Source organism: Arachis ipaensis, chromosome B3, assembly GCF_059453495.1.
Source record: "Arachis ipaensis isolate K30076 ecotype BB chromosome B3, ASM5945349v1, whole genome shotgun sequence".
Lineage (NCBI taxonomy): Eukaryota > Viridiplantae > Streptophyta > Magnoliopsida > Fabales > Fabaceae > Arachis > Arachis ipaensis.
In genome coordinates, this window is record NC_142438.1 from 142,861,357 (window position 1) to 142,933,445 (window position 72,089).

The 72,089-nt window shown below is 32.1% G+C and overlaps 4 protein-coding genes across 4 annotated transcripts; 1 reads left to right on the forward strand and 3 right to left on the reverse strand.

Annotated features, from left to right (window-relative positions):
* Positions 1-10,521: 10,521 nt before the first annotated feature.
* Positions 10,522-16,296, reverse strand: LOC107631647 (ABC transporter G family member 1). The gene is made up of 7 exons (XM_016335161.2): positions 15,866-16,296; positions 13,431-13,510; positions 12,851-13,321; positions 12,689-12,775; positions 12,467-12,604; positions 12,193-12,387; positions 10,522-11,385 (listed from the first exon to the last, which is right to left on the reverse strand). Exons 1-7 carry the CDS (start codon positions 16,191-16,193, stop codon positions 10,618-10,620), a joined length of 2,067 nt encoding a protein of 688 aa, XP_016190647.2. The 5' UTR covers positions 16,194-16,296; the 3' UTR covers positions 10,522-10,617.
* Positions 16,297-29,929: 13,633 nt separating this feature from the next.
* On the reverse strand, positions 29,930-34,908 carry LOC107631651 (ABC transporter G family member 1-like). Its single transcript, XM_016335166.3, has 8 exons — positions 34,472-34,908; positions 33,051-33,130; positions 32,500-32,970; positions 32,331-32,417; positions 32,118-32,255; positions 31,848-32,042; positions 30,794-30,880; positions 29,930-30,718 (listed from the first exon to the last, which is right to left on the reverse strand). The coding sequence occupies exons 1-8, from the start codon at positions 34,794-34,796 to the stop codon at positions 30,032-30,034; spliced, it is 2,070 nt and encodes a 689-aa protein (XP_016190652.2). The 5' UTR covers positions 34,797-34,908; the 3' UTR covers positions 29,930-30,031.
* An 18,987-nt stretch (positions 34,909-53,895) lies between these two features.
* On the forward strand, positions 53,896-56,411 carry LOC107631654 (polyadenylate-binding protein 2). Its single transcript, XM_016335170.3, has 6 exons — positions 53,896-54,081; positions 54,253-54,355; positions 55,078-55,148; positions 55,590-55,781; positions 55,873-56,000; positions 56,088-56,411. Exons 1-6 carry the CDS (start codon positions 54,034-54,036, stop codon positions 56,134-56,136), a joined length of 591 nt encoding a protein of 196 aa, XP_016190656.1. The 5' UTR covers positions 53,896-54,033; the 3' UTR covers positions 56,137-56,411.
* A 1,486-nt stretch (positions 56,412-57,897) lies between these two features.
* LOC107631652 (protein EXORDIUM-like 2) lies at positions 57,898-59,312 on the reverse strand. The gene has a single exon (XM_016335167.3). It carries the CDS (start codon positions 59,208-59,210, stop codon positions 58,299-58,301), a length of 912 nt encoding a protein of 303 aa, XP_016190653.1. The 5' UTR covers positions 59,211-59,312; the 3' UTR covers positions 57,898-58,298.
* Between the last annotated feature and the right edge of the window lie 12,777 nt (positions 59,313-72,089).

Sequence of the window (72,089 nt, forward strand, 5' to 3'; positions counted from 1 at the left end):
TTTTCAAGCATGGTTGATTTTAGGCTCCCCTTCCTTTTCTTTTTGGCTGGCTATGGCGCGTTAAAGTCCCCTCCAAACATAAATGTTTGACTATATTATTTGTAAAATTTGATTATACATATAATTATTTGGTCATTTTATATTTTAATCGATTGGATTAAACAAACCTAAATTGCTTTAATGAATTCAATCGATTGGGTAATATGACCAATCAATTGATTTTTGGGCAAACCATAATGTCTTGTAACTTTCAATCGATTATTTTGTGATAATCTGAAGTCAAATCGATTGAGTTATGGGAACCTGAAATTCAATCGATTGTTTTGTTAATCCAATCGATTAATTTTCTAAGAAACACGATTTTACAACCTTCGATAGATGTAATGGATCAAAGATAAATTTTTAATCGATTGAGATTGTCAAAAAGTTATTACGATCAATGGAAGATCTAATTCGTTATTGTTTTTGTTTTTGATTGTTAATGAACATAATAAATGAATGATAAAATAATAATTTATAAAATAAAAAATAATTTTTATAATTAAATAAAATATATGGGATTAATTTATAATTAAAATTAGAAAAGGATTATTTAGTAATTATTAAAAAATTTAAAAAACATATTTTGTAGTCCAAACGTTCTGGGACCATCGAATCCGGTGCCAAGTAATAGGATATAAATTGGTAAACAAAAATGCTATTTGTACACCAAAATCAATTACTATATAATTGTGTATAAATACATGTATTGTATATTTCATTTTCAATATGTATTTTGTATTTCACATAAATTTTATACTAATAGTTGATTTTAGTGTACACCTAACATAATTAATTGATAGCTATATCTTATAAAATGGGAACGTTTATAGATACAAATAATTCGATTAATTGATCAAAATTGATCTAATCTAATCATATTAAGGATCCGTTTGGGAAACTCTAGAAGTAGCTTTTTTTAATTTTTAACTTATGAAAAGTAGTAGTATTAATGTCGGGTGCAATTTTCAAAACTAAATTACAACTTTCTAAGAAGCTATTTTGGAGCTTATAGAGAAGTTAAAAAAAATTACTTCTCTCATAATACTTCTACTTTTCATTACATTTCTTTAAAATAAGCACTTTTAGAGTTAAAAATCCAAACACAAAATAACTTATTTATAAGTTACTTTTAACAGAGTTATTTATTGTTTAAGTTATTTTATCAAAATGAGCTTAATTAAATTAGTTACCCAAACTGGGCTAATTCTATTAAATAGATAATCGAGACATCGAGTACGATCGAATTAAACCCAGTTAAAAGCGAAGTCAAATATCAGTTTTGGGCCACCCGAATCAATCTGGTTTTTTGATTAAATTTATGTTAATTTAAAAGAATAAAATAAAATAATATATATGTAACTTTATCCTCTATACCAAATTATGATCTTTATTAAAGTGTAATTTTGATGATGTATTACTCTTTATCTTTTTACAATTATATATTATTTCCAAATATTTTTTTCATTTTTTTATATTTTTTAATTTTTTTTATTTTTAATTGGGTATCTAATAATAATCCGAACAAATCCAATCCGGATTTTATAAATTTGAAATGGTTTGGATCTACTCGTAAAAAATTTTAAATTCAAACAATCCAAACCCATTAAAATTTAATCAATTCGGTTGTTATTCTTTCTCAAACTCAAACCAATTGGATCCATAATAACTCTTATTCCAAAATACATATATCTGTGCATAAAATATTTAAATTATTTTTTAAAAATCCCTTATGTTATCATTCCTTATATTGTAATTCCTAATATATATTAATTCATTGCCAATGAGTAATAGCTCAAATGACATAGTCTCTTCATACTCAATTAAGAGGTTGCGGATTTGAGTCTCTTATTTTTGATAAAAAAAAATATATATTAATCCATTTCATTGGTAAATTGAAGTACGCTAACAGGACGATCAACGATACAAACAAAGCGTTAGGTGAGCGAGTTGAAATTTCAACTTTGAGATATCATCTGAGAAAGTCAACCATGGAAAGAAGTTGACCAATCTTACCCTTGGATGTATATATGAGTAATAACCGAGTCTCACAAATTAAAATAAAATTAAGGAATAGCAAGATTGAACATGAAAGTAGCTTAATATAATAATATTTATGTAGATATATTTCATCATGAACTTGTGCATTTCCTCTTGTGCGTTGATTGGTGGAATGCAATTTTAGAACTAGCAGCTAATAAATGATTTTCCTTTTTCATGGTTTATATCTTTGTTCACTAATAGCAAAATTTTGTTTTGTGATATTAAATTATAGTAAATAAATACTTCTTATATTAAAAGGCATATAAGTATTTGATGAGATCGTCAATATATATCTATATATAGTATAAAATTTATAAATTATTTTACAATAAAAATAATAACAATTTAATCCTTTTTTTTCTACGGTATCTTCAGTTTAGTAGGCTAAGAATTAATTTTTCGTAGATTTGAGTTTCATTTAAAGATTTATTGTTGGCCAATAAATTACTTCATACACAAAATAAAATTTAAACCTTATTATTTATTTAAACAGACTAATAAATAACCACAGGACCAATTGGATTTAATTATCTTTTTTCTTACTTTAATATTAATAAAAAGTTCAAAATTATCTTTTTTTTTCCTCTTTGTATTACAATGGCCGGAGTCCAAAAGAAAGAACATTAGATTTTGAAAAAAAAAAAAAAAAGATGCACATTAAACCGAACTACAATAGGCCTAAGCAAGATTCTTGTTTGGAAATATTCTTATAATTACATATAATTTAAAATTAAATTGAACATTTTAAAAAGTGTCATGCAAGCTCCGCGTGCAAAAGAGTATTATTGGGATTTTCGATGTCTTAAATTGTTTGTTTGGGAGACAACAGTTTGAAGGATCCAAGAATAGGCTTCACATTTTGGGTAGTCTTTATGATAACAAAAAACATAACACGATACACACAACAATCATCCCTACTAAGATTGAAAGATCAACCCTCTTTGAATAACTCATGTCTGTTTGTCGCGGGTCCCTCATAATCTCTTCACCTGTAATATATTTGTAGTGGTTTACATAAAAAAAAATGTAAAATCCTGCAAGTTGTGGCTAAAAAATTTTGATATGGAAGCAAAATGAGTGCTATACTTTAACATGATAATTTTTGATGTTTTTTAAAATTGTGGGAGTACACAAATCGGACCATCCGATTTAAAAAGTTGAAAAAAATTCAGAGCACACAAATCGGAGGGTCCGATTTGTGTTAAAAATTGAAAAAACTCATAGTAAACAAATCGGACCATGCGAGTTGTTTGATTTTAAAATTTTGCTTAAGAAATCGCATGGTCCGACTTGTGGTTGGACAAATGTGAATTTCGAAAGCTAGAAAAACGGACCCTCCGAATTATTTATTGTTTTCAATTTTTTTACTTCCATATTCAAATTAAAAAATGGCAAGTTGTAGCGATTTATATAAAAAGAGAATTACACTCACATATAAAATATTTTCAATTATTGTAATCGTATAATTTTGAGTGTCAATTGATTTATTTATATAATTTGTTCTAAAATAGGCCAAGGATGGATTTTTTTTATATTCTTATAGTTACATATAATTTTAAATTAAATTAAGCATAATTTTGAAAGGTTTTATACAAGCTCCACATGCAAAGGAGTAGCATTGGGATTTTTGATGTCATAAATTGTTTCATTTGTTCGGAAGAGAATAGCTTGAAGGATCCAACAATAGGCTTCACCTTTTCGGTAGTCTTTATGATAATAAAAAACATAGCACGATACACAACAATCATCCTTACTAAGATTGCAAGATCAACTCACTTTGAGTAACTCATGTCTGTTTTGTCAAGTGTCCCTCATAATCTCTTCAGCTGTAATGTACTTGCAGTGCTTTACATGAAAATTTGAAAAATCCTGCCAATTCTAGCGGTTTATATAAAAAGAGAATTACACTCGTATATAAAGCATTCTTAATTTGTTGTAATACTGTAATTTTAAGTCTCAATTGAATTATTTATGTAATTTGCCCTGCATAAAGTGGTACATATATTTTAAAAGAGAAAAAGTGTCCGAGCCAACACTTTTACTAAAATTTAATTAGTATTTGATTATAAAAAAATGTGTAATCTCATACTATTAAATGTAATATTACATTATTAAAAATATTAATATTGATTAATTAATGACTACAAATTACCAAATATGCTGGCCTCTTAATACTACTATTTCAAAAGGTTATGTCTAGTAGCTACATTTATTGTAATTATTGATAGCTAAAAATTGACTAACTAATGAAGAGAAGACATGTGGCATTGCTTAATGTTATAGTTATTGTACATTATACTACTAATAAATTTGGTTGTGAAAAAATAAAAAGTTTTAAATACATAGGTATTTTTGAAATTGATAAAATAGAGGTGCAATGTAACATTTTAACACTTCAAATCTTACCTCTAGCCGTAAAGCGAATGATAATAAAGTGTCACGATAGTTCTAAACCTCTATATAATAGTATATAGTCAAGAAATAGTATAACTAGAAGTTCGATGAAAGGAATAAAGGATCAGAAACTCATAGAGTAGAGATACAGAGCACAAAAAGTTCACACACGATAACTAAACGCATTGGCACAAAAAGCACAAAGCATAATATATAAAATCTTATAGATAGCTCTAGGATACACAAGGTAATAATTAAAGTAAACAATATATATATATATATAATATACAAAAATGAACTAATAACAACCTGCGGAGTTTAGGCCGGCCAGCTCAAACTAAAAAACAACAGAACTTGGAAGTTTAAAACAGCAACATTCTATCTTCCAAAGTTAGGCCTCTAAGGCAACAAAATACAATAATCCAAAAGTGAGAGAATACTACATCAAGATAAACAAAGTAAAAAAAAAAAAAAAACCATCATCCGCTCTATCACCATCCGCTCTGTCACCATCTGCAAACTCACCAAAGTGGGTTGCAACCTGCATTTGAAAAACAATAACAATATATGATATGAAAACTAGAGGTTCTTAGTATGGTAACAACGCTCAATAAATAAGATATAAGGTTCCGAGAAGCCAAATGCAATCCTAGAACTTCACATCAATACAAATATTCAAGCTTACCGAAATATACAATTTAAACCATAAATAGGGTATTTTAAACTTAAGAAATTTCTAACTAATACTAATCATCGTTGTCCCACAGCCTTCACCAACCTACCATACATGCGATCCCATTATCACCGCCTACCGAGCCTCCTCAATCCCAGTAGAAAACACAAGTAGATGCAAACAGGTAAAACACAAGTAATGTACATGTATAGCAAGTAATTCAATTAGGCATAACTTAAGTAATCAAAGCAAGCTAAGCAAGCATGTAATAAATGCATATGATGAATGTCTATCCTATTTGCCTCGTGATATCACTTGTCGGTTCAACTGCCAACGCGACACATCCTTTTGGATGTAGCCTTTCTACCACGACCAGGGATATAGTGCCCTACTCACTATTTCTTGGCGCTTCCTGGTGTATAATGTCTAGTACTTTTTCTTGCGCCCCCATGGATATAGTGCACGACCCACTCTTTTAGGGTTATAGTGCCTGAGTTCACTCTGGCGACAGAGAAGGTTATGTGAGTGGGAGACTGCTACACCCTTCACATCTGAACGTAAGTGGAAGACTACCACGACCCCTACACCGGCACCGCTACCTCGACAAGCGGAATTCACCACCGTCCTTACCAGGCACATAGCGACTTACCAAAACAATGCATGTTATGTGAGTGTGAGACTGTCATAGCCCTCATATCCGATCATAGGCGGGAGACTGCCACAACTCCTATGCCAACTTACCAAATTTCAGCATATCATTAACATTGTATTCAATCTCAGCAACTTCAGTTTCTCCCGTTTCCTCAATTCATCAATAACTTAACACTCCACCAATTCACTCAAGTCATACCATTCATAGAACTTTCCAAGGCTAAGTCACAGTCTTTTAATGTTATTAACAGAGAATATCTAATTTAAGCTACCTAACTCACCCTCACTAGTCTTAAGACCTAATCAATAGTTATAAGTCTTAAATAGTATTTAAGGAAATTTAGAAAGCTAGAAGAACCATTGAAATGAAGAAAAACAAGCTTTCGGCAAAACAGGGACCATGCGTACGCATGCCCCTATCCGCGTACGCATGGGTGTCAAAATTTCCATGTCGCGTACGCATGCTACACTCGCGTATGCAAATCCTCAAAACAGCAAGGGAGGCTCGCGTCGCGTGCAATATGCCACATACGCATGCCAGTAAAAGAGATATTTTCGCGTACGCATGGGTGCTTGGCGACAGCCAATCCCCGTGTCGCATGCACTGTCCGAGCATGCATGGTTGAAAAATTTAGAAACTTTAAAAAGCTGCAAAATTTAGATTTTAGTGTCAAACTTCAAACCCGCATAACTTTTTTGTTCTAAAATATTTTTCACTCGTTCTTTGAACGTCTTTTAGCTCTTGGACCCAACTTTCATTTAAATCAAATTTCATAAAAAATAAAGGTCCTGAAACCAAGTTATACCTCGTCAAAGTTCATAAAAATAAGGTTTTACAAAATTTAACAAAGTTCTCTAATTTTCCAAAACTTCAATTCAAACCAAACTTAAACATACTCAAAATCATCATCAAATCACTATCACACACTACAATTTACTATTTCATTACATCTCAATTTTTTTCACACCTATTTCACTCAACTTTCCATCTCTTCTCTTCATAGTTCAACAAAATCAACAATTTCCAAATCAAGATTACAATATCAACAATTTTGCTCATTTCAACTTTTCATAAACATCATTCATCATCTATCATCACCAATCCTCTTTAACATCCATTTTCATCCAAATTCATCACCACATTAATGATCAACAATATACATCATCAATTTAATAATTATCAACAATCAATTCAATCCTATCCTAAGGTCCATTAGCCTAAGTTTTACAAAACATTGCATATTACCTAAAGAAAACGAAAACCATACATTGGTTGATTCCCAACACATTCAAAACACCGAAACAATACCACAAAGCTTAATCCAAAAGCTTCAAACTCAGTCTCAATACTCCAAGTAGCCAAAACAACTCCAAAAATCACCAAACCTCAATCTAACATCATATAATATACCAAAATCAACATTATGGCTAACCAAAACATCAAACCTCAAGGATTTCAAAGAGACTTACCTTACCCAATGGTATTAGGAGCAAAATCCAATAATATTACAATGCTAGATCATCCCTAAACAACAAAAATCACAAAATCTATTTAAAAATCAAACCTAAAAATGCGAAACTCTTAGGGCAAAAAACTAGTGCATGGATTTTCAAGATTCTTATCACTTAATTTAGATAGAATCAAATAGCTCGACAAGAGTTTCACATGACCGTAAATGACACACAAATCAGAGCACCGTAGCTCAAGTTATGAGCGAAACAAGGTGGAAGTGAATAGTAACAATCCCTCTTCTCATCTCTTCTTATCCCAGCGTCCCCTTCTTGTTTTTGGGTGGAAATGAGCTTGAAACTCATTAAAAGGGTATATATATGTTGGACCTTAGGCCTAATTCGTTAGTATTTTAGGTTTGTTTAGTCTAATTTCAGGCCAAAACCTTTAAAATTAACGTCCAGTTTTTAATTCTAAATTATTTTTATCTTTTCAAGTTAATAAATTCAATTTCCTAAATTTATTAACTCATAATTTAATTTTTTCCTTACTCACAACACCGGCCTAATTTAAGCCGGTACATATTTTTATGCATTTTCCCACAGAAAACTATATTTTCTCACTCAAAAAAATTCACTAAATCCAAATTTTACCTTTAATTTTTCTAATTAATATTTCTAAATCTTTGAACCTATTCCGAACAATCAAATTATTATTTTATTCTTATTTAAACGGTTAATTAAATTTTAGGTTCTTACATGCAAAAGTAAGTCCTCCCTTGTAAAGAGTTGTCAACTTAGATTGTATCTTTACCATTTCTTGGAACTAAGCTCGACTGGAATTGGCCTGGACAGAGACCCCTCGATAACAACTAAATGTTTTTCATCTGGTTTTAAGCCATCATTGCTCCCACCCTGGTTTGAAATTCAACTTTGTCATCGAGACTAATTGACATCAATGAGGAGTACCCAACAAGGATGATGCTGCAAATTGGCTTCTAGGATGTCTCCTCCAAGGACTAGAACTTGCCAACTTCAAATCTTCCTTCAATGTGTATCGCCGTCATCGTTAATGAGGAGAAGGATTTGTCAGTTCCTGAGTTCTTCCGATATTACATCGCATGCCACTTCCCACCTTCTGCTTCTGGTCTTCAATCCCGATACATTCTCTGTCGTCTTCTGTCATCCACAACTTTGAGCACTTCCATGCCTCTTCTTTGTCCGCCTTGTTCGAGGGTCATCCTTCCAGCATTTGAGCCTCCCTCGGGGACGTTGTTTGCGGTAAAGACCTAAGAGAACCTGTTCGGTCCTTTCCTGAGTTAATAGTTAAAAATGACCCCTGAAATTTGACATTCGATTTAATTTAACCCTCGAATTTTCAATTGACCTAAATTGTACTCTGAAATTTTAACTCGTGCCTCGAGTTGGCCCTTCCATCCATTTTCATCACCGAAAAGCTGACCTGGCACAATCAAATGACGTCATTTTGCTATTTGTTCCAAAACGACGTCGTTTTTCTTTCCCTTTTCTTCTTCCTCCTCCATAAGCAGCCATGGCTCGGGTACTACTTCGAGCTTCAGAAATCTCAAGTATGGTCTCATCCTCAGCTTTAGATTCATTGTTTAGGAAGTATATCCCTGATATCTCCACTCTCCTCTGTAAGATCTCTTTAGACCCTCCGTCCACCATCGATCGTACTCTGTAAAGTCAAGTGTTTCGCCTATCTCCATCTCTCGAGCGACTTCCAAAGCTTTCGCCTCTTGTGCTAACTGAACCTGGTAAGACCAATTGTATCGGTCCTTACATAAACAGAAGAGTTAAAAGACCTTTTATAATACAAAATAGTCATCTCTTCTTCTTTTTTCATTCTCCCTCCGTATAGCCGTTAAATCCATCACTCACAGTCTCTCCTTTTCTCCATAGCTTCTCTCTAACCCATTTTCAGTGATCAAGTAATCATCATCTCCTTCATTTATGCACGCATGAGCAACTGCTTCATTCACAACAACAACCACAACCACAACCACAACCTCTTCTACTTTCTCCATTTCACTTCAAATTGATTCTTAATTATCATTATTATTATTATTATTATTGAAAAAGAAAATACAAAGTGGGAGATAGGGTTCCAATGCAACACTACAACCTCAACTCACCCTCTTCCTTCATCGAGAGTTCCCTCCATGTTTTCAAAGCCGTTGATGCCATAACCACTACCCCCTCCCCCATTGACCACATCGCCACCCTACCTCAGACCCCGGCACATATGATTCTGCCGCTACCGTTGTGAGTGCGGCTCCACTTTTCTTCACTTTCTCTGCATTGCATTCACAAATAGAAAATAAGAAAGATTTTCATGTGATTGAAGTGGTTGATTATTCCAGCCAAGACAAAATGGATAAGAAAAAGAACAAGAAGATACAGTATAAGGAGGAGGAGGAGAAGGAGGGGGCGGCGAATGGTGTATGTCGGTACAGTGGCCAAGGTTGCACGATCAAAGAAAAGGTGGTAACGATCACGAATACGGCGGTGGTGGAAGGATGTTACAGGAGCTTCTTGTTGGTTTGTTTGGATTTGACACCATAAAAATTTGACTTCCCTTTCAGTGATGAAGGAACAGAGAATTGAAATTTTGTAAAATAACGTCGTTTTTTCTTGTGTCACTGTGTTAGGTGTCAACTAAATTTGTAATATCACTTTTTTTTGTGATGAAAATGGACGAAAGAGCCAATTTGAAGCACGTGTTAAAATTTCAAGATACAATTTAGGTTAATTAAAAATTCGAGAGTTAAATTAAATCGCGGGTCAAATTCCAGAAACTAATTTAAATATTAACTTGTCCTTTTCTATTTGGAGGTTTGATGAGAGTGATGCGGAGGCATTCACTGGGAGAGAACAGAACCAGACGAAGATAACTCAGGCAATCAAGTTCCGATTAGGTGGCTATGACTACTGATTAGAGCAACAACTTTCTCCAAGGCAGATCTATAGATAAAATTAAGATCAGAAAGCGATATGAGTTTAGGGCGGGTGAGGCCATTCAGGTTGGACCAAAGACCAAAAAATTAAAGAAAAAAGAAAACTTTTTCTTTTTTTTTTTTCATTTTTTTATTTGTTTAATTATGTAAATCAAACACTCTCCAAGCATTTACCTTGTTGCATTATTAAAAAACTAAAAACCATCTTCTTTTTCTCTTGGTATTACAATGGGCCAGAGTCCAAAAGAAAGAATATTAGATTTTGACAAAAAAAAGGAATAGAAGAAGCGACATTAAACCGAACTACAATAGGCTTGGGCTAGATTTTTGTTAATATTGTTAACAGTTACATATAATTTAAAATTAAATTCCACATAATTTTGAAAGGTGTCATACAAACTCCACATGCAAAGGAGTAGCATTGGGATTTTCGACGACATGAATTGTTTGTTTGGGAGACATGAGCTTGAAGGATCCAACAATAGGCTTCACCTTCTCAGTAATCTTTATGATAACCAAAAACATAACACGATACACACCAATCATCCCTGCTAATATTGCAAGATCAACCCACTTTGAGTAACTCATGTCTGTTTGCCACGTGTCCCTCATAATCTCTTCACCCGTAATGTACTTGTGTGATGAGCCTCCATGGAATTTCAAGCCTTGATATTCGTTCTTGAACAATCCTTGGAACGCATAAGTGTGGAATGCTATGTAATGCAAAGGGTATCTCCAAAATGGCTTAGGAATGGTGCTTGGCAGTTTGAAGAAGCCAGCAACTAAGATCATGATGCCTTGTATTCCAGAGCCGAGTATGATTCCCATGAGGTAGTTTGGAACCACGCTTGCAACTATCATCATGAGGCTCTCCACTAACATGAGGCAAGAAAATAGAACACAAATGAAGTAAAGGAAGTGGTCGTATCCACTCTGGAGACCAGGGAGGTAGTATGCTATAGCTCCCGGAATGAAAGAAACTATCAACACAAATGGGATGGCTGATAAGGTATTTCCTATCACAAACGCACTCACACCATAATGCCCATTTAGCCTTTCTCTTTCGAATACCTTCATATCTTCCACAAAGGAAGGGAATCCACCAATGCTCATGAAAGTTATGAAAGTGGATACAAATGCAAGAAGTGACCCTCTATCCTGAAATAATAATTAATAGTTATATCAAAAGTGGAGGCAAAATTAATCCTTGAAACATTACATAAAGGTAAACTTTAAGTCTACGTTTAGTTCCGAGAATAAAATAAAATACTGAGAACAAAATACAAAACATAGAGATATATTTATATTTTGTTTGGTCATAAACTAAAATAAATTATAAAAATTTAATTTTTTTATCAAAAAATTTAGAAAAAAATATAATAATAATAAAAAGAAAAAAAAATTTCTCCTGCTAAAATAACAATCACTTCTCTTCTATTTGAGAAACGTATACTCCCCTCTATTATAACTTTTAAAAAACCTCCTCTTTAATCTATTTTAAATATTTTGTATTAACTAACATTAACTTTATCTATTTTTTAAGAAAAAATAACTTATTTTTTACAAAAATATCTTTTAATAAAAAAATAATTTTTTTTGTGATTAAATTTTATTTCCTAAAATATTCTTTAACAAATTATTTTTCTATTAGTTAAATTGTATTTTTATCAAAATATTCTTTTTAAAATTTTTTAATAATTCAATTATTTTTTTCTAAAATATCCTTCAATAATTATAAAAATAATAAAATAATAAATAAATTATATTTTTTATTAATAACTCTGTGTTTTTTTTTATCAGAATAAATACAAAATATATTAATTCAATATTTATAGACACTATATCTATACATGTCTTATCTGTCAAATACAATTTCGTGTAATTACACAAAAAATGATTTTGTATTTCTGTGTTGCAATGTTCCTTGCCTGTAAACAAACTTACCGTAGCTAATGTTGCTCTTACCTTAATTGAAGCATAACTTGTGTCTAAATGATAGAAGATAGTGGCTAAACTTATAGCCAAGGCAATATATATAGCAAGGCGTAGCCAATAATAGCCTAGATCGCGGGACATGTTCACAAATGATCTTTTTGTAAGAACAATGCACTGCCTAAGGAAGCTAGCATGTCCTCTCTTCTTCTCTACGGAGCTAGTTTCCTGAAATCAATAAGCATTGGTTGGTACTATATATTATTGCACAATAAAACATCTATTCATCACTTGGATTGAACAATACCATTTTAGATATGGCAGTTACTTCCGTTTGAACTTGTTCGTTTATTTCTGAGGCTTTGTATGCGTTCACAAGGATTCCGATTGCTGCTTCTGCCGGTAATGCTCCTCCACTCGTCCCGGCTACACCTACCTCCATTTCCTACCATATTATATAATTAAGTATCTCATTAAGAAAATTAAAACAATAATAACAAACTTAAAATAAAAAGTAATTAGCATTTACCTGATCAAAGTCCTTGTTTATAGTTTTCAATAAGTGATCAGATGGATTTTGAAGAGCGGGACAAGGAAAACCATTTGAAGCGAAGAACTGCACTCACTCAAAATCAATAGTTATTACAAAAACAAACATTATAGTGGTTTAGTTAGTTAGTTTATTAGTAACCTGAATTGCATCAGAAGCAGGTCCAAAGTAAACTGTTTTTCCAGCAGAGAGCAAACAGAGATTATCAAAGAATTGGAAAACTTCAGCACTTGGCTGATGAATTGACGCTATGATAGTCCTTTGAATACCATCTTTATGATCAAGAGATTTAATTCTTTTCATGACATAGTAAGAGGCAGCACTGTCAAGTCCACTTGTTGGTTCATCAAGAAACAAGAGCCTTGGGCGTGTTAATATCTCAATGCAGATGCTTACACGCCTCTTCTGACCACCGCTGATTCCTTTGCAACCCCAGCCACCAATTCTAGTGTTGATGGCATCTTGCAAACCCATCTCTCTGATTGTGAACTCTGCTCTCTCTTTCTTCTCTGCCTTTGACATGGAATCAGGTAACTGAAGCTGAGCTGAATAGTACACTGCTTCTCTCACTGTTAATGATGTTATTAAGGTATCGTCTTGTGTCACGTATGCCTATATAAATGCACACAAGTAACAGTCATGCATGTGATGACTAATAATAATTAGAAGAAGCTGAATTTAATCATGCTGTTGAAACTAATAAGGATTTAAGATTTTGTACCGTGCTTCCATAAGCCAGTGATTGTTTGTGACCATTGACAAGAATCTCTCCGGTTTGTCTTGTGTTTGAACCCAATCTACCTGAATTATTATGAATTTCAAGATGTGGATCAAGTGTAAAAACATACCTTTAGTGTTTTTTTTTTCAAAAAATCATGAGATTTAGTAGTCATTCATTTTTCTTATAAATAAATACTATCTTTGACAAAAGAAAAATGAATTTTCTTTATTTATATAATAGTGTTATGGTTCTATTATTGAAATTGATGGGGCTATTTTATTAGTTAATAATAATATAGAATTTTACGCTCTCAATACATATAAAACTAATTCATGTGAAAAATGTAAATATATTTTATCAATGACTTAAAATTTTTAGTGAAAAAGTTTCCTTGTTTAATTAAAGTAAAGATGATGAGTAAAAGAATTTATGAAGATATATAATTAATTAATGAGTAATAATTAATAACTCAAATCTATTTTCAAAAAATTTTTAGTTTTGGTTTAAATTTTAATTCTTAATATAACTTTAATCATAAAATTAATTTTTAATATTTTATTTTATTATACAAATCAACTCACATCTTAAAAATGTAGTATAAAATTAGATAAATCTATCTGTATAACTATGTAATAAAGATGCATTAATTTTTTAGAATTTTAAAATTTCAGACAAATAATTATTTGTATATATAAACCAACAAATTGATTTGTTTAATAAAATAAAAATTTAGAGATTTTTTATTTAAATTAAATAAATATAAAATTTAAAAAAAAATACATAAAGTATAGTATAATTACATAAATACACAATTGGCCATTAAGGAGTTCTGAATGAGTAAGGTAGGGTAGGATTTGAAGTCATCCCTAACCCTACTCGCGGGTTGAGAATACCTTAACTCTAATCCTATCCGTTCTTAATCCAAGGGTACCCAATCCTACCCGCGGGTTACAAAAAAAGATACAACATTATTATATAACTTGATGATGATTTAAAATTGAACTGACTTTTATGTAAAAAAAATTAAATTATCAATTAATGATTTTTTTAGTGACTAAGAATATTTTATATTTAGTGAGAGGTCTTTGATTTAACATCCACTTGAAACATATTTTTAAGTACCCGAGATGTTCTCATCCAATTTAACTAAATTAATTTTAAATTTTAAAATTAAAAAAATATTTTATTTAAAATTTAGATGATTATAATTTAAATTAATAATTTAATTTAATTCAATAAAAACAAATATACTTATATTGTTCTACTAGTTATTTATAAGTACTGCAAAATTAATTTTAAAAATGACATTACTAAATTAAGTCATGCGCGTATAAAAATAAATTGACTACACTCTACACGCATATTTAATCTAATAACACCATCTTCTATCTTAGTATGGTAAGATAATATTTATACAATATAAAATTAATCTAATAATATCACACAATAATATCTAAAAGACAATGATTTTATTAATTATAATACTCTTTTAAAATAATCATAAATAATTTAATTATAAATAATCAAATATACCAATACAATAATCAAATATGCGAGTATAAATAATTAAATATAATAATTTGCCAATACTAAAAAATAACCAGTATAATAATACGAATATATTTAATTAATAATTTAATTTATTTTAATAAAAATAAATATACCTATTCATTATTTATCAAAAATATCTTACTTTTTTTTTATTAAAAAAATAATTTTTAATTGATTTATTATTTATTATTAAAATAAAAGCTTAAAATTTTTATTTATAAATACCATTAGAACCTTAAAAATAACAACTCGTCAGACAAATTTAAATTTACCAAAAATAATTATGCAATAGGATAAGAAACATCCATAGCGATTTCACATAATTCAAAACCAGCACATATATGGAGTTGGATAAGAAACATCCATGGCGATCTTACATAATTCAAAACCAGCACATATGCCTCTTTTCATTCTTATGCACCCTCCCTCACTCCGTCCATTCATTACCTTGTGAGTTTTTAACAATCTAATAATTAGTACCAGTTTTATTTGTACCATAACTAACTAACTAATTGTTGTAATACCATGATCAAGTTTATACCCCCGTGTTATTAATAAGTTATCAATTTGCGTATTGTGTATATCTCGATACTGAGACGGCATTTAGCTCTTCTGATACAGATTGGGTCTCAATACTTAAAATGTATTCAATTTTTAAAATTCTCTTTCAATAACTGAAATGTAACAAATTGTGTATTTATGTAATTATGCTATATTTTATGTATTTTTATAAATTTTATATTTATTTAATTTAAATAAAAAATTCAAAATTTGGTAAGTAATTTATTGATTAAAATTTATTTAAAATTAAAATATGTTGATTAAAAATTTCTTATTAGTGAGTTGAAGGGTATCACTACTCTTAACTAATTTGATATATATACCTGCTAAAGTATCAAGAAGTGTTGACTTGCCACAACCAGAAGGACCCATAATGGCCAAGAGCTGACCCGGTTTGGCATAACCGGTTAGCCCCTGAAGGATAGCTTTGGTCCCTCTCTTCCCCATGGAAGCCCTCACCCAAAGATCCTTCCATGTCAAACAGATAGGATTGCTCTTCTCTTCTCCATTGCTCTTTCTTGAAGCCTCCTCCATATGTGCCACAGCACTACTAGTAGTAGTGATGGTCTCATCATGATGAATCTCTAGAACAATTGAATTGTTGGGTTTGGCTTCAGAATATGGAAGAGGGTGATGATGAAGAGAAGCCATCAACTATTATTTGAGAGTAAAATAGGAACTAAAAATAATAGTAGTAAGAATGGCTCGGATCTCTGCATAATAATTTGTATGGAATCGTAACAACTTATATAGAGACTCTTCGTACGTGGTTTCACTTTATAATATATAATAAAAAGTTTTTACTTTTTTTTTTTTTATGTATTCAGTAGTGTAAATATAAAAAAATATTTTCAATAATTTTTAATAAAATTTATTTTTGATAGTGTTATTACAAAATATTTTTATACGTACATCTAATTATGTAATATTACGTTAATTAAAGCAATTATTTTTTATATTAAATGAGTAAATAATTATAAAAAAAGAATATAATTAAACAAATATATTAATAAAATGTATAATTTTGTTGGTACATTCAAATTAAACTATTTTAAATAAAATATTTTTTCATAATATTTTTAAAATGTTATAAATACTTTTAACAAGTTCCATAATTATGTAAGTATTTCTTTTACAATTATTATTAATTTTTTAACAAGTGAGATTTATAAAATTTTGGTGAAAATGATTGATGTATGTAGAAATATTTTTTCTTGTGGTGAACACGGACGGACTCAAGCGGCAAGTAGTGGTCTTGTTCCCTAACAAATTTTAATTTTTTTTTTACCAAAAATAAAGAGACTTAAATTCGCGATCTCTTAGGTGAGTATAGAAAGATTATGTCATTTGAATTATAATTCATTGGCAACAAATTTTAAACTCATATACTATTATAATAAATATATTGTATTGAGTAAAATTTAATAGTATAGTAATAGTAAAAAGAGTTGGTATTCTTTATGTATTAGGGTTTAAAATTTTCTACATATATTTATATCATTTGTATTTTTTAATTTGATTTAAATTTTTTTTTTACATTTTTTAAAATTAATTTTAACATCTATAACTATATAAAAAATATTTAGTTGTTTTTTTATTATTTTTCTATTAATTTTTACTCCTATTATTATATAAAAATATTTTAAAATATTTTAAATTCACATAACAAAATTACTAGTGTAACTAATTTATATTATTTTATGTTATATTTTTTAATAATATAAAACATAAAAATATAATTCATTATCACATAAATACTTAATTAAGTATATTAATTAACAAAATATTTAAAATAGATCATTTTATATTTTATTAGATGTAAAATCATAAAAAAATTATGAAAAAATTATAAAGATTGAGATAATTCTTTTATTTGACAAGTATTTATTAATTTTTTTAATTAAAAAATTAATTATAATTATATCTATTATCAAATATATGATCTTATTATATTTAATTATACAATGTTTTAATTTTTGACTTCTTCACTCTCAGATTTTTAAATCTATCTTTGGTAATGAAAACTTACGTGCATACAGATATTTTTATATAAGGTTAATAGTCGAAAATGGTTAGTTATATAATTTGATTAAATTATTATTATCTAACAATTATCAACTATCAATTTCATGTAAAGATACTGTAGTTGGTTTTATCTTTTCATTAACTTATGACAAAATCCAAATAGCCAAATATATATATCACATTCTCAAATAGTTATTATTTCGAAGAAAAAAAACAAAAAACAAAAAACAAAAAACATATGCCTTCGGGTCCATATAAACGCCCTCCTCTTTTAATTCCTTTCTTCCTTCGGGTCCAGTTTTAATTCTGTATGCAAAAGGAAGGAGACTGAGATGGAGGAGAGGAGGTTGGGAACATATTTATCTCGTGCATGTTGCTGACGTTCTTTGAGATTAAATTATGTCACATGTAACATGCATGCACAAAACTATATAATAATCAGCATTTATTATGAAGAAAAGGAGACCCAAACCGTATTCTGTGGCTGTTAAATGGAAACTGGTGTCTTCCACATATATATATGATACTATATTTGGCTAAATTTTTTTATATATGTGCAGGAAATTGGCGGGGAATGCATACTTACTGAAAAAGTTGGTATTTTTTTTAATATGAAATTGATTTTTTTAAAAATGGTTACTAAACAAATCGAACGGTCAAATTTATTAAAAAAATAATTAAATCTAAAAATTTGATTTTGGTAAGATACATAAATTTAAGAATCAGATTTATCATTTGTGTATTAAAAATTAAAAAAAATTAAAATATATAAATCTAAGAATTAAATTTATATTTTAAGTGATAAATCTAATATTCTAATTTTTGTTCTTCACATCCTGATGTCAATAGCATTGTAAAATACCATCTTCTTTTTAATATTAAAAATAAAAAACGACTATTATTTGTATCTTTAAATTTAATTCATATTATATTTTTATATATTTATTGATATAGTCATATAGGGGAGCCACGTATCCAAATTGAAGTTTCTAAAATCCAAAGTCATCGTTATCAGCGCAACGTGACAATTACAGTATTAACTATTAAACAACCCTTACTTTGTCGGCATGTGGATATGATATGGAGGTGGTATGCTCAAAGAAGTAGAGGAGGAAGAATGAAGACGTAGTGCATCTTGAGTTTAGTTTTTTCAAATATCAAATTGAGTTAGTGTTATGTTTTTTTTAGCATGTACAAAATGAGATTCCAACTTCGAAAACTTGTTTAATTCAAATTGCAAGTCGAAATTTTATTTAAAAATTTATTGTTGACTAATAAATTAATATATATATAAAATAAAATTCGAATATTTGATACTTATTTAATCAGACTAGTGATATTAATAGTTGATATAATGATATTGATATTAATAGTCTGTTAACAGTATCAAACACTAAGCAGGTTGGTGAAAATAAGACCAAATTGTGGAACACATAATTTCAAAAGAAAAAATAAGACCATACATAACTATTTATATGGCAAATTTCTAATACAGAGTATATTTTGTGGAACACAAAAATAAAAGGGATATCCAAACCCCTGCTGATTATCTCTGAGTATATGGGAAAGATCACCTTCACAGTCATATAAAGTTAAAGACTAAATTTAATCAACACTATATGTCTCCGTATATATAATATGGATAATATTAGGTAACCAATAATTTTTTTGAATAATATGAATAATTATTAATCAAATTAAAATATACTATATTTTTAAATTATTTATCCAAAGTTTTAATATTAGAATAATTATTTACACACTTAGTGAAATGAATATCCAATATATTTATTATTCATAATTCTTTAGTATTTTTATTATCTGTCTGTACTTTTTCATATAATATATAATAAACACAGACATGACCCGTTGAAGACGTCTTCAAGTATAGTGATGTAGCATACGATTTGTACAAATCTAAAAGGACATTGAAATTAATTGCACCCAACTACACAAGAGAGGTTGCTGAATTTTTCATTGAAAGTTCCATTAAAAGTTGTTAGAGACTTTAGACTTTAGAGGGATAAAGGGTTGCGTTCTCACTTAAGAAAGTTTCTGTTAATGTATTCGGAAAGGTTGGATAATAAAAAAGAATTACCTAATTAAAAATAGTCAAAATTTATTTTATTTAAAAATATTTATTAATTATTATAATAATTAATAAATATTAAATAAAATAAATTTAAATTTTTTGTCTCTTTAATATTATTATTTTGTTTTAATAAATAATCATTGTTCTTCTTATTTTGTGAATTTCTCGTTCCTTCATTATTTAAAGTTGGTATATTTAAATAGAGTTAAGAATTTGTTTGAATGTGACTAAATTATTAAAAAAAATGTAATGAGATTCTTTTTAATGTATTTGATAAAATTTTGATAATAAAAATAAAAATACTATTTTTTTGTTATAAGCTATATAATTTATATTTTTTACTTAAAAATATTTATTATATTATTGTATTCAAATATAATTATTAGATATATAAAAAGATATTTCTATATGAGATATTTAAAGATAAAATTATTTTTATTTTTTTAAGAGATTTTTATTTGTAAAAATTCATCCATAAATAAATAAATTATGTTTTTAAAAACTAAGTTAAAAAAGATAAATATTTAAGTATAATTAGAATTTATTATTTTTAACCATCACTTTTAGTCATTAATTTAATTTTTTTAGTGTAATAATCTATGATGTATGGACACTGACACTAATACAGGATACGACATGATACGGATACACAGACACACAAATTTAAAATTTTTATAAGATATGGGAACACAAAATACATATATATATAAAATATAAAGTATTGTTTAGATAAATTGTAGTTATATTTTGATATTTTATCGATATTAAAAATTAAATTAATTTTTATTTATTTTTAATATTTTTTTAATTATATAAAGTATTTAAAATATTTTTGTTTTAATAATTAATAATATATACTATTTCTAAACTCATCTCAAAAATACATATTGAGAATAAGGTTGGACTCACTGACACGTGATGGTAGTGATAGTATTTAGATGTGTCCAAACATGTTCGGATAAGAATTTTTATCTTTTATTAAAATACGATTGGAAACAAAAGACACACTTGTCAGTGAGTGTCGTGTCTGATATGCAGACACGACAAATAAAAAAAATGTTTGTGTTTCATAGTTAGTAATTCAACATCATACTATATTAACCCATACTTTTAAATATTGATAACTAATTAATTAGCAAAAATAATAAATTCTGACGATGACTCTCTAGTATTTAAAAAAATATATATCATCAAAAAGATCTTTTTAAAAAAATTCACCCAAATAAATTCTATATTAAATTAATTTATAACTCGTAACAAATGAAAAATAAAAAATTGTTTATTTGTAGTAGCATATCTTAAAAACACTTTTTTCGCCTCACCTAAAATCATAAAATCATTTTAAATTTATATAAAATATATATTAAAATATAAAATAAATATGTAAAATATGTAAAATAATATATATTTATAAAATATAATTTATATATTAAAATTAATTATTTTATATTAATTTAATTTATTTTAATGTATATCTATCATTGTTAATATATTAATATAGAAAGAGAAATATTATTTGTATATTAAAATTAATTACTAAAATTAGCCACTAAAATCAACTACAAATATATTTATGCATAAATGCATGTGTGATTTAATTTATTTTTGATATATATTTATATTTTAATATATATTTTATATTAATAACTGATTTTTGTGTACACATAGCATAACCCATACAAAAATACATAATATACGAAATTGGTGGATAATTAAACGCGTTGCCACTTTATCAATGATACAACTTGAAATGGCATCTATGGATTGCCATCTACTCATCTAGGGACATACCATTAATTATACGCGATAAATCTAATAAGTAATAACCACGATAAAAATAAGAAATCAATTGCACCACCTAGTACGCACCTACTCGAATAGGAGACAATAAAAATCAGTTAAAATTGTAGAATAAATAAAGACGATATATAAATTAAAGAAGTATAAATAGAAGACTCTAGTATTAATATTTATTAATATAATAATTTTACTATAATAGAAATAACTTATATATTTACTACTATTATATATATTAGGAACATATAAAGAAAGAGGAGAAAAGTTTGTATAAAGAGAAAGAAGTTTATTATTTATGTGTGTGTAATTGTTCCTCAATTGCTTCTCTATTATTTATAGGCGAAGAAAGATTTATATTTTTAAATTTCTTTAATATATTCATCTTTGAGAATATGAGCCGCCCATAATAAATGACATCTACATACTTATTCTTATCACAACACTCTTTCTTGGATGCCCATTTAGGATTATGACTCATTAAAACCTTACTAAAGAAAAATTCAATGGGAAAAACTTTAGTGAAGGAAAAAGAGTATAATATCCTTTGATGGGGACTGCCTCGTTAAAAACCTTGTCAAGAATAATCCAGTGAGAAAAAAACCTGATCAAGGAATAAAGAGTACAGTCTCCTCCTCTTGTCGACATCATTTAATGTCTTGAAATCAGCGCATCCCAATCTTATGTACCAATCTTTCAAAGGAAGATTTTTTGAGTGACTTTGTGAATAAATCTGCCAGATTGTCATTTGAGCGGATCTGTTGGACATCAATTGTCCCTTGATTTTGAAGATCATGAGTGAAGAAGAATTTGGGAGAAATATGTTTTGTTCTATCATCTTTGATATATCCGCCCTTAAATTGAGCAATGCATGCTGTATTATCTTCAAACAGGATAGTTGGAGCTATCTTCTGATCAATCAATCCACATGATGACATAATATATTGGATCAATCAATCCACTATAGAGGGAGAATCATATCCAACATATATCCCCAATTTTCTTTGGGGTCCCATTTTGGTGCGAGAAGGTGGTGCAATGGGAACATATATTGCACACCCAAATATTCTTAAAGGAAAACAGTTGGCTACTAGCCAAAGGCTAATTGCATAGGAGAGAACTAATGGTAACTCGTTGGCCTTAAACGAATAAGTGCTGCAACATGTAAAATAGCATACCCCCAAACCGAGGTTGGGAGATTTGTTCTCATAAGTAAGGGGTCTAGCAATTAATTGGAGGCGTTTAATAAGTGATTCTGCTAACCCATTTTGTGTGTGAACATAAGTTACTGGATGTTCAACACTTATTCCATTAGCCATACAATAAGCATCAAAAACTTAGGAAGTAAATTCACCAGCATTATCAAGACAAATTGCTTTGATTGAATTTTCTGGAAATTGTGCTTTTAACCGAATAATTTGAGCCAGTAATCTCGCAAACGCTAGGTTATGAGAAGACAATAAGCACACATGTGACCATCTCGAAGATGCGTCTATCAGGACCATAAAATATTTAAAAGATCCACATGGTGGATGAATAGGTCCACATATATCACCTTGAATCCTTTCTAGGAATTCAGGGACTCAAATTCAATCTTTACTGGTGATGGCCTTAAAATTAACTTCCCTTGAGAACATGCATCACAACAAAATTCACTAGATTTAAGAATCTTCTGATTCTTTAGTGAATGTCCATAGGAGTTTTCAATATAACATTTTTATTTAAATCATGAGTTGTGATACATAAATACTCATGATTTTCCTCATTCATTGTTTCAATATGACATTCATTTCAGCGAATATCTTTAAAGCTTAACAAGTTTCTTAGAGACTTGGTAGACAATAGTGCATTATTTATTATGAATTTTGTTCCTCGAAGAAACAAAATTATAGCTCTTCCGGAGCCTTCAATCATATTACCTCAGCCAATAATAGTATTAACATATTCTTCTTTTGGTACAAGATTGGTAAAATATATATCACTTTTGAGAATAGTGTGTGAACTTGCACTATCTGCAAGGCAAACATCTTCATTATATGTCCTTGCTATTCTTTTCAAAGACAAATAATAATAATAAAATGAGTAGAAATATTTACGCAGTAAAATTATTTCCTTGATTGAAAATATTTTTCTAAGAAGTATAGTATATACTAAAAATTTCATTATTATTATCTTGGTACATTCAGTAATTTTGAAATTCAAATGCATAAAATTTTACAAGTTTCTTACATTATTTATTCACATGAATACACACATATTAAACTATTCCATCATTGATCAAATGGCCAATATTTCTTTCAGGATCCTCAAAGAAATTAGATACATCATAATGAGTGGTGGAATTTTCAGCATCATTTGAAACAAAACTTGTTTCTTTTCTTTTATCATCCTTTTTCAAAGGTGCTTGATAAAGGTCAACTAGGTGCCATGGGGTATGACAGGTATGCGACCAATGGCCCTTTCCACCACAACGGAAACACTTATTCTCTGTTGATTTATTTTGCCCAAAGTTTCTTTCTTTATCCCACTTCTGGTGAGATCCTTTCTTGTGAACATAATTCATTTTCCTTCCATAATTTTTCTTGCTACCAAAGCCTTGCCATTTACCTCTTCTGGGGTTAGGATTTGCCACATTTGCTTCAGGAAATGGGGCGGCGCCAGCTAGATGCACTTCATGATTTTTTAAAAGTAACTCATTGTTGCGCTCAACAACAAGAAGGTAAGAAATTAGCTCAGAATATTTTTAAATCATTTTTCTCGATACTGCTGCTGCAGGAGCACATTCGAGGCATGGAAGGTCGAGAAAGTTTTCTCTAACATATCATTATCAGATATATTTTTCCCACATAATTTTATTCGTGAGGTAATTCAAAACATTGCTGAAGTGGATTTAAAATCTTGTAGACGCAAGTGCGTCTATTCATATCGGGCTTGAGGAAGTATCACCGTCTTTTGATGATTGTACCTTTCTTCAAGGTCTTTCCACAGATCTGTAGGATCTTTTAATGTGAGATATTCGTTTTTCAATCCTTCATCAAGATGACAGCGAAGGAAAATCATGGCTTGGCTTTATCCTTTTGGGATGTATTATTTTCAGCCTTAATGGTATCTCCAAGATCCATTGAATCAAGATGGATTTTAGCATCAAGTATCTATGATAAATAATTATTTCCAGATATATCAAGAGCATTAAATTCAAGATGAGAGATCTTCGACATAATAAAAATTTGTTACCTAGAGTCTTCTAAAATTTGGTTAGAGTCTCGTGCTGATAACGTGTTGTAGAATAAATAAAGACGATATATAAACTAAAGAAGTATAAATAGAAGACTCTAGTATTAGTATTTACCAATATAATAATCTCACTATAATAGAAATAACTTATATATTTACTACTATTATATATATTAGGAACATATAAAGAAAGAGGAGAAAAATTTTGTATAAAGAGAGAGAAGTTTATTATTCATGTGTGTGTAATTATTCGTCAGTTGCTTCTCTATTTATAGGTGAAGGAAGATTTACATTTTCAAATTTCTTTAATGCATTCATACTTGAGAACATGAGCCGCCCATAATAAATGACATCCACATATTCATTCTTATCACAACAAAAAGATATTTTATTTTATATTTAAGTTAAATTTTAAAATGATATTTAAAATTGGTGTCATACATCAAAATCGTTTTTTGAGATTCTAATTACATTAATTATATCTGTAAATATTAAAAACAAGACAATAATTTAAAAAAATATTTATCTATTATTAAATGAGTTAAAAAATAATACAACATACAAAGCTATATATAGATACTAAAAAATCAAAATAATAAAAGCGTTATAAATATATAGATATGCTAAATAATTATAATTGATGTTAATTGATCTAATCCTAATTATATTCTAACATCCTCCCTCAAACTCAAATGGGAGCTAAAGATACCATATTGAATTTGGACACTAGAGTCTGAAAACAAGTAAGAATATGAGCCTTTGTGAAGATATCGCAATCTGAACCAGAGTCCCAATAGTTACAAGACAAACAACATCAATAAGAAGATGTTGCCGAACAAAATGACAATCAATCTTAATGTGTTTGGTGCATTCATGAAAAAATCATTATGAGCAATCTGAATAGCACTGCAATTGTCGCAATAAACACCAGTTGAGGACAACTGAGGGGCACCCAAGTCTTTGAGAAGCCAACGAACCAAGACAACCTTAGCAGTGGTGTCAGCGAGAGCACGGTATTCAATTTTGGTGCTTGATCGAGCAGTGAACGTTTGTTTCTTAGCTCGCCAGAAAATGAGAGTCACCAAGAAATAAACAATAACCAGTAGTAGAATGACGTTCAGTGGGATCACCAGCTCAATTAGCATCTGAGTACGCTTGAAGAGTTAAGGATGAATGGGCAGAAAAATGAAGACCATGAAATATAGTGCTTTTGATGTACTGAAGAATGCGAAGAACTACATCATAGTGAGTAGTACGAGGAGCTAACAAGAACTGGCTAAGAACATGAACTGGATATGCGATGTTTAGTCGTGTGACAGTCAAGTAGACGAGACCTCTAACTAACTATCGTAAAGAGTAGGATTACCTAAAATAGTGCCATACATAGGAGTAAACTGAACATTAGGTTCAAGAGAAGTAGACTCAGTGCGACTATGTGTAACTTCGACTCGAGCAAGAAGATTAGAAGCATACTAAACTAGAGAGAGATAGATGTCGTCATCGGTGGATATAACTTCAAGGCCAAGAAAACAACTGACAGAACCAAGATCTTTTATCTCAAAAGTGTGGTGAAGGGATACTTTAAGATAAGAGATACCATTAATATCATCTCTAGTAATGATCATGTCATCGACATACAAAAATAAAAGAACAACCCACGTTCACTTCTACGAATAAAGAGAATATTCTCATAAGGGTTGCAAGTGAAACCGAGATTGCATATAGTGGTGCTGAACTTTTCGAACCATTCACGAGGAGCTTGCTTAAGACCATAAAGTACCTTATGAAAGAGACTAACTTTGCTAGAAGGACAAGGATATTCCAGAGGTGGTTTTATATAGACCTTCTTTTCCAAATCTCCATAAAGAAATACATTCATCACATCTATCTGACTGAGAGACTATTTTCTGACCGCAGCAATGGCAAGGAGAACGCAAGCATATGTGAGACGAGCAACAGGAGCAAAAGTCTCTTCATAATCAATACCATACTCTTGAGTACATCTTTGAGCAACCAATCGCACCTTATAACGGTCAATAGAACCATCAAAGTGAGTCTTGATCTTATATACCCATATACTACCCACAATGTTGTTATCAAAAAGAGGATCAACCAAGTTTCAAGTGTGTGTTTTTTCAAGTATCTGAATTTTTTCCTGCATTATTTGCTGCCAATTTGAATTTTTGGCGGCTTCTCGGAATAACTTAGGTTCATGGTGATGAAGAATAGGAGAAAAACAATGATAATTAAGAATATGAGGAGGTGAATTTCTTACCCTAAAAGAACAATTGGAGGGAGAAAGCATGACAATAGGAGTGGTAGTATTACTAGAAAAGGAGAGAAGTTACTTAAGAAGAAACTCAATATCAGATAGATAGACAGGAGACGGGTTGAGAGAAGCAGAGTTGGTAGATTCAATAGCAGCAGCAGTAACAAAAGCAGGCATATTCTTGGAGATGTTGGGACGAGAATGATGCTTGGTCTGATCAAGACGTGGTGCGACAGGAAGTAATCAAATATCCTGAAAGCTTACAATAATGACAAAATAATATTGGGCAATTGAAGCTAATGTATCCTTTCTGCTTGCATTTTCGACATTCAATAGAGAGATAATTTGGGAGTATGTGACCAAAACGATGACAGTTTTGGCAAATTACCCTTCCTATCTGTAGCCTAGAAAATATCTAATTTTTTTTTATAATAACAGAGACAAAAACAGAAAAAACTGCAAAATCGGGACAAAAATTGAAAAAAGAGGGCACAAAAAGCTCACTAAAAAATTTAGGGAGGATCCCACTGCATGCCACGCCAACAGACATGTCAAAAGCCACATCAGCAATGAAGGACACGTGGCAGCATCTGAGTGGAGGAGGAAAAATACGGCAATGCTAACTCAGTGGGGCTAATACGTGGGTCAACAAACGGGCCGGTTTGGGTCAACATGCGGATCTAGACGCGGGTTGGATGCGGATCTGTGGGATGTGTGAGTTGTAACACGTGGAGACTTCTGTGCTATTGATTAGGCGTCGAATCCAACAGCAATCAATGCGTTTGGAGAGGGGAAGAAAATAGCAGCGGCAAGGACTTGCGGCGACACGTTTGGAGGTCTCCAAAGATGGGGTTGGGTTCGTTAGACTCGTGACGACGAGACGAACAAGATAGGAAGGGTAGTGACGAACCAAAACGTCGAAAAAGTATCGAAAATCAAGGGCAAAGAACATTGCCAGAAGAAAAAACAAAACGGATATGAACTAATTTCTATAGAGAAAATAAAAACTTATACTCTTGATACCATATTAGAAACAAAACAGTAATCTAAAGAAAGGGTTGTCTATTATTGAGTGAGTTGAAGAATAATACAATATACAAAGTTGTATATAGATGCTAGAAGAATCAAAGCAATACAAGCGTAATAAATATATAGATATGCCAAATAATTATAATTGATGCTAATTGATCTAATCCTAATTATACTCTAATAGTAAGATTGACAGAAGTGCACTGCGTTAGTCCTTAACTTATTTTCTACTAACGGTGTACTTACATTATTTGATGATGTAGAGCATTAGTGACATGTGTCACTTTATAGTTTGACCACGTATAATAGTATGATGATTAGTCAATTGTGCCATATTTTTAGCAATACATGACATTTTGACATAGACGATTGTGCCATGTGTTATAATACTATTTGGTTATGTGTCATCTTGTGCCACATGTCACAATATTGTTTGTCCACGTATGATCAACTATATCATTATTGCAAATGCACTAAATTAGTCCCTAAACTTGTAGTAAGTGGCTCATTTTAGTTTATAAAATTGAATGTTGTGCATTAAATTAATCCTTTGACTAATTTTTCTCATTTTTTTATAAATTTAAAATTTTTAATTTTTTAGATGTTCTAATTTTTTTTTCATATATTATTTAAATTTAAGTATTTTTAATAAATATTTTAAAAAATTTAGTTTTAATCATATAAATTTTTTATAATATTTTAATACTGATAACTATACAAAATAGACTAATTAACTTATCTTGAAATAATGAAAAAATTACACACTCACTCTAGATAAGATCACTAACTTGTATGACTCATCTTTTTTAAAATATTTTAACAAACTTAGGTATTTCTCAACTCAATTTTTATATAAGCCAGTTTAAACTTTAAAAAAAAAATATGTTTAATCAGTCATATAATTCTTTTTGAAAATAATATACTTGTATATTATAAAATTTATCATGTTAAATTATTGTAAAAAAATTATATAATTAAAACTAAAATCTTAAAAATATATGATAAAAGTACTTATTTTTAAAAGATATGTAAAAAAATAGAATTAAAATTAATAAATTTAAATATATTAAGAATTTTAAATTTACAAAAGAAAAAGGGTAAATTGATTAAGTTAGTGTACAACATTCAATTTCAAGAGTTAAAATGAATTATTTAATGCAAAGTCAAAGACCAAAGTGCATATACAATAATGCGAATGACACGTAAATGAATAATATTATGACATGTAACACAATTATCTATATCAACATGTCATATTATTGAACAACTCATTTTTGTACTTTTATACGTGGCCAATAATTATCTTTAAAATAAATATATAATATTAAATATAATAAATATATAATTTTAGATACATGTTATATATAAAATTATAGATATTAAATTAAATAAGATAATTTTAGAATATTATTTACCTAACATTATTACTCCCTACTCTACTCTGCATGCCATTCATCAAAAGATATAGGGGCTGATCGAGGTTCGGATTCATAAACCACAGAATTTACAAAAACTTGGATTCATATATGAGAAATATTATTAGTGAGTATGTAAGTTTTAAATAATTCACATTAAAAATTTAAAAGGGTTTCAAAAACGCTAACCAGTAGTTTAATTTTAAATGATCGTCTTCATATATATATGATTGAAAAGGTATACAGAATTAAGAGGTGATGAGTCAAAAAATAAACAATTTAATTAATTTATAATTATATTTAATTAATTTTATTTATTTTTAATTTATAATATTTGATATTAATTGCTTTTCACCCCAAATTAAAATTCTGAATGATACGTTGGAAAAATAGGAGCAGGAATCATGGAACTTTCAACAATCCCAATTATTAGTATATAAAAAAATTTATAAAATATATAAAAGAACATCCATTTAGTATGAAAAAGAAACATTCTAATACTTAGTAGAAGAAACATCCTAATGCCTAGTATAAACACCATCCACATAGAGATTTTGGATTCACCCAAGGCATTTGGCTGGTTTTTGGCTGATACCCTCTTGGTTCCTAGCATTGTTGTATATGATTATACTTATACAAGGTAGTGTCCATGAGTAGGAGGGGTGGCATTTGGATTTTCCATGACATGTATTGTTTTCTTGGGAGACACCAGTTTGAAGGATGCAACAAAAGGCTTAACCTTCTCCGTACCCTTAATGATAACCAAAAATAGAACTCGATACAAAACAAGCATCCCCACCAACACTAATAGATCAAGCCACTTTGAGTAACTGTTGTCCACTTCAAATGTGTCCCTCAGAATCTCCTCACCAGTAACAATAATATTGTTGTTTTTGGTAGCAAACTTTAGGCCTTGAAATTCGTTCTTGAACAATCCTTGAAAGGCATATCGATGGAAAGCCATGTAGTGCAAAGGGTATTTCCAAAGTGGCCTAGGAATGTCACTGGGCAATTTAAAGAAGCCAGCAAGCAGAATCATGAGTCCTTGGATTGCAGAACCTGTCATGATTCCCAATAGGTAGTTTGGGACTATGGCAGCAATTATCATCATGAGGCTTTCCACTAACATAACACAAGATAACAACACGCTCAAGAAGTAAACAACTTGCTTGCATCCATTTTGAAGGCCAGCTAGGTAATATGCAATTGTTCCCGGAATCAATGAAACTAGTAATACGAATGGGATGCCGGATAATGTGTTTCCAATTACAAAGGCGCACACACCATAATGCCCATTTAGCCTTTCTCGTTCAAATACCTTTAATTTGCCGTAACAATTATTAGTTAGGCTTTTTTTTTTTTTTGAAATTAGAAACACATATCTTTAAAGTACCTTCATGTCTTCTACAAAGGAAGGGAATCCACCGATGCTCATGAAAGTCATGAATGTAGACACAAATGTAAGAAATGAACCTCTGTCCTGTAATAATCAAAAGTGAAGGTATGTAACAATTTTTTTAGTTTACTTCTAAATGAGTTGAATGTTTGACTCCGATAAGACTTTAAACTCAAAAAAGTGACTAAATAATGTACTTTGAATTTTGGACATATATTATTGGGCTTTAGAACCTAAATTAAGTAATGTATATAATAATAAAAAATATTGGAATCTCTTCGATCTTATAAGTATCATATAAAATTTCATCAATCGAATTGGTTTTTCGAAAAATACGACATCTAAGTCATATAAATAAAGCGATCTATTCCTTCCTCAATTCAATACTCATATGAATAGATTAAACACTTTTATATAAAAAAGAGAAAAAAATGGTGATAAAAAAGGTTATAGTAGTAAAAGCTATTGAAATTCTTACTTTATACATCGGAAGAATCCATTTTTGTTATTAATAGACTAGACAAAAAAAAAAAGAAATTATTATTCATCAACGTATCATTTACTCAATGACCAGAATTAAATGAGAGTATATAACTCAAAAATATAGGACAAAAATTTGTTTATTTATATCAAGCTTTTGGAGCTCATTCAAGACTTACTTGAACTATTAATTATGTTCCATATTCCTATTTACTTTTCTTGACGGCTAAGAAATTCAAAAAGTGTCACTTTTGAAGAGATTAGATAGTGTTTTCAACTACTAATATCCGTGAAGCACCGCATTTGAACTCATCCATAACACTAATCGATCATAAGTTGCAACAAATATGCATTATTATTAATCTATATCGAAAATGTTATTACACCAAAATTAGCTATTTATATATAAATATATGTGTAATTTAACTCATTTTTAATGTATATTTTGTATATATTTTGGATCTATATTGTATTGTATTGATATTGTTACTCTTAATACAAATTTATTAAAATGTAACACATAGAGCTAGTGATGCAGTTTATAATTATATAAAGAGAGAAATAATGTTACCTTAATTGAGTTATTGGTGGTGCTTATATCATAGAAGACAGTTCCTAAACAAATAGCCATCCCCATATATGCGACAAGGCGTATCCAGTAATAGCCTAAATCACGAGACATGTTTAGGAATGATCTTTTGCTCAGAACAATGCACTGACTAATAAACCCACCATGACTTCTCTTCTTGTCTTGGCAAATACTTTCCTGCACCAACTCATTCAAATCTCATTTGTACATAAAACAAAGAATATCTCATTTAAGTTATGAAATAATTTATACCGTTTCAGAAAGCATTGCTACTTCAGCTTGAACTTGTTGGTTCATCTCAGATGAGTTATATGAGTTTACAAGAATCCGGATTACTTCTTCTGTTGGTATGATTCCATTCCCACCATCATCAGGAGCCAGCTCATTTTCCTTGCACAACAAGTTTCTCATTTAGAACAACTGAATTGTTAAAGAAAAGAAAAGAGGCATGGGAAAGCTTATTACCTGATCGAAGTCCTTGTTTATAGTTTTTAGCATATGATCTGAGGGGTTTTGAAGAGCAGGACAAGGAAAACCATTGGAAGCGAAAAACTACATACAACATAATGTTCTTATGATAGTATTATAGAATTGATGGGCATTGAAAATATGAACTAGTTAGTTAGTTAGTAACCTGAATTGCATCAGAAGCAGGTCCAAAGTAAACTGTTTTGCCAGCAGAGAGCAAACAGAGATTATCAAAGAATTGAAAAACTTCAGCACTTGGCTGATGAATTGAAGCTATGATAGTCCTTTGAATACCATCTTTATGATCAAGAGATTTAATTCTTTTCATGACATAGTAAGAGGCAGCACTGTCAAGTCCACTTGTTGGTTCATCAAGAAACAAGAGCCTTGGGCGTGTTAGTATCTCAATGCAGATGCTTACACGTCTCTTCTGACCACCGCTGATTCCTTTGCAACCCCAGCCACCAATTCTAGTGTTGATGGCATCTTGCAAACCCATCTCTCTAATTGTGAACTCTGCTCTCTCTTTCTTCTCTGCCTTTGACATGGAATCAGGCAACTGAAGCTGAGCTGAATAGTACACTGCTTCTCTCACTGTTAATGATGTTATTAAGCTATCATCTTGTGTCACATATGCCTGCAGTCACATACATGGAAATAACAATTAGAACTTGAATTTTTTGTTAAAGGATATAAAGATTATATAAGATTTTGTACCGTGGTTCCATAAGCCAATGATTGCTTGCGACCATTGATTAGAATCTTCCCTGTTTGTCTTGTGTTTGAACTTAATCTCCCTGAAATTGGAGTTCATATAGGCATAATTTGATTACTATGAATCACATATATGATGTACACGTATCGATCACTTTTTTTTTTGGACGGGATATCATTCACATTTCAAATACAACAAACGTTTTGTTTTGGGTTTTTCTAGTTTCCTGTATCGTGGTTTAATAAAAAAAATTACAAATATATTTTTTCAAACAAATAGCAATTGAGACTTTGGTTGAGTGACTAAATGTCTAAATATATTGTCTCTTAATACATTGCACCCACATTCAAATTTTGGCAATAACCAAGTAATAGATAGAATTTTTAAATGTGAGTGTGAGTATATCATGTAATGTCTAAGATTAGGGGTTATTCAATTCATGTGTAAATGAATAGATATAAATACACCCGAATATAATTATATATTATATATATAAATTTATTCTTGAGAATAATATATATTAGTAATTATTAATAAAAATATCTAAAATACTTTATACAATTAAAAAAAAAGTGTATATTTTAATTTTAACAAAATATTAATATATTATTATTATAATTTAAGTAAAAGAGCGCTCTATATATATATTTCGTCTCCTCATATTTAATAAAAATTTAAAATTAGTGTTTTTAAATGGTAGAAGTACAAAGAAAACTACTTAATAAAACTTGTGAGTTGTAACAAATGGTGACATAAATAAAGTAAAAATAACTTATTATTATAATACTTCAAAAAATAATATATATAATTTATTTTATTTTAAATGTATATTTTTAACTGATTTTAGGGACGAATTTGAGTGTACATTTAACATGACTTAAGAAGAATATCCTAGGGGTGGCAATGGGTAGGATAGGGTAAGTTTTGGATCTAATTCTAATCCTATCTGCGGGTTGAGATTTTTATATAAACTCAATCCTACCTTACTCGCAGGTTGAGAAGATTCCAACTCTAACTCTGCCCCGATCTTAACCCGCGGGTATCCGATCTTACCCGCGGGTTACAAAAAATATAACATTATTATATAACTTTATGATAAATTAAAATAGAGTTGACTTTTATATAAAAAACTTTTAAATTATCAATTAATGATTTTCTTTTAATAACTACAAATCTTTTGCATTTAGTGAGAGATCTTTTAGTAAGTAGGATTGAATGTCAACCCGCATTCTACCCGACCCGCACAAAAACCCTGCCCTACCCGCTGCGAATTGAGTTGGCAATTCTACCTGATCGGTTGGAGTTATATACCCACAAATAGGGTAGATATTACCACCTCTACTGATCACTAAAAACTTTTTTTCGAAAGAAATTATTGAGATGATATGTGAAGGGAGACATACATAAAAATATAGATAGATACCTCCCAAAGCATCAAGAAGAGTAGACTTGCCAGATCCAGAAGGACCCATAATGGCCAAAAGCTGGCCTGGCTTGGCATAACCAGTCAGACCCTCCAGGATCGATTTGCTCTCATTCTTTCCCACCCATACATCCTTCCATGTCATGTATATTGGAACCTCTTCTTCTCTCCCACCACTATTACTACTTCTTGAAATGTTCAAACCTTCCATCACCGCTACTACTCCTTCTCTGTTGCTCTCATCAACATTATTAATCTCTATGACATCATCATCAGAATCACTCCTAGTAGAAGCATGTGGAATTGCTTCATGATGGGAATCCATTTTTAGCTTGTCACAATAATAAGATAGGGATAGGTGATAATAAGTGGAAGGAATAATGCCTCACTATTCACTCATTCAACTAACCCTAAACCATTCATTTTAGTACTTCTTTATTCTTTTCATATCAATGTCGTGCAATATATATACTACTCTGGGTTTCAAGAGTAATAAAGACGGACAATAACGACAACTACTTAAGAAGAAAGAACCGCAGGTATTCTTACAGCAAAACAAATTACTTAAAATAGCAAATAAAAATAAGAAAACTTTAATTAATAGATGCTAACATCTTTATTAAATATGTTTGTTCAATTTTTTCGTACTTTTATATATTTTTTCTTTTTTTTTTTTAATATTTATATTGCTCTTACTATTGCAACTACAATTGTTATTTGCTAATTTGTTGCCACATATAACATTTATTGTGCTCAGTGGTGGATCTTGAAACAAAATTTTGGAGGGGCCAGATAAAAGATAATTGTTAAGATGCTTTTGATATGAATTCCATTGAAGATAAGTTTGTCTAATCTCATTTCTCTGATTTGGGTGATATTGCCAAATTTAAAACCATTTTTCAAGGTCTCATTCCAAAGAATTAAGGTCAAACTCATCAGATGCAACTCTTTAAACTTTTGAAGGTTATATCTCACTTTGTTCATGATTTATTAAAGTAGAAGAACTATCTACAAGTGTTGATATAAAAGTTATATATTCTCCTTCTTGAATATTAGACTTCCTCTAAAAAATTATATCAATTCTTTAGTTTTTCACGATTATTTTATATAAAAATTTGAATATATATCCTGTAAAATATGTAAAAAAGAAGTTAGAAGAACAAATATTAAAATCTATAATATTTATTGAATTTTTTTATCAATTTATACAAATACAATAATATCAATACTTATTGAATATTCTAATATTTTTTATCATATAAAAAATTAAATTAAATAAACAGTAAAATATAAAATAATATTAAATTACATAAATAAAAAAGACCTAATTTTTTATATTTGAACTCAAAGGTAGAAGGAGTATTACTTATTGAATAAAGATGAAAATTAAACTTTGGTATTTTAAGTCATAATAAAATATTTGAGCCAACTGAATTATTTTTTATTTTTTAAAAAAATACTACTAATTTTTTTAACAAAAATTTGGGGGACCATTTGTCTCAACTAAGCTCCGCCACTAATTGTACTAGTTAATAAGAATAGAAACGTCCAAGAGGCTCTCTTTTGCATTCTTGCTACATATTAAAAATTAGTTAAATTATATATATATATATATATATAAATAAATAAACAGTAATTAATTTTAGCACCTAATTTTAATATATAAATAGTATTTTTGAATTTTTTATTACAAGTCATTCGTCCATCATTTCTAACCGAACCACTATCATTATTGCCTTCGTTTTGGTTTATACTTGTTAAATGAGTGAGTTTAGAGAGACAAAGGAGAAGAGCTTCATGAAGCTGAGAAAGAACGGAGAATATGTGACTTGAAGTTTTGTTACTTCTTGCTCCAAGTCATCATAAATTCAGTAAGTTGAATCTGTTAAATGCTTAAATTACAATCATGTGCTAACTAACTATAAATAGCACTAACAGAACTAATTTCCTAATTTGGCAAGCCAACTAACTTTCACTACAAACTAACAACCCTGTCACATACGCACATCAACATAACCATCATTAACCAACTATAACAATAACTCACGGACAGAGTGGGTACGGGCTCAAGTGACAATATTATTAGATAATTTAATATATTTGATTGAATTTTTTAATATGACATGTATTTATATTTATTGAATAATTTAAAATATATTTGACTAACTATTTAACATATATAGTAATTTTATATTATAGTTATTATTTTTATGCAAAAATATTTTTACGTGAGTAATTAGTAATCATTTTATACTGTATTTATTTATTACAAAAAAAAGACAATTTTTTTTTTCATTTTATTCCATATCTTCTTATTTTTTATTTTAAATATTAAAATAAAAAGACATACATAAAGTGGTATATATATGTAAAAGGTCAATTAATATAAAATTAATTAAAATAATTTTTTAATATTAAAATAAAAAGTAATTAAAAATAAAAAAATCAATTAAAACAGTTTAAAATTATCTTATTTTAAACACTTTATTTGTCAATGTAATAATTAGATAATATTAAATACAATAGATATGTAACTAAAATATTATATATAAAAATTTTAAATAATAAATAAAACAATTTTAAATGGTTATCGATATCTTTATCGTAATCATCTTAAACTATACTCTCAATCATTTTTATATAAATATATATAGATATAGATTATATAGATATGGATGACATAATTCTGTAGCAACTAGCAACCAGATAGTAGTGATATTTAATTATTTATACGAATTAAAAACAAAAATTACTTTACATACATGGTTGTGAGTTGTGACGGCATTCGTGCGAAGGGTTGCCTTTCATTTTCACAATAGAATAAGATAAAATATTAAAAATAAGATATAAATAATAAAAATTAATATTTTTATATTTTATTTAGTGATAATTAGAATAAATTATTAAAATTTAAATTTTTTATTTAAAAATAAAAAAATAATAAAAATATAATTAATAAAAATAACAAAAAAATAAATAAAAAATAAATTGTGTTATTTGTTAGTGTTTTTATATTTTTTCAGTTAGGATAAACACAAAATACACTAATTTAATTAAAAAAAATAGAATTGTTGTTTTTTTTATTGTCCACGGTATCTCCAAGTCTGACATATCAAAGACTAATCCGTTACGGATCTGAGCTCCATTTAAGGGTCTGTCGTTAGCCAATGAATTTCTGCATACACAAAGCAATTCGAACCCCCAACATTTGCTTAAGTGGACAAGTGAGCTGATCACTCAACCAATCCAAGTTAATTAGGAATTGGTTTTACTTTAATTTCTATTGAAAAAAATAACTTTACTAAGTAAGCAACTTAGATATCAGATAACTCTACCAACTACATATAGACCGCAATTAAAAAAAAGCCCAATAACTTGAAAAAACATCCCATACCCTTACCCAAACCTAACTCTAGTTTCACTTTTTACTTTCACACACAATAAAATTCAAAAAACAACCACACACCCACTCTCCTTCCTTTTCACTCCTACTCATGTTGTCGCTCTCGTTCGTACGATTGCACCGTCACCTCCCAACCGATGGCAACAACTCTCTGACCGCAACAGCAAGACCGCTTGTCATATCGCTGGCGATGACAACGATCACAATCCCCACGAAGAGAGTCCCGCGCCATCGCTGTCCCGCGCAATCCAACTGTTCACCTTCGACCCGGTGACGACTGTTCTCCCGACGAAGCAACTATTCACGTCTCCTCACTTTACTTGTGTCAATAACCACGTCTCTTCCAGTTGTCCGTCGCTGTGCTGTATCCAACCACACCGTCCATCAACCCTAATCCGACCCTTTCCCGGTGAGTCGATTGTCGTGAAAGGTCGACAAAGAACTCCTCGCAGTCGATTACAATGAATACATTTAAAGGTAACTGTGAGATGTTTCTTTTGTTAAAATTCAGATGTTTCTTTTATTAAACTTAGAGAGTTTCTTTTGTTAAATATGAGATATGTTAAGTTTAGCAAACAAATAATTACATTTTGATGATGACAAACATAGTATTATTTGGGTTGATAACCCAAGTGTGCTTTGATAAAGTGTTTGATGTTGCAAGTCCATGATTCATAAAGCAGCCCAATTAATGAAGCCAAGGAGCCTAACTAGAGAGAACAAAGTTCTTCCAAAGCTGCTGAAGGAAATTGAACCCATAACCCAGTTCTTTACCTTTTAAGCAAAAAGAAAGCAATCATAAGCTTCTGCTAAGTTTATTTCGGAAAATACTTAGAGAAGAAAAGAAAGTTCAGTTTTCTCTTATTAAGAGCCAAAGAAGAAGAAAGAAAAATTAATCAAGGAGGCTATGTCAAATCAATATTAATAAAAGCAAGTTAAGCTCAATCAGAAGGGTTAAAGATAATTTGTTTTCATTTACATGCAAGTCAATTGCTTGCTATTTTCTCCTTTCCTCTGAACCACTATTTAGAGTAAGTTAAAAAAAGTGGAGACTATTTTGCTCTGCTGTAAATCAATTGATGATGAAACTTAGAGACAAAGCACAAGATTAAAGGTTTGGATTTTGTCAAGCTCTCTGAAAAAGCTAATCACTGCTGCTCCTTTTTCTGCTGCCGTGCTTAACACTGATGTCTAATTCCTAATTTTTTGGATTGATGGCAGAAAAAGAAAGAAAAATTTCAGCTAGCTCAAAATTCAAGAAGTTGACATTGTGAACAAGCTCTAGCTGAGGAAATATAGCTTATATAAAAAGAAAAATAATCTTCATTTCTGGTGAAGGAGAGAGAAATCGAAAACAGAGAAGAATGAAACCTCACAAATTAAGTTTGAAGTTTTGGAAGCATTGCACCTACATTAAAGGGAGCATTTCCACCAAGATGAAGAATAACATTTAAGAGTTCAGAATTTGGGTTCAGCATATAGAGTTTGAGCTGTAAATCATAATCTCCTTCATGGTTTATCTTTGAGTATTCTGTTTGTATGTTATGTCTTTCTTTGTTTCTATTTAGAGGTAAAAGGCATAAAAGAGAGACAATAAGAAAAAGGCATTAGGAGAAAAGACAAAGAGAGGAACTTGGAGAAAAAAAAAAAGTCAAGATTTATTTCAGATCTCCTTTGATTATATTTCTATTTTGTTTCTGGTATTTGAGTTGTATCCCTTACTAAGTTGGGTAAGCACTTAGTATGTTGAGAGTCTAAGAAGTTGCTTAGCCAAGTGAAGTTTAGGTAGAAACTTGATATATCCCAGATAGGATTAGGTTAAATCCTAAGAAATTGGTGTATGTAATATTTGATATGATCGTGAAAATTCCACTGCTGTTGTGGTGGAGACTGGATGTAGGTTGTATTGCACGAGGCAACTGAACCAGGATACATGGCTGTGTCATCTTTTTTTTCCTTGTATTGATTCTAATTTTCATGATTTATGAGACAAAATGAAATTGTCTCCTACATAATTCATCTCGCAGACAGAACAGAAGCTAAGTTACATTTTTTGGTTTGAGGCAAAATTAATCAAGTTTAAAAGAAGGCCATAAATTCAACCTCCCTTCTCTAGGCCAACAAAAACCTTCAAAATATTTCTTTTGTAAAATTTGAAATGTTTCTATTATTAAGTTTGAGATGTTTTTTTTTTTGTTAAACTTTGAATGTTTCTTTTCTTATATTTAGAATGTTTATTTTGTTCGATGTAGGTCGACCCAACGCGACACACAGAGAAGTAGCAGTGGAGGGCACAACGGTAGCATGATAGACGGTTGAAAATGGGATACCGGCGACGCGATGAGAGGGAATTTTACGTTGACAAGCAATTACAGAGTAAAGTACCAACCCAGTCCCTGTCCATTTTCCAAAATGACAAGACGATCCTTAACCAAAAACACGTTCCATTACGGTCCCTAACCCTGTACTCCGTCTGTCAACCCGATCCTTCTGTCAGTTTTTCGGCGAAAACTCGACGGAAATTGCTGACGTGTCAGGTTAAAAAATGGACAGGAACCTAGTTGTCTCTAAATTTAAATTGGTTAGGGGTTTATTTGTCTTTATTATTCTTTAAACAATATTTTTAATTATATTTTTATTCATTATATTAATATTCTTTTTTAATAAAAAAGTACAAACTAATTAATAAATTATTCAAATTTAAAAATATCATTTATTATGAAACCAAATAAATAATTTTAAATATAATTTTTAAATATATAAATAATAAACATTAAAATTCAGTTAATACATTAATAATAATAACTAGTGACGGATCCAAAAAAATTTGATAGTGAGGGCAAAATATATATAACATGATAATAATTTTTATAATAAAAATATTACGTTTACATAAAAAATTAGCTATCAAATTATCTACTATAAATTTGAGTATAAATAAATATATTAACTTATTTTTAATGTGTATTTTGTATTTCAAAATTTGTATTTTAAGATTTATTCTGTACAAGTGATTATTTTATATTTACGTAGCATAATTGTTGTTATAATTATATTTTATTATTATAAAATATGATTAGGTTTCAAGATATCTAATTACAAATTAAAATACGAAAATAGTAATTTAAATAATAACACATAATTTAAAATTTAATTTTTTATATTTCATATTTTGAAACCTTGACAATATAATCAAAATGTCCATTTTTTAGTCACAAAAAAAATTGTCTTTTTTGTATATGTCGTTAAACAATCATTTAAAACTCAACTTTCATACAATTAGCTCTTGATGATATTTATAGTTGAAAAAATTCATTCAATTAGTGTAGTTATTATGAAAAAAAACTAAAGCTAATTTCAAAAGGAGAAACACAAATGGATAGATAATATTCTTTTGAGCCGATTTCTAAAAAAGAACACCAATCTTATTTAAATTTAAAAATTGATTATTATAATGGAAATCTAATATGAAGTTCTCAAATTGATTATCAAGTGTCGAAAGTTGAATAAAAAATTATTGTGGGGTCAAATTTAATAATTTAATGGAGGCAAATAAATATTATTATTATATACTACTCAATAAAATTTCAAACTGTAGTGGGGCGCTTGCCCCCACACCTATAGGAGTGGATCCATTGGTGATAATAACCCTATGATATACTATTAGTATTATAAATAATGAGCACATTATTTGATATATAGTAAACTTTTTTTTACTAGTAACAAATTTAATTTTTTATCTCTTTAAACTAAATTAATAATTCTATTATGTTTTATTTCATTTAGTATTAGTAGCCTACTCATAGTGTATTTTAGTGTAAAGATATCAAATAGAATTATTAATTTAGTTTAAAGAGATAAAAAATTAAATTTGTTATTAGTCAAAAAAAGTTTACTATATATTAAATAATGTGTTCATTAGTTTTCACTTTATTGTAAAAATTAGCTAGATCATAATACTAATAGTATATCATAGGGTTATTATTATTAATGTATTAACTGAATTTTAATGTTTATTATTTATATATTTAAAAATTATTTATTTGGTTTTATAATAAATGATATTTTTAAATTTGAATAATTTATTAATTAGTTTGTACTTATTTATTAAAAAAATATTAATATAATGAATAAAAAAATAATTAAAAAATATTATTTAAAGAATAATACGGACAAATAAACCCTTAACCAATTTAAATTTAGAGACAACTAGGTCCCTGTCCATTTTTTAACCTGACACGTCAGTAATTTCCGTCAAGTTTTCGTCAAAAAATTGACAGAAGAACTGGATTGGCAAACGAAGTACAGGGTTAGGGACCGTAATGAAACGTGTTTTTGGTTAAGATCGTCTTGTCATTTTGGAAAATGGACAAGGACCGAATTAGTACTTTACTCAGCAATTACACGATGATAGTCAGTAAAAAATTATTTTACTAATTTTAATTTGATGGCACTAATCTTAATTATTTAATATTTTTTTTAATAAAATTTTCAAATTGTTTGATGGTATAGTTGCCCCGATACTTTTTCTTAAAAAAATCTCCACAAGACCAACATCTCTTGATAAAATTTGGGTTAAGACAATATATAATGAACAACGATGAGAATAATATAATTATACATACATCATAGTTAATTATATATTTAAATCCGGAGCCTAACTCCTTAAAAATCAACATTAAGTAATAAGACCTGTCAACGTACGGCTCCAACAATACGCGTGATTTGCATTAAAGATTTTACAGTCTATTGCGCAACTACTTCACTGCAATTGGCAGAATTTGCATTTTATCTTTACAGGAGAAAGATTATAAATTGAGAAGATAGATAAAGTGAAAAGTAAAAGCTTACACATTAATTAATTTGTAATTGGAGTCTTATTTTTTTTATTTTATCAATCTTGGTTTTTTAGAAGAGCTTGAATCAGAAATAGTCTAGTAAGAAGAAGAAAAATTGAATTCTTGCTTGCTCAATCACCGAATGTGTTTTCCAAATTAAAATACTCTTGTAAATGTAGGCATGACATTGCAAACTAAAATGCACTTTTGTTCTCTGATTTCCGTATGATTAAAGACGACTCTAAAAGTAATAGTATTTAGAAAAATGCACCTTCTTGGTATAGCAGACAAATACTCTTAAATAATAGTATTTAAAAAAAAAATAAATAAATTTTTGACTTTTTTTTAAGGATATTTTCGTTTCTGAAAATTAGAAAATACGTTTATGTCTCTGACCCTTTAAAAATGTGGATAAATCTACCCTCTGTAAGTGGCAGAACTTGAAACAAAATTTTGGAGGCTAGATATAAGATAATTGTCAAGATGTTTTTGATATGGACCTCATTTAAGATAAGCTTGTCTAATCTCATCTCTCTAGTTTGGGTGATATTGCCAAATTTAAAGTCATTTTCCAGGGTCTTCGTTCCAAAAAATTAAGGTCAAACTCATCAGATGTAAATTTTTGAACTTTTAAAGGTTGTATTTAACTTTTTTCGTGATTCATTAAGGTAGAAGAACTATCTACAGGTGTTGATATTGTAAAAGTTATATGTTCTCCTTCTTAAATATTAGTCTTCTTCTTAAAAAATGCATCAATTTTTTTATTTTTTATTATTATTTTATATAAAATTTGAATATATATCCTGTAAAATATATAAAGAAGTTAGAAGGACAAATATTAAAATTTATAATATTTATTGATTTTTTTTATCAATTTATACAAATACAATAATATTAATACTTATTGAATATTCTATTATTTTTTATCATATAAAAAATTAAATTAAATAAACAGTAAAATATAAAATAATATTAAATTAAATAAATAAAAAATATCTAACTTTTATATTTGAACTTGAAGATAGAAGAGTGTTGCTTATTGAATTTATTGAGTACTTTAAGTCATAGTAAAGTATTTAAGTCAATTAAACTATTTTTTTCTTTTGAAAAAATACTACTAAGTTTTTTATAAAAAGTTTGGGGGGCCATGGCCCCCCTTGTCTGAACTAAGCTCCGCCCCTGCCTCTGGCTCTCCGTTAAACTCAGTTCGTTAGCCCCGTCGAAAAACGCTGGCTCTCGTGGCGCTGACCTGATCGTTACGGGATGAGGACGCATTAGTCTCCAGGCCAGGTCTAGCCCACAATTCCGAAACGGTCAGGTCAGCGTCACGTTAACGTTTTTCGACGTTAGCTACAAACTGAGTTTAACGGGAGGTAGATTTGTCTACATTTTTAAAGAATCAAGGACATGAATGTATTTTTCAATTTTTGAGAGCAAAAATATTCTCAGAAAAAAAATCAGGGAGCTATTTGTCATTTTCTCTTAGAAAAATATACAAAACTTAAAACCAATCAAAACTTAAAACCAATTGATTGATTGCTCAGAAAGCTATTAATATTGAGACAAGCACGGTGAACAGAAAATTCAATCACATAGTACAGGGTGGGGCTCAACAATAAATATAATCAACATGAATGCTGGGACATGCATGTAGTTAATACACAAGTAGATAGACATAAACTAGCTGATAAATAATTAAGGGTTACTGGCACACTTATTGAATTATAATGACATAAGCAAGCTTAATGAATTAGACAGTAGTGACTCTAATAATATATTTTTAGATTGCACAACTGGTACTTCAAATATATAATTAAGTGGTTTCTGTGTTCATAACATTTTTAAAAGTTGGAACATTTAAGATGAATGGCAACAACACTGCTGGAGAAAGTAATCATCAGTGATTACAGAGACACGAATATAATATGGCCAATCAAATTGTTGTGACATCAACTAGGTGTACGATAAAGTAATGCATGTCTATCTTCGAAATAATTTGCACCTCCTACACTACACATCATTTCGGCGCGGCCTCTCTTTATTCGTCATCAAGGTATGAACATGGAACATAGTTGTTGCAAATGAATGCATTCAACTTTTCATATATGTCGTTAGGCCTCCCGAGTTTAATTTAGCTTACCAGAACAATGATGCATGTTACTTGAAATTATTTTTGTAACCACTTAGGTTTTATATATTTTGTTTGTTTATTACTAAAAAAGTGAAAAAAAAATATAAGGAATTTCAATGGATAATATGAATGAAGACCTTCCACACAAGATATATTTAAGTAAAATTATTGTTACTAGCCGTTTAGAAGATGTAAGATATAAAATGTGTTAAATAAAGATATAATGCAAAAGACAAAAAAAATAAAAGAAAAAAGATATATGTGTAAGATACTAAGATAGTATATTTTCGAAAAGGAAAAATATAGGTAACCAACAATATTTTTAAAGAATGTGTAAATAATGTGAATTAATAGGGTTAAAAGAGTAAATTTAATTAGTAACATTAAATTAGGGTGTAGTGTATTTTCATTTGATTGGTAATTATTCATGTTGTTCAAAATTTTCATTGTTCCCCTAGCACTCTCCTTTCGAAAAATATATTGAAATTTACCTATAGAAATGCAATGTCCAATGGGTCATCTGAACAGGGTTTCTTATTGATGATTAGTTTCATATTTTTAGTAAAAAGTTGGTTTAATTATTCTGCAACTTCTTATAGTTTAACCAAATTTTTAATTAGATCTTTATATTTCTTTTTTCAATTGGGTTTCTATACCATATAATTTTTTTCAATTTAATTTATACCATGACAAAAATGTTTGAAATAACAGAATATTCTGTAAAAAAAAAAAAACGAATATTCTCATCAATAGGGTAAAAGAACTAATTGAGGGCACCTCTATATTTTAAAAATTCCAAAAAAACTCGTAATTTTGTCCCACACTTACACAATCCTAACCCTAAGTTTTTCGTTAAGCTCTCGCCGATCCACCGCACGGTCCCATCTCACTGTGTCTCCTCCGTTCGGCATCCCTCGTGTGCTCGTCTTCCCTCTTGCAAATTTTTGTTTCTTTATAAAAGGAAAAGGGACTTTATGTATTTAAAGGATTCTCGCCCCTATGCAGTGACCTGATGGAACCCTCGGAAAATCCAGTCGCATCAGAGTTGGCTATACTCCTCAAGAAGAAGTCATTATTTATCAACCCAAAGCTGCTCTGGTACCCTAATCGTTCTCTCTTTCCAAAGTTCAATTTTTCCCCTTTTACTAAATCTCATTATTCCGTTTCTATGATAACTCGACTTATTTGAAACATTTTTTTATCGCCCTTAGAATCCGACGCAATTTCACTTAATAAAGATTGGATCTTTACTAGCACGCTTCACTAGAAGTACGTTTTTGTTCTATTAACGATGGAAAATGTTTAACTTTCTAGATTTTGGATAATGTTGCAGTTGAAGAAAGAGATGGCATCACACAGTGGACCTCCAGTTTATGATCCTACATTAGATGATTCAAAATCAAAGACGAAATCGATAAAGAGGAACGAAAGGAAAAAGGAAAAGTGACTTCAGGCTACCCGTGAAAAAGAAAAGAAAAGCTAAATTATTTTTTATTTTAATCTTGATACATATACTCTATTACTTTATCATTGATAGAAAGGAATAGTTTGGTTTTTTATCATTTGATAGCTGCTAATTTAGGTGGTAATCACTACAAGAAAAATATTGAGTACCGTTAGAATTAACGTCGGATTTAACGTCGAGTTATACCGGCGGATTTACTATCGAATTTTCTAATGGAAAAGAAAAGAAATTCGTCGCCATAAAAGATTACCGTCGGAAGAGATTTTTCGTCGCTAAAACCGAGGGTAATTGTTGGCGCAAAAATATAACTCAAGGACGCCAATGTTACCGTCGAATTTTTCGTTAGTATAACGGTTTATTGAAACGCATCGTTTTGGTGAGTTACCATCGGAAAAATCCGACGATAAATCTGACGATAGGTGTGGGTTAAAATTCAAATGCGGAACCCTTCTCCCTCAGTTGTCTGAACGAGCTCTCTTTTTCTCTCTCTTTTCTTTCTCTCTCTTCTTATGCTCTCTTTCTGTTGCCATCGAGAGGGCATCATCGCCACCGCTGGGAGCTCGCCGGGACCCCATCGTCGTTGTTGCAACCGCTTGGAGTACCCACTGAAGCCGCTGAAGCCGCTGTTGCACGTTGTCATCAATTCTGCTACTGTTGCTATCCACGCCGCATCTTTTATTGTGGTTGCTGGTCACGTCGCCGTCACTGCCGCCTCTATCACCACCACGTTAAAGAGACCCTGCAGCCACTATCATCGGATTTATTGTTAGTATGGTTATTTTATTTTTACATATTAATTTATGACTTTAGCATTTTGTTAGGGTTTAGTTTAAATCAGTGGTTAAATTTATTTAATGAAGTGTGTGGTTAGGATTTGTTGTGTTAATTTATTGGATGTAAAAATGAAATAATGTTAGAGTAGATTAAATAAGGTGAGGTTAAGAGTGCTTGAGTTGTTGCAAGATTTTAGTTGAGTTTAGTGGATGAGTTTCTTTTAATTGCATCATCGCTTATTTTTGTCATGCCTCTTGTTAGTTTGGTGAAATTAGAATTAGATTTTAATTAATTGGAATAATGAGTTTTACTTATTCTTTCAAATAAGTTTCTGATTTAGTTTCAACTTAGTGAATTTAATACGTTGTCATTTTTAATAGGACAGTGCTATTTTCTCTGACATCAGTTGGAGTTTACTTTTTTTGTTGTTTGTGCAGTAATATTCCAGCTTGATTTTCTATCTCTGAATATAGAATTGTTTAATTTTTATGTTGGACTTACTTTTTTAGGACAGAGTTTTAGGACGGAAGTGAGAGAAGGGCACATAGTGGTGCCTTCTTGAAACCCTTGTTTGTTGGAAAATTGTGGAGTTATAAGGAGTTGCGCACTAGAACGGTTAGGATTTGATGTTTTATTGAATGCGTGCATGTTATAATTTATGCCTACAACTGTTTTCTATGTGAAAATTATTATATTTATTTGATGGATGTCTCTGAATTAAGGAGAAGTTCTACCGAACTATCGTTTAAATTATTTAACACATGTTTCGTTTGTCATAAAATGATAATTGTATTCGGCGGGAGATTCTAATTATAGGGTACACTTTGCCGAATTTTCTAAAAAATTTAATAATTTGTGTTGTTCGTTGAATTCTAGGGTGTGTGTTTCAATATGATTCCAAGTCATCTTCTATGGATATATGAGAGGGATAACGGTGGTCGGGAGGTTTAAAACCTGAATTCTTTGAGGGGATTGAGGGTTTGTCGCGCTGACTAAATGGTTAGAAGGGGTATCTAGGTGTCCGTGTCAAAAGTGTCGGCTGACTAAATGGTTAGAACCTGCAGACATAACTCTTCGCCTCTACCGATATGGGTTCAAGGATGGATATTAGATGTGGGCGGAATACAAAAAAGTGGAGGAGCAAGGAATTAACCAGTCTGCCTTTAATTTGAATAGGTTTGATTGTCAATCAAGGAATGTTCGGGTGGTGAAAGACTTATATATGGATGAAACGACTTGGGAGGCTAACCAAGAGAGATACAATGAGATGGTGTATGATACAACAGGTGTTACAGAATTGGAATAGGCTAAAGAAGAGCCTAACTCAGAGGCGAAAAGATTTTATCATCTATTAGAATCTGCTGCGAAATCTTTGTACGAGAATTGTGTTCATTCGGAGTTGTCTGCATGTGTTAGAATGATGAGTATTAAGTCGGAGTCAAATCATACTCGAGAATCTTTTGATAAGTGGGCCATCATTTGCAACAAACTGGTACCTGTCAAGTCCAATGGCATCCCCCGAAACCACTACGAAGCAAATAAGCTAGTTTCGAAATTGGGTCTAAATGCAGTGAAAATTGATTGTTGTTTGAATGGTTGTATGCTGTACTACAAGAAATTACAATCGAGTGCTCCATTATTGGTTATGAGTTTCACGGGGTGAGTTGATAAAGAAGCAAGAAATTAAATGACAAGAAATTTAAATGACAATAAAGTAAATCAACACCTAAAGATAATTAATAAAAGGGTTAAGTACTGAAATCGTCCCTAACGTCTTGGGTCAAAATCAAAATCGTCCCCGGATTTTTTTCGTTATTAAAATCATCATCAACGTTCAAAAACGCTTTAAAATCATCCTTTTTACTAATTTTATTTTTTTATTACCAAACTACCCCTCATTAAAAAAATTATAAAATAAAATAAATATAATTATAAAATAAAATAAATATAAATTAAATTAAAAAGAAAGGAAAGAAAGGGATAGATCAGAGAATGGGGGTGGGGAGAGAAAGAAAGGGGGGGGAGAAAAAGGGGGCGGGGGTAGAGGGGGGAGGGAAGGGGACCGCCGCATCACCGCACCGCCGCCCGCCGCCTTGCCGCCCTGCCATACCGCACCACCACCACCTTCTTCTTCTTCTTCTTCTTCTTCTTCTTCTCCTCTCCTCGCCGCCGCCGCCGGTCTTCATTACCGCCGCCGCTCTTCGCTACCGCCACCGCTCTGCTCCTCTGGAAAGGGGGAAGGGAATGCGAAGGGAGAAGAGGGGGGAGGGGGGTTTCGGGAAGAAGAGGGGGAGGGGGAAGGGGAAGGGGGGAAGGGTCTTCGCCGCCGCCACCGGTCTATCATAGTTATTAATTATAATACAATAGTTACCAAGAGCTAATCCTATTTTGTTATATCCAACATCGGGAGAAAGTCAAATAAGCCTACTTAATCACAATCCATAAGTAATGTTAATGGATACAAGACTAACTAATCACTCTAAATTACCAATAAGTTGGGTATTAATAACTCAAGATCACCTAATTTATCTTTCCAAGTCAAGAATGTTCAAAATCTACTCTAAACCTAACTCAAGCATTTTATCAAATACTTGGTTTGCATAAAAATAAAAGCATAATAAATTGCATGAATAATAAAATCTACTACCAAATCCAAGAAAATAACAACAATGACTCAAACAAACAACAAGAAACATAAAAAGACATCAATTACATTAAAGAAAATAAAAATTAACAAGAGTTCATAAAACTAAAAGTGACATAAAAAGGGAAATTAACAAGAAGAACTAAGAGAACAAAGATGTAATAACAAGAAATTGTAAGGAAAACTAATTGAAAACAATGAATTAAACATAAATTAAAGAGAGTTTAACCTAAATCTACCCTAATTCTAGAGATAAGAGGGAGCTTCTCTCTCTAAAAAACTATCTAAAGCATGTTTCTAACCTACACTAATTGCTCCCCCCTTGTTTCCTCTTGAATTTTGCCTCAAATACTTCAGAATTGAGTTGGATTTGGGTCTCAGTGAGCTCAGAAATCGCCCCCAGCGTATTGCCTTTAAGTTGGTCACGTGCCGCTTGTCACGCGTATGCGTCACCTGACAACTCTCCTCATCACGCACACGTGTCAGTCACGCGTATGCGTTGCGTTGACAGATTTCTTCTTCACGTGTACGCGTCGCCTTGAATCTTCCAAATCCTTATTTTCCATGAATTCTCCATCTTGCATGCTTTCCTCTTCACTTTCTTGATTCATTCCTTGCCCTTTTAATCCTGAAATCACTAACAAACATATAAAGGCATTGAGTGGAATCAAAAGTGAATTAAATTTGACTAATTAAAGGCCTAAAAAACATGTTTTTAACCATTAAGCACAATTAAGAGAAATTCATGAAACCATGCTATTTTAGTGAATAAATGGGAGAGAAAAGTTGACAAAATCCACTAAATTCAATACAAAATAAATCATAAAATTGTGGTTTCTCAGTGGGCTAAACCAAAGGTGGTGTTTGCTCTAACGAAGGAGCAGAGACAAAATATTTGTAAGTGGATTAGAGGATTAAGGTTTTTTGATGGCTACGCTTCTAACTTGGGCAGGTGTGCAAACGTGTCATTTTTGTCCCCAACATTTGGGGTAAGTCCCAAAGTTGTCACTAATGTTTCAATCATCCTATTTAAGTCCCTAACGTTTCAAAATTGACTAAATGTTGTCCTGCCGTTAGAGATCCGTTAACAGAATTGACGGCGGGACAAAATTGAAACAATTTTGAAACGTTAGGGACTTAAATAGGACGAAAACATTGGGGACAAAAATGATACATAAAAATAACTTTTAATTCAATTTTGTCTTTTAATAATATCAATTTTTTACTGCACATAATATTCAATTATTTTTTAATTACATATAAGTAAATTACACTTAATCACATTATTTTTATTTTAAATAAAATTATTTTTTTATTATTTTAAAGAATTTTGATACATTAGAGACAAAAGATATAATTTATATTTTATTGTATATATATTATTTTTTCTTTTCCGCAAATTTATATACTAATCATTCTACAAATATTTCATGATAACTAAAAATCTTTAAGAGTAAAATTATAAAAAAAATTAATTTATTTAGAATGAAAATAATATGATTAAGTGTAATTTACTTACATGTGATTAAAAAATAATTGAATACTGTGTATAGTAAAAAATTGATATTATTGAACGATAAAATTAAAATTTATTTCTATGTATCGTTTTTGTCCCCAACGTTTTCGTCCTATTTAAGTCCCTAACGTTTCAAAATCGTCTCAATTTTGTCCAGCCGTCAATTCTGTTAACGGATCCCTAACGGCAAGACAATATTGAGTCAATTTTGAAACCTTAGGGACTTAAATAGGACGTTTGAAACGTTAGGGACAACTTTAAGACTTACCCCAAACGTTGAGGATAAAAACGATACTTTACTCTTTGTATTTTATCATGTTATTTTTAATATTTTCTAGTTATAATTAATGTGATTGGAAAATGATGGTAGTGTACTATATTTTATTTTAAAGTATTTCTTTTATTTTAATTTTCTTCTACATTTTTAATGTCTTGCTTAAATATTTCTTTTTAATAATAAATGATCAGTAGTGTAATAATAATGTAGATTAATTTTTTAAAATTATATTGACAGATTTCTGAAGGTTTGAAACCTCTACAGAATAGCTGTTATTTTTAAAATGGAAAAGTCTTTTTGTGGAGGTTTTGAACCGCCACAAACATTGACCAAGAACTACCACAAAAATTTAATATAAAACCCCACTAAACACACACAAAATCCCTCCTCCCACTGAATAGATTGTGGAGGTTTTTAAAAACCCCCACAAAAGACTTCGTGGCACCTCAAATTTTGGGGGTTATAAACCTCCACAAATAATAGAAAAAACTCCCACAAATAAACAAAAACCTTGTAGTGCGAATTCATGCAAGTCTAGTTGGGTGGTTGTAGTTAAGACTAAACCAAGAGGCCGCATCTAGTCTGATAATAGGACGAGGGTCAGGAACCTTACCAGATTGATGACCCAACTCCTTCGAAAATGGTGGTTGATACCGGTGATCTAATCACCCTTAGGTCTGCTGTTATGGATGATGACATCATTAACCTTGAAGTAGATGCTGACGCACTTCTACTAGATGACGACGATCTTCAAGAAAAAAGATGAGGTGGATGGCGACGAAGAAGAGGAAGACGAGTTTGATAATAATCAGAAAACTACATCGAAAAAGGAGGATGGTGAATGAGAGAAAGAAGATGATGAATCTGAATAGGTTTAATGTAAACATAGTTCTGTGATATGTATTTCTTTAAGAAACTTTGCAAAGAATGTAATATAGTTAGCATTGTTTTAGATATTTCAATTCCAAGTCACTCCATATTTTTAATTTATATTTTTGATATTTCACATTAGGTTTAAAGCACTATTTCAATTATTAATTATCAGGGGTACATTATAAGCGGAGGAAAAAATATTATTAAAATAAATAAAAAGACTACTGTCGGAGCCCAACCATTTTTTTAAAAAAAATTAAAAACATTTTTGTCAGCATTACCGTCAGATTAATCTGCCGATAAATTGGTGGGGAGACGTATGACATGGCACCAACGTTACCGTCGAAAATTTTTTCTAGTAACGTTTAACAGATTCTGATTTGTACTAACTATATTTTGTCACTAAATTCGATGAAATTACCATCGGACGCAAAAAATCTGTCGGTATTATGTTACGGAAAAGTTTATACCATCTGATTCATTGTGACGGTAACTTAATTACCGTCAATTTTTCTCGTTTTTCCAATAAAAAATCCGACGGTACTTAGCATTTTTCTTGTAGTGAATGGTTTGAGTGTGTGATGAATTTTGTGTATATTTTTATTCTTTTTCACAAATAACTGATAAGTTCCATTGCTATCGATGTTCAGGATGTGATAAATTTTCTGCTAAAACTTACATACGATTATTTCATGTTATGCCCTGTTGGTTTTAGTTAGTGTTTTGATTTTGTGTTATTGAGGTTGTAATGGATTTTTCTTCTGAAACTACATATGTGATTATTCATATGTAAATTATGCATATATCATATTTTCATGTAGGTGATATTCAGGTTGTGATGAATTTTTTTATGAAGTTTTATGTTAGTGATGTCGAGAGCATTGTGATAAATTTAGTTCTTTTCTGTTTGGAAATTGCAGATACCTAATAGAGTGTATTGTTGAAACATCCATTGACTTGTGTTTGATAACAGCCTCCAAACAAAAAGTATGAAAATTTTTTCTTAGAATAGAATTCTTATGTGTGTGTCTCAGAGAAAATAGAAGAGAAAAAATGAGGAAGGGAGAAATCTTACTTCATATGAATCTATTATAAGTGAAAAGCAATGATATATAAGTAAATTTACAATTTATTAATATTTTTTAGACGTTTAACGTTATTCGAGACTAAATTAAAAAAAATTATATGGTAAAATAATCCAATTAAAAAAAAATAAGAACCTAATTAAAAATTCGGTAAAACCGGACACTAGGGCATATAAAATAATTAAACCTAAAAAATTTTATAATTTTTTTTTTTAAGATCAGTGAACCGTGGCTAAAATTATATCCATATAATCTCTATTTTATGGGCCTCTGGGTCCATCCAGATACATAGACCCAAAAAGGGAAAAAAGGTTTTGAGTTTGGTAGGTCAACTAAGATAGAAGGCATGACCAAAAAAAAAAAAAGCTAGAAGGGGCAAAAAATGCAAATTCACACGTTGACAAAAAAAAAAAAAGTCACACACAAAATATAAACAGAACCAAAAAAAAAAAAAAAAAAACTGGCTGATACGTTAAACAGGGGGGAGGGGGTTTATAGGAAAAAGAGCAAGAGGGTCTGAGAGGTGCCGCCGTATACCCTCTGCGACGCACTCACCATGGAAAACGACGACGTTGATATGCTCGGCGCCGAACACACCGAAGCTGTATGCAATGCTTTCCATCCTTTCCTCTTCCTTTAATTTTTCATTCCTCTTTATTTTGCGCATTTAGTTTCCTCATGCCTTTTTCTCCAATTCCCCCTTTCCACGCTGCTGCTGTTCAATCCCATAAACCCTAATTGTTTCGCGCTTCAATGCGGATTGCAATGGTTGCAGGACTTGGACGACATGAAGAGGCGCTTGAAGGAGATGGAAGATGAAGCTGCTGCTTTGAAGGAGATGCAAGCCAAGGTCGAGAAGGAGATGGGATCTATGCAAGGTTCTTCCTTTTTCCCATTCCTTTTTTAATGTTTATTTTTTTGTTTGCAGTTTTGGTGCTTTTCTATATGGCGTAAATTGCACCTTTTTTCTGGCGGAAATTTTATGGGGTTTCGTGACACTGTATTTTGTTTTCCGGGAAATGATCTGCATTTGGCTTGAGCTAGGTTGAATGGGCTATGCTGTGCTCAATGCCGGCTGAAATTAGCACTAGTTGTTTTGTTTTGGCGGGGACTAACTTCTCCAGTTAATGATTTCTTAGTTAGTAAACTAGCTAATTCGGATTTGGCTTGTTGCTTGGTATTGCATTGTGTAATCCATACATTTCTTGACTGTGACTGAAAAGTTTCAGTTAGAGGTTGGGAAAGGATTTTCTAAGCTGGTTATGAATGAGGAGACATTTTCTTACATTCCACTTAGAGAATTTTCTGTTATGATTTTTGCCAGTTGTTTAAATAAAATGAAATTTGAATGAGGTTTGGTTAATGCTTGACTTACTTGACTGGGGAAAATGTCAAAGGGGTTCTTCGGTGCCTCATCGCTTAAAGCTTTTAAACGTTCCAATATGGAGAAGGATAAGTTATGATGATGGTTTTCCCCTCTTGTCTCTTTCATCCTCTCCTAGCAATTGCATGTGGTGCTTATTAATGTGCAAGAGTTTCTATTACGATTTTTCCCCCCTTGAACGTATTGTCTTTGTTATTGATTCTTACCTCCAAATAGATCCTGCTACTGCTGGTGCAAGTCAGAGCAATAGAGAGGAAGTAGATGCTCGGTCAGTCTTTGTAGGCAATGTGAGCAGTCTCTTCCCCTGTTTACATCAAAAGCTTTCTTTCCTGCTTAGTTGTCTCATTGTGATAAATAATATGGTTAAGTATGTTAATGAAATTAAATGTTTTTATCCTTTTTTATAAAGTGAATGTGAAATGTATGTAAAAAGCCAGACGATATATGTCAACTTGGAACTTACGATATTAGCATCGGCATAATGTTCTTGTTGCACTGCACTACCATCTTTATGGCCAAGGCCAAATAACTTGGAATTTAATTTGCAGGGCAAGTGAAAATTCATGGTGAAGTCTGATGTGCATTGTGTGTGGTTTATTTTCTAGATGAAATTATCACTACAAAGTTGGTATTAGTAATCGCATGCAAACATTAAAAGGCCATCATATGGAGTTCTTGACTTAAAGCTATACTATCATATAATCTATATGATTTTGTATGTTCCACAGGTGGACTATTCATGTACTCCCGAAGAAGTGCAGCAACATTTTCAATCATGTGGAACAGTAAACCGTGTCACCATTCGCACTGATAAGTTTGGCCAACCCAAGGGTTATGCATATGTAGAGTTTCTTGAAGTTGAGGCTGTTCAAGAGGCTCTTCTGCTGAATGAATCTGAACTACATGGGCGCCAATTGAAGGTTAGATTAAGAGGCTTATGTCATTTGTTCGGTCTTCAAAAGCATCTTGCTTTCTTTTATGTAATCATAATATATATGGACTTTGTACCAGGTGACTGCAAAGAGGACCAACATACCAGGGATGAAGCAGTATCGACCCCGCCGTTCCAATCCTTACATGGGGTTTCGAGGCAGAGCTGCATTTGCTCCTCCATTTGCCTTTTCCCCATATGGATACGGGTATGTTGTACTGAGTTCTGTCTTTTTTGTTGCATTCTCTTCTTGATGTAACAATAGTCTTATTGCACCTTTTTCCTTCAATTACAGAAAGGTTCCAAGGTTCAGGATGGCAATGCGCTACAGCCCCTATTATTAAATGCGCAGTTATACAGATATGGATCCTTGATTGACAAATGAATGGACATAGTGATCATCTGCTCCCTCGTATGGCATCATGGCCGATGCTTTGGGCATAAGTATGAGGGAACTATCTGCCCCACCTAGACTGATGTGGTTGGTTCTGAGCACAGCAAACATTGTAAACTTTTAATGTTTCTTTCGCGGCCTTTGGTATTTGGCATATTCAAATGTTCTTTGTAAAAGTATCCATCGTTCAAGTGGTTAATATATGGGTTTCTGTGTTACTTATTATATGCTATACTTTCATCTTTGCACGGTTTTGCTTCTTTTTTTTTCTCTTTTTTGTCAGGTTGGGATATACAGCTCTTCACTCTAGACATTATATCACAATATTTACGGACACTACACACACACATAACATTAACGATTCTCATCCACAATTGGCCTCAGCTAAGTCTCAAATCCGGATACACCTATTACAAGGCAAAGAGTTTCACCCCTAAACCAAAGCCTTGTGTGCACCGTTTTGGTTTTTTGTTTTTTTGGGTCGTGGCCACCGTTTTGGTTTAAGTAAGCCTCAATTCTCGTGTGATAGCCGGGCTTAGTTTAAAAGAAACAATTATGATTGTCCAATAAGGTGACAACCACTTCATGGAAAAATCAAATTTGTGTACGTACAATCTTCAACAATAGGTCACCTCAGAGATGACACATTGTCAGTAAAGTATTATTCGGTAAAAAAAAATTACTAAAGATGACATAACCACTGATGAACAGGAGTAAGTGTGAAGTATGCACGTTCCAGTTTCTAATCAATAAGTGTATGAATCTAGAAGTGGATGCTGCATTAGATTATTTGCTTTGTCTGAATGGGAAACAGAAAGAGACATGAGATGTAGCTCCATCCTCCCATCAGACGCAGAGTTGTCTGCCAGATTTGAAGATTAGGTGAAGAAAGCCCTTGCCATCATCAAATAAATTACAATAAAATTTCTGTATTAGGGTAACAGTGACAACAAGGCTTTCATTCTCAACTTTTTCATTCTTTCTCAAACAGTAACACTATGTTTGTTTGAGAGGAAAATGAAAGGAAAGAAAAGGGAAGAAAGAAAATGGGAAGGAGAATGATTTTTCTTTGTTTAGTTGAGAAAAAAAATTAGAAAAAAAAAATGGATGGAAAAAAATTGATCGGACCTACTAATTTTTTTTCTCTCCAACATTAAAAAGAAAATAGAAAGAAAACTAATATTTTTCTCTCTACTTTCAATATTACCTCTTTATTTTTTTAATATATTTTATAATATAAAAATAAAATTATTTTTTTATAATATTTTTTTCTTATTTTTCTTCCATCCAAACACGTATAAAAAAAATAAAAATTTACTCAATTTTTTTTCTTTTCTTTCTATTTCATTACTCTCTATTTCTTTTCTTCCAACTAAACATAGCCTAAAGGAATGGCGAAAGCCATCTCTATCGCACCCTGAATAGTACACAACGGGGGAGGGTACATTACATCATCCAAAGAAAGAGCAAAACTTATCCGATGCATGATTGCAGAGAAAGGGGACCCCACCAAACCGATCAGAAAGAACAAAGACATGCATTTTCTATGCCATACATGAGAATTAGATTCACTTCACCTCGTCCCCTGTCAATATCATCATCACTGCTCCCTCCCAGTCCCCATGATGATCTCCCACGGCCCCAACAGTCCAACACCACTCCATTTTCCCTCTGTTCTACAAACCAACAAAATCACCCCCACAAAACTAGCTTTAATACAGCAGAAAAATATTATTTATTTAGTACAAGTTAAAACTTGTAACAGTACTAACATATTTTTCATTTATTATCTTACAATTTATTATCTTACAATTTTAGAAAGAGAGTAATATCAGCAATATGCCTCGTTTCTTCTTTATGCTATGCCTAAAACTTATTTCCTCGTTTTCCATATTTATAACATTAATATTTAATATTCATTCATCCGCTTTAGTATATAGGAACAGAATTTACACGTCATGCTAAACGACAAAAGCAGCTAAAAGCCAACACACTCCCATCCCCCACTTCTCCTTACAAACTTAATATTTCCATATCTACAAAGCCATTAGCGCACACCAGATTGTGCCACGTAAGCCCGAGTCCACACAGCAAACTTCGGTGCACCTCCCCTCACACGAGCGTCCTGCACTTTGAAGTCTGGGGGTCCCACATCGCCGGCAACAGGTACCTCCTCCCGTTCAGCCCGTACGCATTGAAGCTCGCACCGCTCGCCTTGTCCACCAACACCTGACCAGGGTAACCCGGATACGACCCGCTCCCGAACGACCCCGTGCACGCCGTCACAGCCTCCAACGGCGCCGTCGCCGGACCCTGGAAGTATCCGTTGTTAAACGGGTTTGTCACAGTCCCGGCGAGCAAAGTGGCAAGGTTAATGATCATCCCGTCGATGCCAACGTCGCCGTTAGGCGCCACCAGCGGCGGAGTCTGTGGACCGTAGATCGGCTGGTGGAACGGCCACGCGCATTGACCAGGACACTGAGTCTCGGAGTTCCCGACCCAAACGTAAGCGGTTCGTGGCTTTCCGTTTACGGGTCGGGTCGAACCGTGAGTTCCGCACCTCATACAGAATCCCTCGACGGCAACGTCCTTGGCGGTGAGAACCACCGTGATGGCGGAGAGTTCGTTACTCTGAGCGTTGAACTTGGAAGCCAAGGCCATTAGGTCCTTATTCTTGAGACTCTTCCCGAGTGTGTATGCAGAGTGTAGGAACTGCTTCCCTACGATGAGCGCAGAGGATCCACCTTTGTAGTTATCGGTGGTCTTCCACCACGATGCGGCGGAGGGAAGCTTGGCACTCGGTGAGCTAAGTGAGTTTATGAAATCGACGATTATGGAGCGTTGGATTGGAGTGAAGGAACCGTACCAGACGAGATTAACGGTGATGCGTCCCTTGAGGAGCTGGCCATTGTGGTACTGGAGAACCAGCGGCTGCTGCTCCACCAGCGCCGCTGAAGTTAGCGCGGGAAGAAGCAGCACTGCAATCACAGAGAGCAAAATGGCAAAATTGTAATTACGAGTCATGTTGAGGGTCAGTGTTTTAAGGAAAGGGATCAGAACGAAACGAGAGAAGATTGTATAGTGTGAGAGAGTTTGGATTGGATGAAGGACACGAGTACGTTTGAGTGATATTTATATGCCGAGGCTGAGAAGACAGCTGTAATGGAAGAGGTGTCACCATCGAGCCTGGACACGTGGTCGCTTTTCATTCGGTATACTGTCTTCCAGCCTGTAAGGGGTGAGAATCCGTGTGACGTGGCGGTCCACGGTGACGACGACGTCGATGTTGGCGTTCGGGGACTCGGTTCTCTCTTGAAGGGGTATTTTTATTTTATTTTTTAGGATTTTACTGATTTAGCCTCACTCTTATGATGGGTATTTGAAATTGTGGGTGGCCTCAATCCCCAGAATGCTATAATACCATGCTTTTCAGCACAGGTTTCAACCGAGTCGCGTGGGTCCCTGTGGGAAATTCCACGCGCGATATGAACCTTCAGATGGGAATCCAACGGTGCGACTAAACCATATAATTGGAACTCGCTCAGAGTAGTTGGGGCCCGCATGGGAGAGTCTGAGAGATTGACGTCAGATGCAGAGTTCGAGGGAGTGTTTCAATGAATTTATCATAGCCGCGCATGCCCATGGGACTTTATTTTTATATTTCTTTACTTATATAGTGCAGGGTTTTCTGATTTTTTTAATATAAAATCTGTAGGGTCCACATGGGCTCTGGATTTTCGAAACTACGCCCGTGAGGTTTGGTAGGGGTTGGGTCCAAGGAGGAAGCAGGTTCGATGACTCATGAATCTATGGAGGTCCGCTTAATGTAGCTCCAAAACAGGTGTTGGGCTTGCCATCTCCAAAAGTGTGTCTAACCTTTTCCCTCCCTTGAGTTTAGCTATAGCCTTTTTCTTTTCTTCAATATCACATTACTTTTACTTTTTTATTTTTGAAAGGATTAACCACCAATTATTTAAATGCTAACAAAAATATATTCGAATTTTACAATTGATAAAAATACTTTCAAATAATTTAAAAACATAACAATAATACCAATAGTAAATATATATTTTTAAAAAATACTTTAGAGATTGAATTTTGATGCAATTTTGTGCAAGTATAATTATAAAAATAAGATATTATCACAAAACAATATATACTAAACAAAAAATTACCAAATTTTAAGAATAATAATATTTTATTTTTCTAATCATGGTTACAAGAAATTGCATCAAAATTCAATCTCTAATATATTTTTTGAGAAATATATATTTAATGTTAATTTTTTTGTAAAATTATCTAACATTAAATATGTATTTTTCAAAAAATACATTAGAGATTGAATTTTGATACAATTTTTTACAAGCATGATTAAAAAAATGAGATATTATTATTCTTAAAATTTGATAATCTTTTTCTAAATATATATTTTTTTATAATTTTTTAAAAATATTATTAATTTAAAAATAATAATATTTTATTTTTTTAATTATACTTATAAAAAATTACATTAAAATTTAATCTCTAAAATATTTTTTTAAAATATATATTTATTATTAGATATTATTATTATATTTTTAAATCATTTAAAAATATTTTTATCGATAGTAAAATTTGAGTGCATTTTTATCGGTATTTAAATAATTCGGAGTTTTTGGTGGTTAACTATAAAATAGTAAGTAAATAGTACTACTACTACTATACTATGCTTTTCACCTAGCAACGTTATGAAGTTTGAAATTTTCAAAGAACATGTTGGGACGATGTCGGCTCTAGGAATTTTCCCATGCTTATCACAAGCAGCTTGAATGGGGCCTTGAAAGTTTTGAGGTGGCATGTTGTGATAATTCGAATTCAAGCAAAGATGCAAATATTCGACTAATTTTCAAATCCTTTATACGTTATAGTTTTATCCCATGATGAATCATATATTAGTAAAATAATTTATTTTTAAATTTATTATTTAAAATATAATTTAAATATACAAATTTAATTAAATATATTAAAAATATAATCATTCGTCATGTGTTTTTTTATTAATTTAAAAAAAGATTTTTGTTTAAAAAAATATATTAAAGATAATTATTCATTTGTCTTTTTTTCATCAGTTTAATTTTTTTGAAAAATAATATTTTGATAGAATAATTATAAAATTACTTTTAGGTTATTATAGCAAAAATAAATTTATAATAAAAAATTTTAATTAATTATTGTTTTATTTATATTTGACTTAAATTTAAATTAATATTAACTGATTTTTTAATTTTTTTTAATTAAAATATTAGTCCTTTAATTTTTAAAATAATAAATTATAAAAATATAGTATTAAGAGGCATAAAATTTTATAATTTGTAACTATTAATTAATTATTATTAATATTTTTAATAATATAAAATTATATCTAATAATATAAAATTATTTATTATTTTTATTATTAATTAAATACTGACCAAATTTTAATAAAAATACTGTGCTATACTATCTCACGATGAAATATGAAGCTACATTATTGGCGAACATAACTATATGTACAGCATCAATGCGTTCCACGCCTTTATATTTGTGGTTGAAGAATTTAAGTCGGTTTTGAGTTAGATTTTTTATACATTCATAATAACCCAAATTCAATTAAAGCTAGCAAACATGCAAAAAGTTGACGAGGTCAATAAAAATCAAAAAGAGAAAAAGAAGATGATTCGCGATTATTGTACTACCATAATGCCGTACCCTTTGATTTGGCCTTTTTAATTTTGTGAAAAAAAGACAGAACAAGTTTGGCGCAGATCAGATGAGAGAAGAGTAGGGAAAAGGAAAAGAAAAATAACAGTGGAATCTGGAGCGGATAAAAAGGAGGATGCAAGTTGGAAGGACGGAAGGTGAAGTAGAAGGCAATGCATCACGTGCGAGATTGGGATTTGCAAAACAAACTAAGTACTTGATTTCGTGCCTCTCTATTTTGTATTTATTTTTTAAATTATCGATTTTATTTATTATATTATTATATTACTGTATGTAAAATATTTTATTAATTATTTAATTTTAATTTTATAGTAAAATTATATTAAAATTAAATAAAAAAATTTTAAATTCAAATATAAATTTTAAAATTAAAATAAAATTACATTTCAAACGTAATGAATTAATTTAGTATTTTATTTTAAAAATAAATAAAAAAATTGAAAAAAAGAGGGTGCAGGAATAGGTGGCGTCGGCAACAGACGTGGACAAAGGGTTTGGGTAAGTGTGGTTGGGACATAGCATACTGTGTTAGCAATGAACCAATTAGGACCCAATGGCGCACATGTAAATGACATTACTACCCTCTAATGGATAACTCTAACTTCGTCAATGTACCTAATTAGGGAAATGGATCCTCTCCAGTTTTTTCAATATTTGAGGAAATGTAATGTGATCTTTTATCATTAACTTTATAAGTGGAGCCAAAATTAAATATGAGAGAGAGTGAAATGAAGGGTAAAAAATCACAATTGATACCATCCAAATTTTTTCTTTATGGGAGAGGATCTACTCCCCTTAATTAGTACTAAATACTAATACGCACGCACATAATTAAGCATGCCTCTGATCTGGACCGGTTCATTTAATCAAAGTGCATGAATGGTACAGTTACCATGTCCAAGTCCTATTTAAAGTTGTGACGTTGATATCAATCAACCTAGCTAATATATAATTAAAAATCCTCTAACTTAATTTATGCATGGTAGGTTTGTACTTCATTCTAAAACAAGAACAAAATTATTGTACATGCATGGTAATGTTTTTTTTTTTTACCCATCCATATTAATGCAAAGCTGTATAGTATTGAAGAAACAGAAATTAATAATAAGTGATAAGATGCCAAAATTGAGAAGAATTAAAACATCTTTCCATGTAAAAATATATATATTTTTTTTTATGGAACACAATCTATCAAAATCAGAGAATCGTGAAATTACTCCTTTTTGTAGTTTTGCATATTATAATAAGTATAATGACTAATTTGCTGGCATCGTATGTAAATACTCTAAGCTACGTTGATGTCAGAGCACATGCAATTTAACTAAAAGAAAATGAGATGTGTATTAGGCATACGTAGTAATTTATATATATGAGTAGGTCTGACCTAGAAATAATTTTCACACTCATACGTAGTAATTAAAATTTTAGTTCAGATAAGATGTGTATGATAATGAAGAGACCAAAAGCAATTATAAAAGTTAGGTCCTCCTTATATACAGTACGTGTAGACTACTATTCAAATTATCATAATACATAGCTAGCGACCATGCATGATGCATGCATCTTTTGTGAGACCAATCAATTATATTCCTTGCATTATATTGTGACATAGTCCACTTCAATTCCGACTGATCGGACAACGCATGCATACTATTGCTATTGCTGTGTGTTCAGGTGGATCATTCTCAGCCATGCAACGCAAGGAAAATGGATGTGAATATATATTATTGCATTGTTAGAGGTCTAGCATATTATATTTTACATTATACTATTCTATAGGAGTGTCTAGGAACTGTTTTGCTTAGTTTATGTGCGGTAAGCCTAAAGAGATGTATAATTCGCAGGTTCTGTGAACCGAATCGATTATCAAACCGTTTTAGTTATTAGTTTATTGGTTTAATTGGTGATTTAAATAGAAAAATTATTTTAGAATAGAATAATAAATAAATTATTTATGGATATAAGTGAGTGTATGTCAATATTATTTATGTTTAGTAACTATATACTAAAATTAATTTTAATAAAATAAATATTGTTTGGATAATATTGATTAATATTGGTTAAAACTAATTTTAGATAGATAATTACTAGAAAGGACATGACATTAAATTTTAATATTATTTTTTTAAACATTTTAACTTTTTTTATACTTTTTTTAGTGTTTTTTTAATAATATTTTTTCTAGTACTTTTTTTAGTACATTATAATTTTCTACTACTATTATTATTTATGGTTAATTTTTTTAATTTACTCTACCTAATGGGATCAATAAATCATATTATAAAAAGATAATAATAAATATAATACACAAGAATCACAATTATAAAATTATATAATGTTAAACCAAAAAATTAACAAAAAATAAAAATAAAAGTTAGGATTTATTGCTTCTTGTCAATGTGGATTTGAATACAAAATTATTTCTATGTTTATAAGAAGAAAAGAGTAGCCAAACAAAAAATTGAAACGCTCAAAAAATTTAAACGTATTTTCACCCTTCAAACGTTAAAATAAATACACCCATAGTAGATTATACTTTATGCTCCACTTGGATTTTATAATTTTTGTGCCCAATAGGGTTTGTTGTGCTAAGACTTTTTGTGACTCTGATAAGATTTTTTGTGAATCCTAATTTCTAATTCTATTCTATTCTTTTTTTGTGAATTTTAATCACTAAAAGTTCAGACCTTCTCCAAACATTTTGAATGAACAGTAAAATTTTATCCTTCTTTAATATTATAATTCTCTTTCATAACTTCTTATGGCATTACCTGAGGTTAGAGTTACGCAGAATCTAGATTTATTTGGAATAGAAGAGGAGGAGATTGTAGCATTGGAGGTGGAGGATGTGAGGGAAGGAGTCGAAATGTACTCTAAAAGTTTAATAAGAAGGCTAATGACGGATAGAGGGTTTAGCAAAGGAACAATGGAGGGAGGCTTCGGAGTGATCTGGAATTAACCTGAGGGATTTAGAGTCAAAGTGCATGGAGAAAATATATTCTAATTTTTATTTTCTAAGGAAGCAGATGTGATAAGGGTGGAAAGGAGATCTCCATGGCTGTTCAAGAATTATATGATTCACCTTAAAAGATGGCAGTCAGGTATGAAAGTGGACCAGGAGGACTTTACTCAAATTTCAATATGGATCCAAATGTGGGGAATGCCTGAATTTTGTAAAATAATAACGGCGGCTCAGAGGATAGGTAAAAAATTAGGGGAGAGAATGGAGGCTGATAAATTTTCCATGAGAGGCGAGGAGGATCAGATTATGAAAATAAGGATTAATATGGATGTGTCCAAGACACTTTGTCAATCAATAAAAGTAGCTAGTTCGGATAATGCAGTTTTTGAAATTATGCTGAAGTATGAAAAATTGGAGATCTATTGTGGTTTTTGTGGTTATATTGGGCATCGAACAAGAAATTGCGGAGAGTACCTGGAATTGTCTGCCAATCAGTAGGAGATTAAAGAGAGATGGAGTAAAGAGCTGAAAGCAAACCAGATCGGGTGGAGAGTGGAAGATCAAGAGGAGAATTCACACCCAAATCCACGTGAAAAGGAAATCGGCTTCTCTCAACCTCACAATAAACATACACCGGTAAGCCTTCTAAAAAAACCTTTCTAACATATCATTCAATGACTATAACTCTAACCGTATCCATAATCCATCAAATTCTCAAATACACCTATACCAAAGCAACATTTCAAAACCATTGGCTCAGTATCATAATTCAAATCCGCTGGAAAACTAAAACATTATTTCATACACTAGTTTAGAACCGATTTCAGGAGGTATGGAGGGTTTGATTGGGTAGAAGAAGTAGGGGTGTTTCATATAGGCAGTATAGAGAGAGGTATTAAAAGAAGCAGTAAACGACCAGAAATCAAATATTTGACAAGAAATATATAAGTGACAGAGGTGGGGAGTAAAATTGTTGGTGTTAAGCAAATTTCGGAGCAGGAAGATGAGTATTTGAATGAAGAAGACTCTATTTCATCCACTGAAATATAGAAGTGCCATCCCAAAAGCAGCACCCTAAGGCCCATGAAGACGATGATGTGAAACTGTCATGGTTTGCAGAAATAATCCCTAACAGTTCACAACATCAAAGGGTTATGTAGGACCCATTGTAACAGCCCAGACCACCCGCTAGCACGATATTGTCCGCTTTGGCATACAAGGCCTCACGATTTTGCCTTTGACGATAGGGATGATAGCCGAAACTCCCACACTCACTCGTCAAAACGCGTCATGCTAGGGAGAGGTATCCACACCCTTACAAGGCATGCTTCGTTCCCCTCTCCAACCGATGTGGGACCGTACAATCCACCCCCTAAGGGAGCCCAGCGCCCTCGCTGGCACATTGATCCGGGCTCCAGCTTTGATATCATCTGTAACAGCCCAGTCCACCTGCTAGCACGATATTGTCCGCTTTGACACATAAGGCCTCACAGTTTTGCCTTTGACGATAGAGATGATAGCTGAAACCCCCCACACTCACTCGTCAAAACGCATCATGCTAGGGAGAGGTATCCACACCCTTATAAGGCATGCTTCGTTCCCCTCTCCAACCGATGTGGGACCTTACACCCATTTCCCCGAAGTGGAATTCTTATGCGAGACCAAAAATACTACTTCGTTTGTGGAGAAACAAGGTAGAAATGTAGGTTTTTAGAGGTTTTATTGTGTTGAATCAAGAGGAATAGCGGGAGGGCTGACAAACCCCAATTTGACGGTTTGTTTTGCATTGAATTCAGAGTATTTTGATAACCTTTTGTCACATTTAGCCTAGGAATTAGCATGATTTTGTTATCTCTCCCATATTCGTGCTTAAGTGTAAAAACATGCTTTCTAAGCCTTATTTTGATGAATTCTAGTTCTTCTTTGATTCCATAAGATGCCTTGAGGTGTTTGCTAGTGATTCCAGGATTGAAGTAGGCTAGGCATGGATCAAAGGAAGCAAGGAAGGAAGCATACAAGTGGAGGGAAGCATAAAAAGTCAAAGAAGCAAAGTCAGCCATGCACGCGCACGCGCACAAGGCGCTCACGCGCACATTGCAGAATCGACCAGGGACGCGCACGCGTACCATGCGCGCACGCGCCGATGATGGCACATGACCTCATTAATGCAACACGTTCCTGGCGATTTGAGAGGGTTTCTGAACCCATTTTTGGCGCCAAATTGCTAAGGGAAAGGAATAAAAGGATGAAGGATTAAGGGGAAGGCATAGGGAGAATGATGATGATCATTCCCAACTAACTAATCACTTTTATCTTAGAGTTTTAGAGAGAGAAGCTCTCACTTCTCTCTAGAATTAGGATTAGGATTAGATTTAGTTCTTAGATCTAGGTTTTAATCTTTGCTTTCTTCCACCTCTATCTCTCAATTCTTTGTTGCTACATTCAATCTCCTTCTATTCCTTTGTTGTAATTTCCTTTATGTTGTTCTTATATTTTGTTGTAGATCTAGTATTGTTCCTTCTACTTTCTTCCAATTCAATAAGAGGTAATTCATAATAATTGTTCTTCTTTGCTTTTCTATTGTTGATCTCTTATTTTTGTAGTTGTAGATTCCTTTAATTCTTGCATTTAATAATGTTTACTCCTCTTGCACTTTATGTGTTTGTTGAAATGTCTCTTTTAGTTTTAGTGTAGATTTTGTTCCTCTTGGCCTAGGTAGAGTAATTAGTGACACTTGAGTTATCTAATTCCTTTGTTGATTGATAATTGGAGAGATTGCTAATTGGTTTGGAGTGCACTAAAGCTAGTCTTTCCTTGGGAGTTGGCTAGGATTTGTGGCTCAAGTCAATTCATCCACTTGACTTTCCTTTAATTAGTAAGGGTTAACTAAGTGGTAGCAATGAACAATTCTCATCACAATTGAGAAGGATAACTAGGATAGGACTTCTAGTTCTCACACCTTTCCAAGAGCCTTTTATAGTTTTTAGTTTATTTTCATTGCCATTTACTTTTCATGCTCCTTATCCAAAACCCCAAAATAACTCATAACCAATAACAAGACACTTCATTGTAATTCCTAGGGAGAACGACCCGAGGTCCAATACTTCGGTTTATAAATTTTAGGGGTTTGTACTAGTGACAAACAACTTTTTGTATGAAAGGATTATTGTTTGGTTTAGGAACTATACTTGCAACGAGAATTCATTTGTGAAATTCTAAACCATCAAAAATCCAATCATCAAAATGGCGCCGTTGCCGGGGATTTGCAATGGTGCTATGTTATTGGTTATTGTACATATGTGAATAGTGTAAATAGTTTGTCTTTTGCTTGTTTACTAGATTTTGTTAGTTTTATTTTGTTTTTCCATAATGAATTCTCACTTTGGCTTTGAGTTTGGCTCTAATTGTGTTGTAGGGAATGTGAACTTCAATGCTAACATGTACCAAGGATGGAACACTCCAAGATGGGAGGAGCCTCAAGGAATTGATCACTCCTATTGGCATCAACCTCCGGACACTTATAGGTATAATTCTCATCCTAATGCATGTCAATTCAATGGCTATGGTGACTCTTTTTTTGACAATCAACCACCACCATATGCCTATGAATCTTATCCTCAACATGATGCTCAACCATACTCACAAGCCCCTTTCTACCAAGTACCTTTATGTGACCCTTATCCATCATATAACCAATCACCCATACCACATCCTTGTGATCATTATGAGCAAGAACCTTTAGGACCACCACAACCCTATCAGGATTACTACCATGAACCACCTCAACCCTCACCATCTCCATACCCTTACCAAGAAGAACCACCTTCCTACTATGAACCCTCTCTCCAAAATAATGAACCTTCCTATTCACCCCAAGCCCCAATAGACGATCCTCTCACTTTGTTACTCCAAGGACAAGAAGCCATAAAGCGGGATACACTCGAGTTTGTGACCAATTTGACCAAGGTGGTGCACACTTTAGCCCACCAATGCTTGAATACTCAAGATACTTCCGTGACCACATGTGACAAGTCAAAAGAAGAGCAAAGTATGAAGGTGAAATTGGAAAATTCGGTGGAAAAGGAGGAGTCAAATTTTGTGTTGGAACAATTGGAGAAGCCTATGATCATTGAAGAAAGGGGAGAAGTGGTTGAAGATCTCGGAGATGTTGAAAGTCCATGGGAATGTGGCATCATGGAGAACTCTTCCAAGAAGCTTGATATTGATGTTGAGGAGGGCGCGCAATCTCCAAGACATATCATCGTTGGAGACTTGGAAGAGGTTTATCAAGAGATGGATTCAATCATGGATGAATTCCTCTCTACAATGGAATCCTCTCCCATTGGACATGGAGTTGAAAGTACAAAAGAGTGTGAACAACCTCCCATACCCTTGGTGAGCAATGAGAAAGAGAGCTACCAAGAGGAAAACGTTGGCATGGTGTATATCGAAATTGAAGAAGATGAAGAGGTTAACCAAGAAATGGATTTATTCATCAATGAATTTCTGTCCAAAATTGAACCACCCCCCATTAGGCAAGAAATCAAAGTTCTTGAAGACAACACCAAGCTATGTGATAAAAAGGGAAAGGTTGAAATCAAGGAAGCTCACAAAGAGGTGGAAATACATAAAGAAGAGCGCAAGGAAGTAGACCTTGCATTGTCTAAGTGTGGGGAGGTCTCCCTTCCCGAGTCACCATCCAACACAACATTCAAGTGGGTAAAATTCCTATCCATAAGCTTTACTTTCTCGCTTGAATATGGTTTGATTGAAACGGATGGACAACTTAGAGCTCTCTGTGGAATTAAAAGTAAGAATAAGTTGTGTAGTGGTTGCAAGTTCGGAATTAGGCTCATTAAGGTCAAAGTTTCAAAGCATAGGAACGATGATTGGAAGAATACCACTTTGCATGGGTTTCAACGGAAGGCTTGGTATGTTAAAGAGAATTCTATATGTCAACCACCCGGAAAGAGAGAGTATGAAGACCAAATCGAAGACGGGTGCGAAAACAAGATATGGGATCCCGGTTCGCTATGTAAAGACCAACTATGGGGACTCATATCTTGGGTAGAACTTTGCCCAAGCTTGATGAAGATGGTTGGAAATTCTGTCAACCAATTGAGAGGCAAGGATCCTTGGAGATTCAAGGATGAGTACAAACATAAGCCACCATGACAATAAGCATCTCAAAATGTCCAACTTAAGGACTTAAACTAAAAGTGCTAGGTGGGAGACACCCCACCATGGTAAACTCTTTCCACTCTTTTAAATTTACTTAATAAGTGATTTGAGTTACCATTGTAGGTAGATGTTTCATACAAATTTGTTTGTACAACTTAATTGTTAGCTTAGTCACATGCATGTTGTGTTTAGTAGTAGATGAATAATATCAAAAATTGCATTTTTGTGAATTGTATGATGGCTGAGTGAATAAGAGTTGTGAACACTAAGGGGAGCACCCAGCAAGTTTTTCTTCTAAAAAAAAAAAAAAGGGGGGGGGGGGCGTGGACGCGCGCGCACAACGTACGCGTAGGCGTCCCGACGCGCATGCACCACGAGCCACACTCCAGAGAGTTGGGCCTCCCTTGGGCAAACATTGTGCCTTGAGCCCAACATTGACCCACGCGGACGCGCACCTGCCGCGTCCGCGCCGATTTTTTTGCTGCAATTGATTGAGCCAAACCCCAGAGAGTTAAGCCAATTCTGGGCTAGCTCTAGGCCCCAGGCCCAACCCGATCTGCGCGAGCGCATGCATCGCGCCAGCGCGCCATTTCACAATTCGTCAATGTACGCGGACGCGCACTCGCCGCGCGCGCGTCCTTGCGTGGCGCCACCAAACTAGGCCACGGACCAGAGAGTTGGGCGTGCCTCAAGCCCATTCTAAGCCTCAGGCCCAATCTCATGTACGCGTGCGCACAAGGTACACGCACGCGCCCCAGCCTATTCTGCCATCCCATGCTAGAGCGCACTGCACGCTCACGCGTGGATCTCCATTCCCCTCAATGCACGCGGACGCGTACTTGCCGCGTGTGCGCAAATCTAGTGGCGCGACTCCCAGGCCATTCTCCAGAGAGTTAGGCCTGAGTTGGGCCAACTCTAAGCCCCTAGCCTAACTCCATGCACGCGTGCGCGCACGGTACGCGCACGCGCCCTTCCCTATTTTGCTCACCCGCGCTTAAGCGCGTTGTACGCGCACGCGTAGGACCCACGTTTTTTTTCAATGGACGCGGACGCGCAAGGTGCGCGCGCGCGCCGATTCAAAAATAGGGATTAACCTAGCTCGCGAAGCACACTGCGCAGTCGCGCACCCCATTTCCCCAACCTCCATCTTCTGCTTCTTCTCTCCCCCAACTGCCGTCGCAGCCGCAGTAACGGCCGCCGACCACCACCGTTCACCATAAATCCTCTCTCTCTCATCCATTCACTTCCTTTTCCCTTCTCACCACCACCCACCCGTCCTCTCTCTCCCTCTGACCTCCTCTCCCTCTCACCCCTCTCACCGTCCCTCTTCCCCTCAGTTTCTCACAGTCACCGCGCCACCATCTCCGCCGCCGCGCCATCATCACCGCCGGCAACTCGGCCTCAACCTCTCTCTCTCTCTCACCCACCCATTCCATCTCCGCCGCCGCAGCAACTCTCGCCGCCGCCCCTCTCTGCCTCTGTGCCAACCGCCGCGACCACCATCGCCGCCGGTGCAACCCCACAGCCGCGCTGCTCCGGCCAGTTCTCCCACCGCCTCACTTCATTTTTCTTCCCTCCTTTTCCTCGGTTCAATCTCTGCACCTAGGTTCCTCCTCTCCTCTGTTTTACTTTGTTTCGCTGTTTTTTTTTTGTTAATTCCGTTAGTGTAGTTAGAATTAGATTAGTTAGTTAGCTTAGTTTGATTTAGGTGGTTAGCGAATCTGGGCTGAGTAGTGGATTTAGGCATTGTTTGACTCTATGTTGCTATATGAAACTGCTCTATTCTGCTGCGTATGCCATTTGTGTTGCTGGGTTGTATTTCACTGCTGCTGTGCTCAATTGATATTGTCTTCTTACTGCTCATGCTATGTTGCTATCCGGGAACGTCTAATTTTAAGCCGGAATGCTGCCCGATTTTCAAGGAAATTAGTTTCATCTTGATCTTTATTTCAGTTTTGGGCAAATTTCCATCTCCTTTTTTATTTCCCGGATTTGCACATTCATGGTGAACATAAACCACA

Bases quoted from the DNA above. Each gene is read 5' to 3' on its own strand.
- LOC107631647 (XM_016335161.2), bottom strand. From the start codon at position 16,193: ATGGCTTCTCTTCATCATCACCCTCTTCCATATTCTGAAGCCAAACCC. The intron at 13,322-13,430 runs GTACAAAATCTT...GCATTTATATAG, and splicing joins CACTGGCTTATGGAAGCACG to GCATACGTGACACAAGACGA. The intron at 12,605-12,688 runs GTAAATGCTAAT...ATAATATGGTAG, and splicing joins TAAACAAGGACTTTGATCAG to GAAATGGAGGTAGGTGTAGC.
- LOC107631651 (XM_016335166.3), bottom strand. From the start codon at position 34,796: ATGGATTCCCATCATGAAGCAATTCCACATGCTTCTACTAGGAGTGAT. The intron at 32,256-32,330 runs GTAATAAGCTTT...TTGTTGTGCAAG, and splicing joins TAAACAAGGACTTCGATCAG to GAAAATGAGCTGGCTCCTGA. The intron at 32,043-32,117 runs GTATAAATTATT...GAGTTGGTGCAG, and splicing joins TAGCAATGCTTTCTGAAACG to GAAAGTATTTGCCAAGACAA.
- LOC107631654 (XM_016335170.3), top strand. From the start codon at position 54,034: ATGGAAAACGACGACGTTGATATGCTCGGCGCCGAACACACCGAAGCT. The intron at 54,082-54,252 runs GTATGCAATGCT...CAATGGTTGCAG, and splicing joins GCGCCGAACACACCGAAGCT to GACTTGGACGACATGAAGAG. The intron at 55,149-55,589 runs GTGAGCAGTCTC...TATGTTCCACAG, and splicing joins GGTCAGTCTTTGTAGGCAAT to GTGGACTATTCATGTACTCC.
- LOC107631652 (XM_016335167.3), bottom strand. From the start codon at position 59,210: ATGACTCGTAATTACAATTTTGCCATTTTGCTCTCTGTGATTGCAGTG.